Source organism: Gymnoscopelus braueri, assembly GCF_963280865.1.
Source record: "Gymnoscopelus braueri genome assembly, chromosome: 12".
NCBI lineage: Eukaryota > Metazoa > Chordata > Actinopteri > Myctophiformes > Myctophidae > Gymnoscopelus > Gymnoscopelus braueri.
Window position 1 is genome coordinate 12,503,473 of NC_137614.1, and position 55,683 is coordinate 12,559,155.

Below are 55,683 nucleotides of genomic sequence, written 5' to 3' on the forward strand. Positions count from 1 at the left end.
CAAATACTATAGTAATTCAATTTTACAGAGTGGCTCTGCAGGAGGCTAGCCGTCTATGAGGGTGTGTGTGTGCGTGTGTGTGTATGTGTGTTCAGAGCTAACCCCCAAACTGCTAGACCGATCAGCACCAAACTTTTTGTTTGTACATTGCCAGTATGTGTTTTTCTTTTACTTTTTGAAATATATATATTTTTTGTTCAAGGTTTATTTATTTTATATTTTCCCATACAGGTCAATTACATAAAGCATACAAAAACAGTGTATGTTACCCCTCCCACCCCCCCCCCCAAAGTTCCCGCTCCGAAAGAGCCACAACCCTGGGATCTTAGTGTACCATTAACACAAAAAGACAATACTTTTTTAAATAGTTTAACATTAATATGGGCTTGGAGTGGGCTGAAATCTTGCCCAAATGTGGAGTCATACGTCATACTGTAGGCATCGACGACTGACATCACAGGCTGGCCACATGAAGTCCGAGATCCACATTGGAGCCACCCTGTTCCCATGTGGATCCCGAGATCCCCAGGATTCAATTTTGTGATGATGGATAGTTGACCTTTTCCGAGACCGGAAGCTGTCCGTTCACAAAAATATATCTTAAAATATCTTTACATTAAAAAATGTTATTCCCATTTCTGCTAAGCAGCAAGCTATATATGCTTAGATGATTTTGATTTATATTTGGATAAATGCGCGCTTTTTCAGAGCTTCCATGCTCCAGACCGTATGACGGAAGTATTTGAAAATTGTGGGAGGCAACAGTCTGGCTCACGAGACTATTCAGACAGGTCAGTGCAGAGAGACAGGAAACCGAGGGCAGATACCTGCAAGACAATGGGGATGGGACCCGAAACTGGATCCTTGCACCCAGAAAGGAACACATGGTCCACCAACCACCTGAGCCACCAGTTCTTTTTTTTTGTGTCTTTTTTAAACAACATAGTAAGGTATTGTAGTGGGTAGATGGACATAATTCACACATGCTAGCGTCATACTACATTAGTGACCCCAATGCTCTTGAACGATTACAGTTACTCTCAGACATGGTCGACTAATGCAGTCTTGCTGAAATTGAGTTTGGGGAGCAACAAGCTGCAGCATTGTTCACCCAAGTTTAGGCTCAGTTCACACTGAGGGCAATCAGAGAGTTATCCACTTTGGCTGGGGTAGTGAGTTTGATTACAGGTCCCCCAGAACGTGACAAACGCACTACATTAAAGACTGTTTGGTCTAAGCATACCTGACAATTACTCTCGCTGCCCGGTCTTGGTGAGGCTAAACCCTCCGAATTAAACAACCACATGCCAGCACATTTAGGTGACTATCTAAACCTGTTTCTTCTTGAGGGAACTGTTCGTACAGCAATTTACCCCTGCGCCACGAGTACAATGGTGGCCAGTTTGGTGATGCCCTCTTGTGTGATGTCTCTAGTCTAGATAGTAATTTTTTGATTCAAATCATGGCCTCTCACACACCGTTAAGGAACACTCCCTGATGTTCTTAATCACCCTTGGTAACCACCTCATACAGACGCTTGTTGGTGAGTTACTTGTTTTGTAGATTTTTAGTACTGGAAGTAACATTCTGGCAGTGGTGGAAAGTAACTAAGTACATGTACTCAAGTAAAGTACTTTTTTGAGGTACTTTTACTTTACTGGAGTATTTCCAATTTGCAGTACTTTTACTTCTACTCCACTACATCTCAGAGGCAAATATTGTACTTTTACTCCACTACAATTATTTGAAAACTTTAGTTACTAGTTACTTTGTAGATTTTGCTGTGGCAATTTGAAAATAGCAGATCTACAAGCTCACAACGCGGCACAACATTTTCAAAGGATTTTTACATTTCATACATTTGAAAAGTTGTGAAATGGGACCTTCTGCATAACGAGTACTTTTACTTTTGGTACTTTAAGTACATTTTTATACCAATACTTATGTACTTTTTACTCAAGTGCATTTTGAATTCCGGACTTGTATTTGGAACAGAGTATTTCTACATTGCAGTATCGGTACTTTTACTAAGTAAAACATTTTAGTACTTTTTCCACCACTGCATTCTGGTGAAGCAACCATCAGGGACTTCTGCAGGCCAGTACGGTCCAGCATCCACGGGGGGAGGTTGGAGTTCCACACACTGGCCATGCCAGTCAGAGCCCTCCACTTTAAGGTCTTGCTCTGGTGTGATGACCCATGGTGAGTTTCAGCACAGTGCCTCCTGTTGTTGTTAGAGGTGGATGTCTGTGAGGATGTTGTAGGCGACGACCTCCGGTTTCTTGGCATTTAGCCCATGACTAACCTTCACTGTGGTCAAGAGCTCCTGTGCCTGCTCCATACGGTTTGGTGTTGAAATCGCTGTAGGCAACATTTTGGCAACGCATTGCCAAAAGAGATGCTTTTTTCTGCAAAGACATTTGGTGTAGAGGGAAAAATTAGCAGATCATAGCCTAGTATAGAGCCCTGTGGGACCCCGGTCCTGTATAGGGTTTAAGTATTTAACACCTTTTCATCAGTTAGATGTCTATCTAATTGTCTGTCTACTGCCTGCGAATATGTACTTGTTTTCCAAGAGGTTTTCAACCTTTGGTTTGTTTGATTTTGGCATTTTTGCAAACACACCCTTAGATCAACCTACTTCTCCACTACCAGAGTCTGACAAGAAAGACCGATCCCATTTTCACCTCTGTGCGTTCCGTATAAATATAGCCTTGGTGCTCATGCTAATTTGCTTCAGCACCAAGACTGGAAGGGGGTGGGAACCACTAACCTGCTCTGTGAGGAGGAAATATACCTTCCAGCAACTCCAAAGCTGGTCTGTTTACACACATCATCATGTGTATGTATTGTGTGTATACCTAAAATACTACAAACAAGGTCACAGTGGTTTGTTATTGTGGTTGTGGTTATTGTAAAAATAGTAAAACCACTACAACCACTGTGACCTTTTTTTTATTTTAGTTCCACACACAATATAAGATGTAGTTTAAACAGACCAGCTTTGGAGTTGCCTCAATTCCTCACTTTATAGTGCAGGCTATAGTGGCTTCCACCTGCTTTCTGCTAAAACTAATTAGCATGAGGACCGAAGCTATCTTTGTACTGAACGCACAGAGGGGACAGTGATATTGATCTTATCTAGTCAGACTCCATGTTGATTAAAAGTTGCATTTGCCAAAATGTTGGCGTGTTCCTTTAAAGTTGGGGGACTTTAAATGACTCAGCCAAGTTCTGAACACCCTGAGTAACTGAGACAATTTGCACTTGTTCTACAAGAGCCTTTCAATCTTTCCTTATAGGAAATTGGCTAAAAAATCTCACATTACAGTTGAAGGAATTGAACTCACATCTTTCAGCAAGGTATACTGAACACATTCATTTGTACATCGTTTTGTCTACCTCGAGCACACACTCAGACAAATTCCTATCACCATTTCATTGAAATGGTCATATATTATTGAATCTTGAATCTTAAGCCACTGGGGCCAAGATAATTAAGCTTTTCAAGCTTTCCTGTGGAAATTACATTTCAAAAATATACTGTACATCTAAGTTGTAACTTGAGCATCTTTATCTTGGTGCTTAACACATTGAGTGACACAAGTCCTTCTGCATCTCTGATTGTTGTCACCTTCTGTATGTGGCTATATCAAAATATACTGTCCTGAATAACAGGGCATGATCACACACACCCTGCACATAAAGCCTGAGCCACAGACCTCTTCTGCATTTCAGCTTGTCCCCTGAATGTTGGCTTCCAAAACTAACTTGGACTTGTATGGGAAAAGTGTATGGGGATTGAACACATAACCTCTGTGACCACTCATGCCTACCTGCCAGCCAGTTGCCCTGCTCATTCTCCTAGCTGTGATCTAGCGCTAACATTCAGCCATTCCCACTTCAGGTTTGATGTTTGTATTGGTCCTGCATGAGCACTTGATCCCACGCACCTGCGGTCATTGAATTGAAGCTGTGTGAGGGAAAGGGCTCTCATTTGCTCTTATTATAGGCATTTCGATCCATCCTGCATGAACATCTAACCTTTGCACAGTGGTTTTCTTTCTTTCCCATACATCCCTATCTCTCCCTTGTGCGATTTGGATTGGCTTTTGTCCAGAATGGTGCCCCATGGTTGTCAATTGTCCTCAATCACAGCTCATTACAGTTTGGCTTTCATTTATTGACAGTGAGGAGGGTTATATCATAAGTGTATGAGAAAGTTTGGGGGCTTTGTCATGGTCGTGAAAGCTACTGTCTATCTTTGGCGTATATGATTGTTGAGACCCTAGAGAAACTGTGACCCATTTCTGTCAAATAAATGCTAAATGTCCCATGTGTGTAATTTACCACTATGAAACTAGGAATGTTGAAAATAAAACACAGGAATATAACATTATCTACAATATACCGGTAGATAGATAGGGCTTACAGTTAAAAGTCAACATGTCAGATTGACACTGTGGCTGTTGTTTAGGTCTCCTTGCTGTGCTTTTAAATGAATACATTGTGAACCTTATTGGTCTGTTGTGGCCTATGTATTGCAGGAAGGGCTCCTAAGCCATTGCAACTAACATGCCCCCTGAGAGGGAGGCCAGCCCCAACTTGCCACACTACAATTTGCCTTTTGAAAAGGCGAGAGTTGGGAAAGAGGAGGCTAGAGATCTTGTCATGGCGCCCACTGGGTTCAGAGCTTGTGGTTAGAGTGCTGTAAAGACTGCCTTGTCTTAATGATTAATGGTAGGGAACTTGGAGGCAGGAGCGAGGGAGAGGCTTGTGTGGCAAGATTGTGCAACATGAATGCACAATATCGTAGAGTTTTCAATGAATCTAAAGCATGCCTTAATTTGATTACAGAATCATTCTCGTTTTTCTTTTTTCTTTTGGGATGTAATCCAGGACTCCTTAATCATAAACTACTACTGCTGCTAGAAAAAAATATCTAATTCTAATAAGCAATGAATGGGGTAAACATTACACAAGGGCCACAGTTTTCCCAAATGCATTTATTAAGCATGTATATGACATCTCAATTAATCAAGAACAGTATCAAAGACGTATTGTATCCTTTAATGGCTGTAACAAAAATATAACATCATTCAATATGAACATACTTTTGTGCATTTCACAGTTTAGCCATCTTACACAAATGATCTATTTACAGTACATAATCACAACATGAAATTTTGGCATGTTTTGATATATACAAACCAGCCGTTGCACAACCACTTATCTATTATCTGCCAATAGAAGAAAATACAAAATTGACTTACAGTATAGTATGATTTAAACATGCACCAACCATGCACAACAATACAAATGCAACAGTCATGAAACTACAGCAAAAAAGAACCACTTCTTATTTTATTGCTCAAATATTTTTGTGAAATGTCTTGTGCATGCTATTATGTGTAATCTAGGCAGCAAGTACAGCTACTGGAAGACGCACGGTCTTCAGTGGCCATGATTGAGTAAAAACAATTACATCTCTATGGTTGTTCTGTAATTAAAACAAGTTCATATAATCTAATTAAAAAGTTCAATGAATAGCAGAAGGGAAACCTGAGGGGATCTCAGTGCTGGATGTTAACCAGACTTCTGTTAGTCTTTTACAAATAAGAAAGGGTGGCTGTGTCAATGATATCCTGATGACTGTAAGAGGAGGGATGGGCATCACTGAACCCCAGGACCGGTTTTGAAATACCAGCTTGGTGATATTGACAACTATCTGTGCCAGTAGAGGATGACAGTGCACCATCTGCAACAGATGGGGGTAAACAGTTGAGATGGGACAAGTCCACATGGTTAACACAAATATATTGGCTGCTGTTGGTCTCACTTTGAGGACCAAGAGGCGAAGACATCTGATCACAGTCCACAAATTGCAGATTTGAGGAGTTGGAGGAGGAAGTTCTGACGAGGCATGCACCTGGGAACCTCAAGTGTCCAGCAGCACGTGAGCCCGGGCTGAGGGGGACGGCGTGTGGGACCCACTGGCATGGCCTACCAAGCCTTCTGTCCGTGTGCTCCCGCTTGTGTCTCATCCTGCGGTTCTGGAACCAGATCTTGACCTGCCGGTCGGTGAGCCGCAGCCCGGCGGCCATCTCTATCCTCCGAGGCCGGCACAGGTACGGGCTGAAGTGGAACTCCTTCTCCAGCTCCAGCAGTTGGCTGTTGGTGAAGGCTGTCCGCTCCCTCCTGCCGCCATCTCTCCCGACTCTGCCTGGGAGGAGACCCGCCTCCGGACCACCACCGACTGGTGCCAAAGGAAAAGTGCATTAGTGAAACGAGGACATAAAAAAGGGCAGTGTCAAATTAACTGATGAGTCTGTCATAAAAGATGTAAAACTCTTTGTAAGATTTTTCCAAGCAAGATCAAGTACCAGTAAGCCCAGTGTTAATCCCCTACCAATCACTCCTGCGATCAAGTGGACCCCTAAGCCTTTCCTGTGTATACAGTCATGCCTGAGACAGTGTACAAGACTCGCTGTCTATCCTGTCATGTGTTCGGGGGAAAGTTAGCTCCCGAAGAAACAGTCTGGGGGAAACATCTGACGCCACTACCGCTGGATGACAGCCCACATTAATCACAGCCACACACGGAAGCAGACCTGTCAAATCCCCATCTCAGTCACTTAAAAGGTACCTTGGGACCTCCACTGAAAATAACCACCATTAGAGATTCCATTTGACATGTATATGAGCAATACCAGCTCTCAGTTGATAACAATACAGCATACAGTTGTTAATGGAGATTAAATAAGGCCCAATTTCACATAAAGAGGCAACTGTTCTGCCGTTAGGGCTTGACTGTATAGCTATTTATGCAATTTGTTGGGTTTGTCTTATATATCATCATATAGGTGAGATGTTGATGAGGAAAAATATGAATTGCCATTGTAACTGACTCTGACATACACTATAATTGTAAAGGTGTGTTTGAAAGTAAAGCTTTGTGTTGCCTACATGCTATATTATCTGTCTTCAGTGCTGAATTACTGGGTGTAATAGGAAAATAAATAATTTTGCATCACAAAGTTAATATTTTGGTTTCCCAGATATAATATTCATATTCATATATGTATCCACCTCAGAGGGGAGTGAGAGTCTACACATTATGGTATGGAGAAAAATAATTTAACGATGGTTGTAGCATTAAATTAAGGTGACAGATTTAGGTTATTTTGATTTTTTACAGATTTTATGCCAGTACGGTAGCGTTTTGCTTGTTGTCTTAATGAAATTTGGCATCAAGTGTGAAAGATTTGGGAGAAGGGAGCTTTTGGATGAACCATTCTTGTTTTATCTCATTGTACTAATATTTTCTGATTAATAGCAACTTTTCACTTTGATAAATCACTTACACAGTAATAAAATAAAAATAAAAACCTATACATAAAAATGTCCCCTCCACGTTAATCCAACATTAATGTTAGAGAGTTACTTTGTAACTTGTGTATGGGATACTTGGTCCGCTCCTTTTTCCCCTCTACACCAAATCTCTTCACAGAAAAGAGCCGACCAACAAGCTCACAACCTAGCCTTTGTGACGGGACACGTTGTGAGCTTGTAGATCTGATATTTTCGCCAAATGTTCGCCCCCAGAACAGGGATGCTGCATGCTATAGTGTTCAAGTGGTTAACCTTGAACAGACACACCAAAAAAATCTGAATTACCTGATTGATTTGAGTCAGTTGTCCTTGGATTCATCCAGGGAAAGATTAATCCTGGACGGCAGATGGTGAATGGACTGCAGCTTGTGTTCCTGGTGTCCACCTTGTCCTTGCCATGCCCATGGTCCTGATCCAGAGATTCCAGTGGGCACCTAAACTGTTCATCCGGGTGGTTCAACCTGGAACTGACATGAACAGAAGAGGAGGTCATGTTTTGCTGGTTAAGTTGCATGACTGGGCCTCTTCCTCCACTGTAGTAGGCCATGTTCACTTTTGGCACCTGTCCAGAGCACAGAGTAAAATTGTTGCTGTGCAGCTGCAACTGGAAAGACTGCTGGGGGTCCATACACCAAGCTCATCAACACACCCAAAAAAATCAACAATTAATCCCTCAACAGTGGTGAAAAGCTATATAGGTTGTCTGTCTAATGTCCCCTCACAATTAAACTGAAAGCATACGTGCGTAAAGGGGAGGATGACTTGGAATAAACATGTGGAACATTTGAATAATATTTACCAGAAGGGTGCCATGGTCACGTGGTGCCATCCTCCAATGACTGCACTCTGGAGTTGCAAAATATTCTGCTGGCAACTTGAGGCGCCGGACGAGCTTTCTGTGATATTTTTTCAGACAAGCTTTTCTATATGCAGCGAGCACTGCTTCACCCTACGGATAAATAAAAAAAACACAAAAAAAACAATAGAATATGAATACTGGGGAACAACAGTTCTAATCAATATGCAATTTCTGAGAGGGTGAGAGAACGGCAGAAATGTGTTTAGGCTATGGGGAGAGAAATTGACAGAGGGTTGTGTGTGTGTGTGTGTGTGTGTGTGTGTGTGTGTGTGTGCGCGCGCGCCGCACCCGCGCGCTGCGTGCGTGTGTGAAAGAGAGAGAGGAGAGGAGAGGAGAGGAGAGGAGAGAGGAGAGAGAGCTCATAACCGACCGAGTGATTAGAAACTAACTTAGAGCTCATTTCACTCTGTAATTCTTTTTGACAGGACACTTTTTTAGAAGGAGCCGAGGCTTGAAACTTCCCCTTCCGAACTTGTGTGGTAGGTTACATCAAATAGCTAGTCTATAGTCCTATACATTGTGTCTGGTTGTCTTGTGTCTGAGCCTACATGCAATCTGTCTCAACAATTAATAGCCTAATTTGTTTGAATATTTTTTTTGAATGTCAGAAGGAAAAGCGTTGTGGGATGTTATATCACATTATTAAACATGCTGATAAATAATTATGTTCATTGTGCATTTTTTATTCATCCTAATTTCCCTGCTGTTCCTGTCGTCTGGTATTCTGGTCTCATACACGCTACCATTTATTTATTTATTTTTTGTTTTATTAAGACTAATCGATTATTTTTTAATTGCTAAGTGTGTGCAGCGCATTTATACCTGCTCATTTAAATCGAAGACCTTGCCTTCTGTTTACAGTATGCTAAAAGCTACCGCACTCAAAGTGTATAGCCTTCGACTTAATAGGATTCACTGGGAGTGGTCAGACAAAGGGTTGACAGTCATTGCCACACAAAGACAAAGGGGACAATCATTAAAGAATAGCAAAAAGGAATATACTGTATTTTTGCATTTATCATTACATCATGTGTATTGTGTTACATCATGCCTGTAGTGGGCTCTGTCGGGCAGTGATCAACAGTAGCCTTACCCCACAATTGTAAAAGCAAACCAAAGCAAAGTATTTTACATGGTTGGATGGACAAAGAGACAAAGAGAGCATTATGTAAAACCTCCTATGCGCCGGTTGTGTGTACAATGAGGTTCTCAAAAGGACAACTAATGTATCCGTGCGTAATACAATTAAAATGTGCATTTTACAACACAAACCATGGAAAATAAATAATAAATAATATTTGGTAACTATTTTTGTGCAGTCTGTACTCTTTATATACAGCGGCCGAGGCCTGTGTAGCACAATCACATTTTTCAAACAAATGTCCACTCACTTGGATTCCACAAGGCAGAACTCTACATCTAAACTGAAGGACTAGATCTAAACGAAGAAGCCGTCCAAAAAACAAGAGGATTCTGAAGAATGATGTTGGGTTCGTGGTACCATTATCAATCTATGCTGAAATCGGCTTTAGATGATATAGGTTTTTCGTCTGATGTTTCACACCACAGCAAGGCTGTCGAGAGAACCCTCTCTAAACGTCTCTCGGGGAGTGATGGATTATGCATTCAGGGTTGACTATTCCGTTTACACCACACTGTCACCAGAGGTTTCTACCTGAACCCTCCACGCTTGAAATGTTTCCATTAAACATGGAATGATTTGGTTTGGAGGTTTGTCCAATCAAAGGACATCGGTGGACACGCCCACTCTGCCGTGCGCCAAGGCTTTGTGGCTGCGTAATGATCCACATGGAATTGATTTTTGTTGTTATTTTTGGAGTGAATTTTGAATTAGAAAAAAACACATCCTGTAAAGGTTTAGTTTTTAGTTTTGAAGATCAAAATACATGAATGGTTATAGGCTTTAAAACGGAATAATAAACAACGCTGATGATATAATGTGGTGTTATTGGCCAAAGCGGGTATAGGCCTATCTATTTCTTAAGGGAAATAATGTTAGATAACATGGGCCTAAAAGTCACAAAGCTGTGCAAACGTTTACAAAATTGGAGATAGATCTAGATGTAATAGCATCTAATTGCATCCATTTATATTTCAAACTCCCAACCACGTTATATTATTATCATCATCATCATCTTCATCACCACCATCCTCCTCATATTTGCTTGTATACTGGGCTGCATTAGGCACCAGCCTTTAAGTTGAATGAAATGGAAGAAAGTAATTAAATTGGGTTTGTTTTCCTTGCCTCTAACCCTTGAACACACTCTCTGAATTGGAGATAGAATCTATGATATACTAGCTCAGCAAGACCATAATTTAGCTCCTCCGCGCCTCCACCACAATTCTCCGTGAACTCTGTATGAACCGCCTCGATGGCAATAAATCATTTTTCTCTCTCACACAAAAGCGCGCCGGTCGCTCTGGGTGTCAACCCTTTTACAATTCCTCCTTACCTTCTGCGCTCTCTAGGTTGCTGACACAAACAGCCAAAGAAACCATCGATAAACTCTTATTCCCCATACCAATAATCGATAGCGTAAACGCAAGAACTCAAGGCAATCTGTGCCACTAAAACAGACTTGGAGGACAATGTCGGAAAAGTTATAAAACGTCCTTGCAACAAGTTTGAAGCCTCTCTGCATCACTGCGCGCGCCAGCTTTCTGGCAACAAATTAGATATCTGTTAACCTTTTTAAACAAAAACCTGCATTAGTTTTCGGGGCTTCAACGAATGCATGGATCAGTTAATGTATTTCCATGGGACAGAGCTGGGCAGATAAGAGGAGACTGAGAGAGCCGGAGAGAGGACGTTAATGGGCAGAGGATGCTGTCGGTTAAAACGGTGCATACAAATGGCCCTGTCTTGGCAGAGCAAGGGGAAGATTTATGGGCTCAGTGCCCTATATTGCTGTAAACAATGCAGAGTGAAATGAAAGGACTGGAGTTTGCAGACTGCACTTCATACTTGAGGAAAAGACACGCATTGTCAACTTCCCAAACATGCCTGACTTTTGCATATAAGCATATGTAAGCATGTGAGCTATCCTTACATGTTGATGGGGCTGGATTATATTGATGTTGTGAGACTAGATATTGTCTGGGATTTTGGACATCGCAACATCGTGATATGACAACATTTATGTATTTTTCTGGATTTCATGATTTAATGCCCTATTTTATACTTTATACTAAAAAATAGTGATAATACTGTAGCAGATCTACAAGTTCACTCAGTGCTTATAGCATCAAGGTGCATTGTGTGCTTGAATCTGCTAAGCATCTGCTAAAAATAGACGATCTAAGCTTATACATCATATTGTGAGCTTGTAGATCTACTATTTTTTGCTATTTTTGAAAATGTTTGGGAAATATATATTTTTTAATTTTTGTCACAATGTCGGTATAAAGTTGGTCAAAAATATTGCAGATTTTATCCATATTGCCCAGCCCTATGTTGACCTGTTATTAATTTGAGCCTGCATGCTGGAGCTATATAGCCTATACTGTAGCTGTAGCATAAGCTTGAGGACACATAAAAACATAAATCCTAGTCTTTGAACCAATAAAGTGTCACACAGTAAAGGATGTGGCAGTATAACGTTCACTTCTCTGGTTCTACAAGAAAACTAAGCTCCAGTTTCCAGATATTTAGTGAGCTAGCAAGTTCAAAGGAAGATGGATTTCCATCTTTACAACTTCCTAGAATGGCACTAAGAGCAGCAAATACCAACACAAATGCTGTGGTTTTTAAGTAGTTTATGGTATTATAATTCAGCCTCTAGGAATCTTGACAAATTGGAAGTTAATAGTAGTTAGGAATGTCTTTGCGCACGCACGCACGCACTTTGCACACACACACACACACACACACACACACACACACACACACACACACACACACACACACACACACACACACACACACACACACACACACACACACACACACACACACACACACACACACACACACACACACAGATGTAACTGAGAATGACGGTTTAAATGCTGATATAAACTTTCACTCATGCCTGCAGACAGGGGAAGCCTCTATTAACCACAAGCACAGCATCAAGGGACTTATCAAATAGGGCTGGCAAGGCTGGTGTCACTCCACGGCTGCGGCTAGCCCCGCCCCCGGTCGGTGGGGTCAACATCTCCCTTCACTCTGAGGTTCCCTAATAGTAGCCTGCTAGTTGGTGCTCTTTCAGCAGTGTTTCGCCAAAATGGGAATGAATTGTTGTATGAAAACTGTTCCACGGCTTCTCACCATCGACGAGTTGAGAATAAAGGGGCTAAAATGGACAACGGACTAACTTTTCACCGCATTCCCAAATGGAAGCCAGCCAGGTCTCCCGACGTAACAAAGAGACGATGCATGGCTTGGTTGTCATTGATTGATTGAATATTTTATTAGGCAAAAAATGTAAAACAGCACAGTTACATTTAAAATACTTTGTCTAACAGGTCCGTTCATAAAAGTCCTTGCGGACTTTTATGTTTCCAATGAGGGCCTAAGTCACACCTCAGGATCCATGTAGAGAGAGTTATAGGCACTATACGCAACAAGTACCATATATTAAATGGTAGGGTACCCATCACTCTGATGCATACACCTAGCCTGGTTCCAAACAGGCTGATAATCAGGCTAGCATAAACCAGGAGTGGGCAGGACATGACAATCCTTGACAAAGTTGTCTGAGCGTCTGAAACTATTTTTAATAGTACCCTTCTGCATAGTAAAAGCAGACATGAGGTTATGCTCTGTAGATACATTATCTGTTCCCTTTTTATGTACATAGTAACCTGTACATGTTTTCAAATAAAATACATAGTCTTTCTACATAAAATGATTATATGCAAATAGAACGGCATTCTTTCACATGGCTAAAATGCATAGGCCATTATATTATTATGCAGTGCTTTCATTCAATGCAAATATAACCGAATCCTGATGATGATGATGGCTCAAGTCACCAGTTGCCTGACCTGTTAATGATCACATTATAATATGGATGGGCAGAGACCATTTTACTCCTCTTTGAGCCTGATGAGGTTCCTTTTTTATACACATAGTATATCCTGTAAATGTACCTTGTTTTCAAATAAAAGACACCTTCATGTGACGTTGACTTACAGTGGTTACTTTGTAGATTTAGATTATTATTACAAAACATACAGTAACCACTTCAGCCCATACATTTCGGCCATTTGAAAATAGCCGATCTACAAGCATTGTGAGCTTGTAGATCTGCTATTTTCAAATTATTATACATTTTATACATTTGAAAGTGTGTTTTTGCAGTTGGCTTTTAACATTGTTGATGTCATTCTTTGTATGTGCCGCTGTGTGTACAAGCTATATAGTAGTGTACCCTGTTGGATGGGTCTGTAGACTGGTAGTGACCCAACCAACATGGTGAATCTTGGCCACGCCCCCCAAATCACTCCCCCACCCAAGCGAACTTTGCCAGCCCTATTGGCATGCAACTGGTGTGCACATGCAGTAAAACAAATCCGGAGTGTTAATTTGACTGAGAAAGTGTAAAAAAGGTTCATTTGGGTCCACTTTTTCCTCTAAAAGGGTGATTTATACTGTGCCAGTGTCGCGCCAAAAATAGCTGATGTACAAGTTCACAAGGCATTGCAGTGCAATGGGTTGGGAGATTGTAGATCGGCTATTTTCGGTGCGTGACATCATGGCACCATTGGCACGCAACCAAGGCTCAAACTTAAGAGTTAAATTAACACTTTGTGTGTGTGTGTGTGTGTGTGTGTGTGTGTGTGTGTGTGTGTGTGTGTGTGTGTGTGTGTGTGTGTGTGTGTGTGTGTGTGTGTGTGTGTGTGTGTGTGTGTGTGTGTGAGAGAGAGAGAGAGAGCAAAATAAGAACCAGGATCACTTTGGTGAACTAATCAAGTAAATTACTTAACCACATTAAACTATAAATGATGAATTGACAACGGTAATGTGGTCATAATATAATCATAAAAGTTATTAAATGCATTCAACGACTCTCTCTCTTTGCCATCAACGAGGCTTCCAATGAATGAAGAAGAGTGTAATTTCAAGGTCCTGAGCGATGCAGCAAACAGGCCCATGAAATATTTCTCATATATGCGTTACGGTGACAGCGTATTAAAGGCATGTTTGTCAAAGTAATCATTTCCTAATTTTATTTTATTTAAGAGTCTACTGTATTAGGTTTTCAAATTGCCCAACGTCACTGATGCGACGTAAAAATAATAATAATAATAATTGTATTTCTCATATTAACAAGTGAATCATATTAACATGCATGGTATTGTTAGAGTTGGCATTGTTTTAAAGTTAATTTTGCAACATTACAGTTTGCAAACAGGCTCTCGTCTCGAGATCTCTCCCTCTTTGAGTTTTCTTTCTTTCTTTCTAGAATTGTTTCTTTCTGTATGGCGGAGAGAGAGGACAGAGAGAGAGAGGGAGAGAGAGAGAGGGGCGAGAGAGAGGGAGAGGGAGAGAGAGAGAGAGAGAGAGAGAGAGAGAGAGAGAGAGAGAGAGAGAGAGAGAGAGAGAGAGAGAGAGAGAGAGAGAGAGAGAGAGAGAGTACATCTGCTCCCTTGGGTGAGCCGATGGGAGCAGAGATTTACGGATTTATGACACACCCACCTCTGGTCAATGCGAGAGGAGAGAGCCTCTCTGTCCCTGGAAAATAGCAGCGTGACCCCTGTTTCAACTCTGCGCCTTTATGCAACTGCCATGACTGCCGTTTAAACACTACACACCATAACAATACTCTAGTCTCCGACGTTACACACACGACTACACCAAAGAGACACTCACCTGAAAAACAAATGGAAAATATTTTACTTTACCAACAATATGCCAGGTAATAAACTATAGCACCATCACAATAGTCGATAATTTTTTGGTTAGCATTTGGTCTTGTGCAAACAATTTGATGTGTTTGTGTAAAGTTTTTTTTTTTTTATGTCTTCCAAGTGAGATTCCTTGCCAGAGGCGACTATAAATCAACGTGAGCCTGCAGGAGTGGAATGTGAGCTGCAGAGAATCGTATGAGATTAAAAACCATCTCAAATCAAAGACGAGACGAGCGGAGGAACATGCAATCTGATTTACTGTGTTCCCTAATGTTAAACAACGAACTTCAAACAAAACGCAATACATTTTTCTGGACGGTGCTAATAATACGACTACTAAAAGCTATTTCTGACAACTCTAAGTCAAAGTAATGGTCTATGTTAGCTTATAGATAGTAGACCAAAATAAATTGCAATCAATTTGTTTTATTTTTTTCTTAAAAGGAGGGGAAGGTAAAGTCACGAATTAACGAAAGATAATGAATTTGTATAAAGATGGTATATGAGATGTTTTCATGTAGGAACCTATTGCCAATTATCCTCAAATGTGGCTGTACTTTTGTGGAGAATGTTTTGTTAATAGATCAGTTTATAGCTTAGTGAAGCATGCGGAAACATCCCTAACTAGCATGTTTATGGAGTGACGCCTTAAAGTAAACTGACGAAGGTGATACTGAGAGCGCTGGTCTGTTCAATGTGTTTACATATTAGAAAAGTTTCCACTGCGTGGACCAGGCTAGAAGCCGTGCGTAATAGCCCAGTGTTTAGGCCTAATAAGAAAACACAAAAGAGTTATTTTAGGGCCGAGCAATATTATAGGCATAAATGAATGTTTGTTTTCCCAAGTTTTAGAACTTACATATTCAATGTCGGCTTATGCTTAAAATTGGCTTTTGGAGAAAAAAGATTTTAAAGGTATGCAAAATGTTCGGAATTTATATATATATATATATATATATATATATATATATATATATATATATATATATATATATATATATATATATGTTAATATATATATGTTAATATATATATATATATATATATATATATATATATATATATATATATATATATATATATATATATATATATATATATATATATATATATATATGTTAATATATATATATATATATATATATATATATATATATATATATATATATATATATATATATATATATATATATATATGTTAAGTTGTTAGTATATATAATCTAACTCTGATTAAACACTCAGGAAGTGGCTGTTTATATATAATATTATAGTTATAGCTGTGACTGCATGGTAGAATCTGAAGTGTTAATTTAAAAAAAATGCACTCAGTTAAATTATCACTGTGAAATAGACCCTTATGGGTCCATTTTACACTCTCGGAGTTAAATGTACACTGCAGATTTTGTTGTGTGATCTGATTCGTCAGTTTTACAATGCAGGCTATATGCCACCACCCTATCAGTGCTCTAAAGAAAACATTCTGTCCAGTCTTGCTGTCCATATAAAAGCAAAGCAGTGCCACGTGGAGCCGGCCATGTCTGGTCATGCCTATTCAAACCCAAGAAGTCATGAAATGGATATGGGTGATGCTGGGCTACAAAGTGTTGTCCAGCTCAGCGTGTGAGGTTAAACACTTAAGCCCTGTTTTATACTTCGCCGTAGACGATGTCGCGTGAAAATAGTTAAAATGACAACCAATAACACCCTGTTCTGAACTTTTTCAGTTCAGAACAGCATTTTAAGAATTTTTGAACATTTTGAAGCATAAAAAAACGTAGAATGCCCAAAATAGGGGTAGCAGGAAGAGTGGGCACTAAAGAAAAGTGGGCACCTCAATATAAAATTGGCTATTTTTCCCAAAATGTTAAAAAATAAAATATTTAGAAAATGGCCTTTAAGTAATGTAAAGTATACATGATTAGAACATGCTTGAACATTCGGCCTATAGGCCTAATATTTCTTCAATTGGAACAAATTGCTACAAAACCTGTATATCCAGACATTTTGGGGCATAAACAAGAAGTTGAAGAATAAAATTAAGTTTGATAATGATGTACCATGCATGTTCACATCATGTAGCTTACACTTTACATTACTTAGGACCATTTTTCAAATATATATATATTTGTTAAACATTTTGGGCAAGATCAAGGTGCCCACTCTTCTTCCAACGCTATGTTGAAAGTGGTTAAGAGCAATACTTGTTCGTCGTGTAAATCAAGACCAACTTGTATTAATTCAAGCAATAGTTCTTCCATAGCTATCGTTTTAAGGAAATACCATATTCAACCAAATAAGAATATGCCAACAATCCTCTTAGATTTCGGTTTGATCTAATGTTTTTCTAATAATGATTGTATTACTTTTCTATACATAATGTATAGCTTTGGCTGGTCATAATGACTAAATGATGTTGACCAACAGTGACAAACACACACACACACACACACACACACACACACACACACACACACACACACACACACACACACACACACACACACACACACACACACACACACACACACACACACACACACACACACACACAGTATTGTTACGGAGGCGTCGAGTTAAGTGCAGAACGTGTGTGTGTTTATATAGGGGAGATTCCAGGGGGAGATAACATGGTCAGACAGACTCAGACTAAAACCTACATAACTTAGCCTATAGCAAAGTTCAAACTTGCCGGCCTTTCTAGACACGTGCAGTAACGGGTGTGCTGGTCTGAGACCATTCTCTTCTGGAGTCAAGAGTCAAGACAAGCCCTGAGTCCCTGAACTCAGTTTTAGGGATTTTACGCAAATTGTCCCTGGAGTTTGCTTATAGGCTTTTTCAAATGTGAGTGGAATTATTATTAAAAGCAGATTTTACACAAGTTATTTTTTTCCCTTCAAGCTGAATTTGATATATAGCCTATTTAGCAGGAAATTGAAAAATTCACAAGCTACTTTTTAGATTGCAATGCCTATAACACCCATCCACTGAGCAGTGACTGAAAAGTTCCAACTTCCGTGAACTTCAAACTAAAGCTGGATTCAGAATATTTCAGAACACTGCTTGCTTAGGCCACATGTTTTGAATGCACTATCTGAAAAAAATAAGTAAATTGTGCTACAGTAAAATCCTAAGAGTTACGAGTAGGCCTATACAAATGTAACCAAATGGACCCTTGAGCATTTGGTTACATTTGTATACTCTTGAAGTTAAAGTAACTCTCTCAGGATTTTTACTGTCTCGTCTACTGTCTCCCATTACACGAGATAGCATTAGCTCTCGCGTTACCACACAACCACCCTATTTTGGAAGTCCTGCAGATTTGTATAGGATGTCCTACAACAACAAGGATAAAGGGCGCGCTTGAGAAGAAGGGGACACACAGTCCGAGAGGTTCGCCGGCTCTCTCTCTCTCGGGTCACAATACGAAGAGTAACAATAGGGAGCAACACATTCAGAGATGCCCTTCCACAGGCCTCTCTCTACGGGCGCACAGCGGCAAAACCCACAAAGAAAGCGGAGGCCAAGGGGGAGCAACGAGGGTTACACACAGAAGGTACACGCACACGAGAGCCCGTCAGGTCACAGGGTTGGAAAGGTCGGCCATCCAGACTGAAATAAGCCTAATGGGACAGAATAACGTGTCCTCGAGGTGAACTCGGCCTTCTTGCAGCTCGCCCCAAACTTCAATAAAGTACCTTTTCAGCCTCGCGACATGGAGGCGACAGGGCCTAGAAAGAGATTGGAGGGATGCTGCGACCGAGGCGGCCACATTAATTTCTCTAATCTGTCCGGCAGCATAAAGGCTTCTGAATTCATTTTTCAGCGCCCCGTCTGAGAGCCCCATTCTAACGCCACTCCAGAGGCACGTCCATATAAACAAAAAGGAAAATGCTGCTTAAAGTTTTAGCAAGAGGCTAAATTCCAAGTCCATTTAAACTCAAATAGATTTCGAAACTGCGGCATGGCTTTTGTCTGGTACATAATATTTGTGCGCATCAAAAATTGTTTGTTGTCATTAGAATTATATTGCAGCATAGATCACAATACTCTGTGGCGCAAGATTAATGACCCGGAATACCTCTCTCCTTTGTGCTCCTCTGCCCCCCACCAAGCAAGGCATTTTATAATGTCCATTCAAGTCACAATTTCAATAATCTATCACATTCATTGCGCGTCTTCGTGCCTCAAGTAACGTTCCCAACCCAAGCATTCAGTTCTAAAACGATTGTTGCCAAATTGTAAAAAAAAAATCAAAGAAGAAAAAAATCAATGTATCGGCGTGAGAAAAAGAATGCAAAGGCAAACCAATCCTTTAAGGAAATACAGTTTGGTATGCTTCTGTCAGGGTTACAGCATAATAATAATACTACTAGTCCCATGTCTACAGTCGTAAAGACTTTAACAGTGTGTCGGCCCACTTTCCAGATGACGTTAGAGTGAGAGAGGCTTAGCGCCGTTTTTTGAAATTGTAGGTATTCAGTTTGTCGTCAGCTGCACATGACAAACTATATTTGGCAATAGTACAATGCAACACACAGTGTATAACACAGTAAAAAAATCCATAATGTAAATTTAACTCTTGAGTCTAACTCTGGGAGTGTGCAAATGGAACCATTTTGTGCACTCCCAGTGAAATTAACAAGCAAAAGGCACAACATTTGGTGAACACACATGAAGTAAACATGACGGCCATCTTTCCCATTCACAAGGCCTGTTTCATAACATTGGGCTGCTACATCACTATCTATCACTGGTGTGTGTAACCATGCAAGACCACATGACGCATTCTATTCAATACTATCTCGTATACACGACTTTATTTTTTCTTTCACATTTGAAAACTCAGTCGCATAATGGTGTAATGGTCTATAAAAGCAGGGCAACTACTTAGGTTACAAAATGAATAAGAATATTTTTTTGACAACAATTTATCATTTAAGTTTCTAACACATATTTTGTAAAAGGGTTCAAAAGTATTCGGCATGCAGCTTTATTTTCCAAGTCAGTAAATGAGAATGGATTGGAGCCGGCTGGGATTCGTGGCACTGTCACAGATGCAGTGCAGTCTATATGGGCCTCAATTGGCTTGTCTTTTATGGTTAATTGAATGCCCTTCAGACTGATGAGGTTGCACGTATAATATGCACAGCACAAACTATTCCATTTGCAATTTTCCGTTTTCAGAAATGATCGGAGTCCATTTTGATTGCAGGGCTAAACACACACATACAGGACTATCTGTGTTTACCGGGGCAAATGTCTCTACACTGGTAAATAAAGATGCAAGGTTGAGCAGCAGTATTCCATAAACACAGGCTGTAAGACACAGTGACTTGTGTTTCCTGGATGAAAATGGTCAAATATAAATACTCACACAATGGAAACTGTACACTTCTAAGGCGATCACTCCATAGCCAAAAACAATATTATACCTCAGCTGGCCATGAATGAAGTTCAACCCAAACGTTATGTAAAACTAGTAGACACTCACTGTTTTATTGACCAATATGATTATCACAATACACTAAACTCCGTTTATTGCATTTCACAATAATCTGCTTTTAACGGTCTAGAACACAACATCAACACCACAAAACTAAATTGTAAATCAAAATCCTGTTTTTGAAGTACACGAGGTAATTCACACATTGTTTTTATCCTAAACATACAAGTTCAAGATCAATGGTGTGGTTTTTCAGCTTTTTACCAAAAATAACTATAATAATAATGATTTCCTTCCAGTGTTGTTTGAAATAAATAGATTGTGCATTTCACCTTGGGCAGCAGGGCAAAAGAATGGCCCACAATAACATTTTGATAAAATGTACATTTTTTTTCTACAATTTTTTTCTCCTTCATTCAAAACATTTTTCATAAAAAACATCATTTTAATTCTGCTTCAAATAAATTAAACCCTGTGTCACGTAAAAATAATTCATCGGTATTCGCAGTAATCCATGCTATATAACATGCATTTTATATAACTTTGGACTTAAAGGAAACCGCAACAAGATACCTACGAAAACAAAATATATAATTGTTCTATAAATAACCAGTCCTTTTTTTCTCTATACCCAATCTTGACGTTGGTTTTATAACCTGGTAATATCCTCGCCATGCTGTGCTCCGGAAAGTTCGTCGGGTGTCGTCGCCCCGGCACTAGTGGCCGAGGCAGCGGCCACAGCGCCGGCTGCCGAGCTTGTGTTGGACCCGGAGGAGGACGAGGACGATCTCACTTTGGTGTTCGGCAGCCTGTGATCTTTTTTCCATTTCATCCTGCGGTTTTGAAACCAGATTTTAATCTGTCGCTCGGAGAGCACCAGGGTATGGGCAATCTCGATGCGCCTCCGTCGAGTTAAATATCGGTTATAGTGGAATTCCTTCTCCAATTCTAAGACCTGCTGTCGAGTGTATGCTGTCCTAGACCGCTTGGGTTCCGTCCCATTGTAACCAGACACTGGAAAAAGGGGAGAAGTGGAAAAAAAGAAAGGGAGACAGAAAGGGAGGAAAGGAGGTGTAAACAAGAATGGCCTCAGACTGAGATATGGGCTGAAAGATTTATTGGATATGAATGTTTAGCTGTTTGAGAAATTTAAATGGGGAGTTAAGAACTTCTCAGGGTAATGAGAGGACACTCACATCCAACTATGGGCTAAATTATTAATGCAAGATTACAAAGCTCAATCTTTTTTTTGTCTTCTTATTCATCTCCCCCTCTCTCTCTCTCTCCATCGCGCAATACATAACAGCAGAAGCCACATGGTGATACGGCTGCCCTGAGTATACCTCGGCTATAAAATTTATGGTGGGTGTAATTACCAATGCCGAGTCGTAAATCCGCCTCAATTGTGCCATTTCAAAGGCTTCCCCGCTATCGGAGCAGGGGCTGGCAACGAGATGGGAGTCAGAGGGACTGATAAAGGGAGGGAAAAAGGGAGAGAGGAGCGAGAAGAGCAGGAGTGCAGGGAACATAAACACACAAGTTGCCTACCATTGCTGACGTGAATTTTCTTCATCCATGGGTACACCACGGGCTGCTGCTTGGAGGAGGCTGAGCTGTTTGGGTGCTCCGGCGTAGCCTGGTTGCAGGCGGAGGTCGCGGCTGGCGGAGTAGCGGGGGACATGGATAACTGTGGGGTCTCACATGAGGCAGGTTGCCCTTTCCCTGCGAGCAGGTGCGCAGCAGAATGGGGTAGTCCATGTCCCCTTGGCGTGTCAGGTTCAGGGATGCTTGCACAGTTATACTGGCGGTCTTGGTAGCTCGCCCGCGGAGGATATAACTCCTGGTGATGCTGGTAGCCAGACTCCCTTGCGCGGCTGTAATATTCTGGACTATGCTCTGGGATGTAGCTATTTTGCGAATATTCCTCGCATGGAGGAAATTTCGGATCAATGTAGTTAGACTCCATCAAATACGAGCTCATGATCATTAATTTCTGGAGTGGAAAATAATTTTTCTAGCTTTGTCGTTTTTCTGCTCCATAAAGCCCTCCTACTTGCGAGCAGCCCTGTAAAGTTACTTTTACCACGTGACCCCATGGCCCAATAGCAGAGTAAGAGGTAGTTCCCGGATAAGGAACCAGAGGTATTAAGCATACCTACAGTCGCCATTGTGGGCACAATCTCTCTCTCTCACTCTCCTCTCTATGTCTCTTTATCACACACACACACACACACACACACACACACACACACACACACACACACACACACACACACACACACACACACACACACACACACACACACACACACACACACACACACACACACACACACACACACACACACACACACACACACACTCTCCCCCTTTCTCTGGTTGTGTTACCAAGGTAATTGATCTAGGGGACAAAACTAGTAGCTAGTTGCTGACTAAGGAAATAATAAAGCAGGCAAAATCCACTGATCTCAATTATTCAAGGGGGACAATAGGTGTTTCACCAAGGATAAGATACAACAGGATACTAATCATTATGACTATAGCAAACAAAAAGGTAACCTACTAATCAGGAATAGCACACTCTTCCATAACAGTGCAGTAGGCTATGACACAACTCAAGACCCATTAATATTGCTTTACTGTATTTTTAATGAATGGTGTTTCAAAGTTGAATTACCCAAATGGTTTGCATGAATAACATTTTATTTTGAGTGGTATATAATTTGATGAAAAGGAGATAGCTCCTGCATCTTGTCATAACTTCTCTTGATTAGGCTACTATGAATGGGGTGGGGGGTAAAAGTAGGCAAAAAGCAGCTTCTTAAGCAGTATTTGTCAATAGAAAAGCCTTTCCCTATTCCTGGATATGCCAGGCTTAATGATAACTTTATTTATATGCTTTTTTCATTACAAAGTGTTAGACAAACAATAAAATGAAATAAAAAGGGTTGCATACTATATAATAAGATCAAATGAAATAGAATGCATATCAATAAAAAGCTAGTTTTAAAAAAGTTTGTTTTTAGCTGAAGTTTAAAAGAAGGTACAGATGTACCTGTACAAAGCATGAATGGTACACAGTAAAATCCTCAATGTTAATTTACTCTGTAGGTCATTCCACAACTTTGGTACCCTAGTGGCAAATCCCTGGTCACCTTTAGTTGCTAATCTAGACTTTGGAACTGAGAGCAGAGCTCTGGTGACCTGACAGTACACCCCTAATACAAAAGTACAGTAAAGTCCTCAGTGATGAACATGGGACATTTTAACCTTACAGATCCATGAGTCATTTTTGACACCATTTGTGTGTACTTTTGCGAGGTTAAGGGAGGAATATAGGTTGTCGGCTTGGGGCTAGTCAATTTAATGCCTTATGATCATTAAAATCTTAGAATGTATTCTAAAATGAATTGGAAGCCAATGAAGGGATGAATAAAAAAATGATGTGGTCTCTCTTCTCCCTTTAGTTCCAGGTAAAACCACCTGGTTTGTTGTACCTGGTTGTATGTTGATAGGTGAAGGCTATCGTATCAATATAAAAGTAGCATGTTACTGAATAAGTAAGTGACCACTTTCTCTGCAGTTTATTAAACCACATAGTTTTGCACAACAAAAAACTGTGTTGCTGTTAGATCAACAGAGTAAAGTAGACTAGAGAGCAAACAAAGTTATAAAACTTGTAGTGGTCTTCAGGAATATAAGTAATAATTAAAATTCCAATGATGGAGCTTTATGAATGCCACTAATTTACCACTAAGGATGTGTTCTGAAGGGACATTCAGCTGAAAGACTGCTGTGATTGAGACAGAATCAGCAAAGAAAGTATTGCGATGTCACATTCCAGACAATAAGTATTATGATATCACAAGATTTAGAACAAATATGTCAAATGTCACATGCTGGACTGTACTTACAAGTGTACTATGATGTCATAAGCTGACTGTATTTAAAAACGTACTGTGATGTCATAAGCTGGACTATTTATAAATGTATACTGTGATGTCACAAGCAGACATTAGTCAATACTGTGATGTCATCAGCTGGACTATTTAAAAATGTATGTGATGTCACTTAAGCGGATATTAGTAAAAGTATTGTGACGTCTGAAACCAGACATGTGAAGCATGTGTGTTTATCAAGACACTGTGAAGCAGTGCATAATCATGTCACATGCCTCACAATAACAGTGATGTAATATTATGTTTTGACACTTGCTTTGGCAATGTAAATGCATGTTTTCTCATGCCAATAAAGCTCCTTTGAAAGAAAAAATATATATAATATTGCCATTATCATATCAAGGACCACAGAGTTGTCAAAAAAAATAGAAGTTTCTTATCACAGAAGGAGTTGGTAGTTAAACAACAGAACATTGTCCAGCAATGATATGCTTTATAAACCTAATTAAAGAGACCGGACTTTACTGCTTCACTATGCTTCACTGGAGGGCTTGCATATAACCAACCATTGTTAAATTGAAACCACTGTAGCTCTCCCTTAACAGCGTCAGTCTTTCACTTCCATTGACAAAAATGAGTGCTGCTGGCCATGCCTGCTCTCTCTCTCTCTCTCTCTCTCTCTCTCTCTCTCTCTCTCTCTCTCTCTCTCTCTCTCTTTCTCTCTCTCTCTCTCTCTCTCCCCCCCCCCCTCCATCTCTCTGCCCCCTCCCTCCCTCTCTCCTCTCTCTGTGTCTGGACCATGCTGCACCCTTTGCTATAGCCCAGATAATTTTCAAGTACCAAAAGTTACATTCAGGTATAGGTGTTAGGATTATCTATGAACATTTTTCCAAATAAAAAAGCACATCACTGATATTGCTACATAGTAAAATCCTCTGTTAATTGAACTCATACACTCTGGGTTTAAGTCACACTTATATATTATACTATGTTAACATGCAGGCTAGGTTTCCATAGGCTCATAGCCATGTTTATATCAGATGTCTTCATCAACGACACTTCATCAACTCAATAGCCTTCAGCTATACATATAGCTATATGCTCTATAACTATCCCCAGGTGGAGAAAAAACAAACTGCTTAAGCTACACAGTAAAATTCCTAGGGCTCATTTGTAACCCAGACAGTGTAACTCAGTTAAATGGTCAAAGTGTACAGGTTGAATGAGAAGAACAGCCTTCAATGGTTAAGTGTAACTCATGCTGAACCAGCGACCACTTCCCATTAGAAGAATTATTTGTTTTCCTGGGTGTTTTCTGGAGAGTGCAAGAGGTTGATTGGATTATTTAGTAAGAGGATATCACACAGAGCCACATCAAGTGGCCTCACACTGTAACCTGACCTGTCTTGTTTCAAAGTTCAACATAAGAGCAGAAACGCTCATCAGCATCTGGATGGCCTTTAAACCAGTTTGCTGCATTGTGAGATTCATCTTGAGCAAAGACAATCAAAACAAGCAGCAGCAGCAGCAGCAACAACAACACAGTAAAATCCTCAGTGTTAACTGTGCAGCAGTGTGGCAAAAAATTACCTCTCACTCATAGTGTTGATAAATTAACACAGAAGATTTTACTGTGCAGGCTAATAATTACAGTATAATAATAATAGCATAATAATAATAACAATAACAATAATAACGTAGCCTAGTGGGCAAGGTATTATAGGTATGAAATGATCACTACTGTCTTTCCAATAGATAAGGAGCCACTGTGACAATCTTATCGGTCATCATGATACGAAATTCAAAGCACTGAGGTCTCCATTTCCACAGCCCATAATTACATAATATGGTGAAAACGACGGGAAACTGTATACTTCTATGTCTTTTCCTGTGTGTACAGAACGCGCATGACATTTCTATTACCCCTGGCAAGGATGTTAGAGGCGTTTTATAGAGCAATAAAAACCGTAAATCAGTCACTTTTAAACGACCTCTACGATCCTACGTGTTTTACAGGGCCTGACACACATAGTAGCCACACACACACACACACACACACACACACACACACACACACACACACACACACACACACACACACACACACACACACACACACACACACACACCACACACAGCATCACAGACAGACTGGCCTAACTATAGAAAGCATGAATACTCATGCGCTTTGTGACAATGTTATTGCACACCCCAAGTGCTTAGACAAATAGCAGATATACAAGCTCATATTGTAGATCTGCTATTAAGCTATACGCGTGGCACCGATGCAGGCTATGCAGTATGCAGTATCAGGAGAAGCTTTTTTAGAGAGCCGATGTGGGCCGAGGAGAGGAGAGGAGAGGGGTCCGTTGGCAGGCGAGGTATTTCAGTCGCCCATGTATTCCTGTAGAGACGTATTTGCGATTATTTGTACTTCACACAAATTCGGTTCTACAGGGTACATATAGACAACTAATGTGTTTAGCGTTCGGACTCTGCAAGGAAGATGATCTCTCTCGGACGTGCTTTACTGCAGGGACGCCATATAAAGCAGTGTTTGTGTGTAGAAACATCATAAAATAAACAGCAAAAAGAACAACACAGCACCTTAGCAGACGTCTCATCATGTCATGGCTTCCAAGGAAACAAATACATGCTATTGCTAGTTTACAGATTAATAATACGAAATGCTACTTTTTTGGGATACTCACGTGACTATCTGGAGGCTTTTTCAACAATCAAAAGGGGGGGGGGCATGGGTAGGCTATGCACGCACATGCACGCACGCGCACACGCACACGCACGCAGCACACACACACACACACACACACACACACACACACACACACACACACGCGCGCGAGACACTGCGTTGAGTAAAGGATAAGGGGGTCTTTCTCCAGATTCAACCCCTGCCTTTGAGGTGGCTCTTATATGAATATTCAGTCACAAACACCACGGATACAAAAGGACGGCGTGACAGCGTAGATGAAAAATAAGTTTCCATTGTTCCCAACGATTTCTGGTGCCTGCTATTACCATACTGACCGCTCGGTAACCTTTCTGCCTGCCATCCTGGGAGCTAATGAGAAAAGCCCGGATGAAAAATGTAATATCAGACATGTGACCTGATTCAATGTTATTAAAAACAGCAAACATGCGCAAATGGTGAATCAATGGAATTGATTATGGTGCAAATGCACGTGGGAATTTCAAATGCCTTACAAAGAGAAAAAAAAGAAACATTATTTTTTCATATTTAGCCGTTCTGCATATGACTTTAACCGATTTTTTCTTGATTGAAAGTTAGATCCATTTTTAACCAACAGTAGGGGGCTAACGAAGAATGAAGATGAAAAAAAAATGTCTAGGCTATATTGAATCTACAAAATCCTCAGTGTTAATTTACCAATCTATAACTAGCCTATATACACACAGTAAAATCCTCAGTGTTAATTTACCCATGATCTATAACTAGCCTAAACACATAGGCTACACAGTAAAATCCTCAGTGTTAATTTATCCATTTGTAACTCTGAGAGAATATAAATGGAGCCAAATGGACCCTTACGGGTCCATTTGGTTCCATTTATACTCTCTCAGAGTTAAATTAACACTCAGGAGTTTCTGTGTAGGCTACATGATTGTGAACACTCGGGATGTCAGTGTACGTTCATTTCACTATGTTACATTCTCTAGATATATGCTCGATGTTTTCCCCCCTTCTTCTCTTTTAATTCAACCCAACAAGAGCTGCATGCACGGCACGCACGCCCCTCGAACTCCCCTCGCGCCCCATGCTCTGGCGCGGACGCATTTTAATATTAGTTAGACAGCCTGACCCGCGGTTCACCCCTCGCGTTTGACTGGCTCCAATAGTTCACTGCCAAGCATTATTGATGGGGAAACAGCGATGAATTCTTTCCCCCCACAAATGGCTTTCAGATCTCTGCACCTCCTAGTTCAATAACTAGTTATAATGTAGAAGTAGAAAAAATGAGGCCCTCGGGCCGGACTAATTTGATGTTTCATTTGTTCATTTGAGGAATAGTTAAGCTTTTCCCTTTCCTTGCAAACTAACAGCCATACAACCGTGTTCACATATGTACAAATGCAAACAAAATTAATCAGGGGGAAAAACCCACATAGGCTGTTGTTGGTCTGACCAGGCATGGCTGTTTTAATGTGCTGCATGCATGGTCCATGCAGTTCCTAATTTGGGAGCAAACAGTTAGGCTTATAATAGAGTAATATTGTATAAGGCAGAATAGAATATCCTGATGAAAATGTTTAGAATAAGCTTTTAATCAAACCCCTGACCCAATAGCCTTGACGCCTTCACACTGGAGAAGGGTATAATTTATAAACTGCTGTATGATTGAAAGTAAAAGGTTTGAATGCGATGCGGAGACTGGTCGAAGTTCGAATCCTCAAAAGGCACCAGTCTTCTTCATACAGAACCAGGTGATCGATAGTACTTAACGCAGGTTATTGGGTTGAGTTGGCAAGTCAATTTAACCCTGAGAGTGTACAAATGTAACCAAATGGGTCCATTTGGTTACATTTGTGCACTCAGGGTTACAAATGGATAAATTAACACAGAGTATTTTACTGCCTACCTGCAGGTCACTATAAACAAAGGATGGTGCATTAAAGCCTATACAGCAGCATCTGAATGCAAATGCTATGAAGTTCACCTGCAACTTCCGATTTGAATGTAGCCTATCAGCCTACATGCTCTTCCACTAAGGACTGGCTTACTGTGGACATTTGGTCAGCTTTTAAGTTTTACTATACCTTTTATATCAAAACCTTTGGATTAGTAACATGTATTCAATTAAAATATAAATGCATTTTTGATATACAAAATGACCTTGAGACGTAGCTCAACTGTAATATAATTATCTCTGTATGTAAATAAACTGGAACGACTAACGAAATATGTTGCAAAGATGAGGCATCAATATCCATGTTGTCACCTAAGCCAGATGTTTGTGTGCCTATAGGCCCTTATCAAAACACTTAATTATTCCCCCTAAATGCAAGTGTTGTGGTGCACGTGAGTTAATATGTTGGCGTCGGACAGCACTTACTGATGAATCCAAGATCGCACTCATTTTGCCCCGATGATTTTTTCTGAAACATAGAGGGGAAAGACGAAATTAGATCAAGAGTGTCCGCAAATATAAGTTCTAAATCGGTCCTCTCTCAGCCAGCCCTTCTAAATCTAAATGCATGCGAAATGCTGAGGTGAGGATTTTAAAGATATTTCCAAAATAATGGAATCTACAAAATCATTCGATTTTGATTTCTAGATTAGAGAGAATCCACATATAAGACATACATTAATATACACAGTGATGTGTAGTCTCGGAAACAATGCAGTAAGCTAGCCTATATGTGAAATATAAATGGTTAATTAATGTAGTTCAACAACTGTCTTAATTTTTGTTGAGTAGCCTATATAAGCTCCCTATAATGTCTGAAAAGAAAATTAAGATCAAATGGCGGTTCAAAATCAATAAGTGATTTCATTATAAATCATTTCATTTTAAACTTCATAGTCTATATTTTCAAATATAGAAAATAACTATTTTGTAGTATTGCATCAGTATTTCACCTTAATGATCCCCTATCCTCTCCCCCTGCCTTTGATCTCCCCTCTGTTATCTAGCCTAATTGAAGGGAGGTGGCCTAGAAAAAGGTTTGACAAGTGTGGGCTCCTGCAGAACTGGGACTGAGGAGAGAAATTTAGGACGGGTCATTTTCAGACAGTTAAAAACTAAATTTACAAGCATTTGGTATTTCCTTGGGCAAACGTTCTATGAATAGAAATCCCTGGACTTCAGCACTTTGGAATGATAAGGGGTGAAATTGCGACTTTGTCCTATAACATTGGGAATTAATCCAAGTTGTAGTCTAAAAAAAATGACCTATTATGCAATAGGATTTTATGCTTCATATTCGGGCACGCTGTCAAACAAAGGGAAGTCTATGCTCACCCGGAAATGACCTCTGTTGATTGAATAATGACGATGTCACTTCCACAGGTCAAACAAAATAATTAAACAGCAGAGAACTGCAACATTAAACAGAGCGCTAGAAAGTTGGATAACTTCATTGAAACAACAAGGCTGATTCACTGAAATGTCCAAAAAGCCGATTTAATAGGCTATTCAAAATAAAGAAACAATAAACAATATTCAACTTCCATCACAAAATGTGATTGCCCTAACGAACCACACATGCATGCTCATTGATGAACATCAGAGCCAAATATCTCTGTATAAAATCAATGCTAGCCTAGATCATATTAACTTGATTTCACATCAGACGTTTATTTATAGCCTAGCCCTAGACAACCACTGAGGATTGGAAATGAGAAATATTACTTTCTAGAAAATATGATCATGTTTCTTTAACTTTGTCATCTTCTTAGGGAGACTTTTATCCTGCATCCATCCTATGAGCATCCCAAAAGAACAAAAATGAGTCATGATCCAAGGAACACAAACCCAGGCAGAAAACACATGCCCCCCCATGGGGGTATTCCCCTCACAGGAGCGTGTTACACAGTGCCCCCTATTGGAAGTGTATAGTTTATCACACCTGAAAAGCATCCAATTCAAAGTGAACTTTTGGCCTGCTGGCTGCATGCTGCACCAGAGAATGCATCACACAGTATGCACTGAACGTGTTGTGTGTGCGCGCAACGCAGTGACAGATGATATCCAAGCATTTTAAGGTACCTATTTCATACTAATAGTAATGTACACTACTGCCTGTTAAGTCTCATGGGAACAGAACTTGCAACCCTGCTATACCACTTGTCCTATCAATTAAGCCACATTGAACCAAAGATGTAATATGCGACCATGCCATTTGCAGCTTCGTGCATGCATTGATTAAGAAAAGATGGCATTTGTAAGCTCAATTGCTTTCTGAGACATATGGGCTATTAAATGAGCAGCCCTATAGAGCAACAGAAAACTATTGAGCTTATAAGATCACATAGCCTCATCAGTCTTTGAATTGATCAATTCGGTAATATCTCCCGTTGTGAGGTCGACAATCAGCAAGCAAGCAAGGACAGTGAGGTGGTTGGGAATTCAATACCTTTGTATTGGAACAATGCATTACATGGAATAACATATATGGGGAAATATGCATAAACGGTCATGTCTGTCAACAAGAAAATGAAACATTATTTAAGCATCTGAAATAGTTTTCTCCACTGGGTTGGGGTTGAATGTGTCATGCTCCCATGTGTAATATGCCATAGAATGAAAATATTCACCTGGCCATAAAATACATGGAATTCATATATGGCCTCTTTTCACACCCAATACACTTTATTAAAGTTTTAAAATAAAATTAAGCAATGTCAATAAAGACCCTTTTGTGAATATTTGTAAGAACTCATGTATGGAAAGTGTAAATATTTTCCAAGCCTTCTGCAACCTTTACAGTATTGCACAGCACAGCAGTCACATATTGTGGCAACACACTATTTCAAAGTCAATTCCATACTATTCTCAGAAGAAACTAACTCACCCCCTTCCTATACTGTACTCAAAAAGAAATGGGCCAGGAGGAGTTCTCATTCAACAGTTTACACAGGTGTGTGTGTGTGTGTGTGTGTGTGTGTGTGTGTGTGTGTGTGTGTGTGTGTGTGTGTGTGTGTGTGTGTGTGTGTGTGTGTGTGTGTGGGGAGAGAGAGAGAGAGAGGTAAATGTCAAATGATTTTTTGCTAAAGCTCGCGTTGAATTTAGATTTTCCACACAATCCTTTATAGCAAAGGCTTGCTTACAGACTGGACCATATAGCCATGCAAAACAAACTGTTGCAACACTTGGACTCCGGTCTCTCAGGCGTTGTCTAAATGTTTAATGAATTGTGTCGTCTAATGAACGAAAGAAATTCACCATTAGTTTGTCCCATTTTATCAAGCTGCAATGCAGCATAAACATCTGCGGATATATATATATATTTTGCACGATTGTTAGAATTATTATTATTTTAATTGTGGAACCCCAAATATTATTATGAATGTTTCTTATATTTATTTTGTTATTTCAGATTTTAAAATGAATAATACTTCATGTTAATAATAGCTGCAACAAAAATAGGTATAGGCCTACAATTGCATAAACCTTACGCAATCATATTAGGTGGCATTTTAAGTAAATAATTGAATAGCCTCGCATGCTGATAAATAACACAGTGATCAAATTCGTGTTACTGTGAGACAAAACGGAAACAACTCTTTAACATGACACATATTATAGCATAAAATAACGGAACCGTTTGAAGTCTGTGGCCTAAGCTATTGGGTAAAGTTAAAATAGCACTTACTGCTTACAGCTCCGATGCCCCTATATGTTCCGGCCCGCACCATTCGACTAACCCACAGAGTCCGGAGAAAGGTACTGCACCCTCACTGCCACAAAGCCCTTTCTTCCTCAGATAAGGGGATGCCGGCAGCTGCGATTCCGGACAGTTAAGATTATATATGATGTGTATATATCGAAGGTTTGTCAGCTCTTCCAGGCCATAAAACCCACTTAAATGACACCACGTGCTTCCTATGCACCATTCACAGGCCCTGCTTGGGGCAATTGACATAAGTAACCTTGTAAACTTTAAAATACGCTAAAAGAAAGACATACAAAAAACGGGTTTCAATACATTGTCCACATAAGGTTAGGAACTTAGGCCTAACAGTGCGCAGAGAAAAGTGCACTCTGCGGTATAGCCAGTTCTCTAACTGTCATGGAGGGTCTGTAGGAAGCTATTAGTTTGAGAGGTGAGTTGATTTTTATTCTCTTCAAGTGCTGCTAACAAGGCTATACAGGGCTTATTTCACAACCTAGGGCAAGAATGCGTCACCTAATGAATGGGCTGCTCTGTTGCAAACATAGGCTACACAAATAGCACCGTAGTTTGTATAGGCCTAATGAGTGATATTGTTAGTTTAATTACAATATAGCTCGCAGCCTCAAAGATCAGAGTAAATGTCATGAAGTTGCCATATGGCCGTTGGCCTGGCTGTGATGGCGCGTCAGTCCACGGCCACAGGAAACCAACGTTTTGCATCAGTGTTGTGTTGTGGGAGAGTGTTATCACAGGCTTATGGTCTTTCCTACCCTGACAAAACAGGAAACGGAGTGTGTCTGTGGTGGCGTGGTGGTGGAGACGGGGCAATAAAGTTTTATTAGGGCCTTAAACTTTAATGTGCGTTTGTCAGTCAAGAAAAATGCCGTAAATTTTCAACAAGCCGCATGAATGGAGTTGGCCTTGCCTGCACCAGATTTAACTTAGCCTTGATGACACGACACGATCATGATAACAGAGATTACTCATTCATTGATGGTACAGTCAGCAATATAAACACCAAAAACCCGACGACAATAAACAATAAACTTTAGCCCGTTAGCAAGCACGCATCGTGTTTTAGGTAATAAAACCGTAGTAACTAATTATAACATTAACCTGCGCTGTGATGTCATGAATTTGCTCCCGAATAATTAGCAAATGTAGTGTCTAGTGTAAAACAAAATAAAATATAAATGGGTACACATAAACACTGGAAAATAATTTCCTTTAATTTGTCAAATTTTAATTGATTACAATCAACAAAAATGTGCTGTCTATCAATGTATCTAGGCCTCGTGTAACTCAGGCACAGACAGTAAGCCCCATCAAGGCGAAGTATAGTGGCTCCATTGCACATTACAACAATAAATTCACATACAATTGTCGGACAATACATAGTGATTTAGATTCACAAGGGCATTGGAGATGATTTCATATGACCAATGGAAAGAAACCCTCTCACAAATACACTGCACCACGTCCATAACTTTGTATGCACTGCAACACATTAGATTAAAAAACAAAAACAAAAAAAACATTGTTTTACAAGTGGAAAACGAACTGTTGCCTATGTGACAACTCACCACCACAGAAACATGAATGTTTTGATTTGATTTGTTTTACTAACAGCTCCCATCGTAGTAATGACAAGGGGGTATCAGTCAGCCTTTCCTGCTCTTGCCCTATATTAGGAGGCATGTACTGTATATTAGCCCTTCCATGCACTGCAATAAGCTAACAAAGAGTTGCAGCATATAGGACCCAACTCCTCTCAACCCATGGCCCCTACATGCAGTAAAGTAAGGTTATCATCACATGGGCAGCAAATTAATTTAGAAATGTAAACCGATTGATCAAACTGAGTGATATTCAATACATTAGGTCCCAAACTGCAGCAACTGACACATAATTGGTGATGAAGCACATAGCGCCGTGTCATGATGTCATTGCTCCTAGCAGTTCATCCGGAGGTCAGGCAAAACACTCCGCAGTGTGGGATATATGTACACCACGTTCGGCGTGCACTTTATTCCTTCACTTTGATCTTTGAGTCCTTCTTCCACTTCATACGTCTGTTCTGGAACCAGATTTTGATCTGCCTCTCGTTTAGGCAGAGGGTATGGGCGATCTCTATGCGCCTGCGGCGACTGAGGTACCGGTTGAAGTGGAATTCTTTCTCCAACTCCAGAGTCTGGTAGCGGGTGTAACTGGTTCTTGACCGTTTACCGTCCGATTCTGAAGTGGTATTAAAATCGGTTAGCTTTGCAGTCTCACCAAAAAAATATGAAACAATGTATTATCAATTAATGTGTGATATGTTGATATAATAATGCATAATGAAAATGCAAGGAGATAAAAACAGGGCAGAGAAATGATAATGAGTTGGCCTTTAGGCTATACTAAAACTCTGGGCCTGAGACTGGCGCATTCCGCGTGCATGGAGAAAATCATGTATAAAAAAATATATACATTTATGGTATACATAAAACGGTGAGAGTGAACAAAAATGAAGACGCTGTTTTTTGCTTGTGATTATAACAGGATTCCTTCCTTGGTTTGTTCGAGTACTGACATGCTATGGAGGGAACAGGCCCAACTTTGCTGAACTTAATATTCACAGAGACCTCATATATACATGTTGGCTCACGAGGAGGCAAAACTTAAGTATTTTCTTGAAAACGGGGACACCGTCTGTCTGTAAGTTATAGCCTGTGTTAACTGTAAAATCCTGAGTGTTCATGTTTACTCTTGAGAGTGTAGAATGGAACCAAATGGACCCCTGCGGGTCCATTTGGTTCCATGTGTATAGCCTACGCTCTATGAGTTTAACACTGCAGAATGTTTGACTGTGTATAGGCAACCAGTGGTTCCAGTTCAATAACAGCATGCCTATTCAAAAAGCTTTTCGAGGTGAAAAGTTCATGATTGGGTCAGGGCAATGGTTTTTCCCAGAGTTCAATTTAAGGCTAAACCTTTCTCTCAAAGACAGCCTGCAGGAATGTAATATATAGGGCTAGTTTGACTAAAAAGTAGAGTAGAGCCTATAGCTCGACAGAAACTAATAATAGAACATGAATCTATAGGAATATCATTTCATAATTTTATCACATTTTAGTTCTCTTATCCAATTATGCAACCATAAATCTCCGCGCAGATCACCTCTTCACCATAACAGAACAGGTTTACGAGCAATGGATGCCTTTGTCATAAAATTTATGACCGCGAGTTTTTATTATTTCCTGCGTTTGGCCTATAAAACTCAAGACGAAAAAATGGGAATGGGCAAAAGAACAGTTGCAGCGAGAAAGAGAGAATGGGGCAAGGCGGCAAGCATCTTATACTTAGTCGCACTTTTTTTTAGGGAAAACACAAAATAAGCTAAACTTTACCGTGGCTCATGTGTAGTTTTGTCATCCAGGGGTAAATCTGTGGCCGCTGTTCACTGTCCTGGTGCTGGTTCAAATTTGTATGTCGTTTTACCGCCTGCATGTTCTCGACTTTCCTTTCGTTTTCTTCGGCGTTGTTGCCGTTGGATTTTTCGCTCCGCTCCATGTCTCTGTCAATCCCTTTCCCCAGCAGCACGTTACTGCTGCCGTAGTTGAGCCCACTTGCGTCCACGGAGCTGCTGGAGACCATTGTTAGCGGTGGTCCTGACGGTAGAGGAATATCCGTATTGCCACGCAGGCTAGTATTCATCTCCTCCCGTTCAAGAGAGGTCGCGGGGACTGGAGAAGTGAATATTCCGCTGACATTAACACCCTCATAGTGGCTGGACTGACGCCCAGATAAAGAACCACAGTTATCAAAACTAAACATTGTGTTACAAGAAGTTGCCTCGCTTGTTTGCCTGAGAATGGAATTGTTGACATAAGAGCTCATTGTCAAGTATTGCCTATAGTTTCTTTTTCACAGAGAGGGCTGGAGCTTATTTATCGGTTGTTTCGTTGTTTTGTTGATCATAGCTTTTCTTGGTAGCCCTTTGGAAATTCCGAGCTGTCTGTCCTAAAAAATAATCCACGATTTATAGGTGGGGTAGGCTATGGTATCTTTTTTTCCCCTTGATTCGACGTGCGGCTGCCCAAATATGGGGTATTTGTATGGGATCACGTGCGAATGTTGGCCAGTCATAAATTGGCTTGATACTCAATGGGGATATTGATGAATAGGAGAAACGTGTCCGGTAAACTTTGAGCTGTTGGTTGCTGAAGACCATGCAGAGATCTTGGCGAAAAAAGGGCAAGACAGTAAGACAAGAGCGTCATCTGGTGTCTGGTATGGGGCAGGGCGGTCATGTGTATGTCTATATGGCTCCCAGCCCTGGCCGCGTGCGTGCCCCACACATGCGGTATTAATGCATACTCATCAAATGTCCCCAAAAATCTAATAATCGTAATAACAACAACAACATCAACCATAATAACAATTACAATTATTGTTATTATTATTGTTATTATCTATTATTATGATGATTATCAACATCGCCATAATAAATAGATCACAAGCTGATGCACTGAGAATTAATGGCGATACATAATGCTGCCTAAATTGGCACCTAAATAGTTTAGAAAACCATACTGGAGTTTAATAATGCGCTACCAATAGAATATAACTCTGACCCTGTGTCATGATTTAAATAAAACAGATTACAGTTGATCATTTAATCCAGCAGGCTATGGGGCTTTAACAGGGCCAACATTGGCTAATAAATACACGTGCCCTTCGCTTATATGGTATTTGTACACAGAATAATTATTTATTGTATATACCACGGCTAGGATAACTTTGCTGGGCAATAAAAACACTTCACATTGAGCGAAAGGATAAGTGGTGTAAGCCACCCCACTTTATACGGTCATCTGTGTCATATTAGGAACTAGTGCCAGACACCAAAAAGAACAAGACGAGGGCGAAAGTTTTACAAATATTTTATTCCATGATACACAATTATGACAAAACATGAATTCGTAAACCCAAACAAAAGTGAAATATTACTAGTGTACAAATCCATCTCACAAGGAAAGCCTATTGTGTTCAAAATGGTCAAAAAAGGACTAAGCGCAGCGTTATGACGCGTCTATCAAAGCGGCTAAATACACATACAGTAAGTCCTCACAGGATTTACATAATAGAGTATTATTCTGAATAATATATACAGGCATTTCAGTTGTGTGATGTGTATTTCATCCCGTGCAACTTCCAGGATTATGCAAGACACTTTCTGCGGACGTTTTCAAGTACTATACATTTATACTGTGATAAAATAAGTGTGCGTCCGATCCTTTTTCCTTCATATGTGGAATGTTAATGGAAATGTTTGAGTTAAGCCTGCATGGCAAACACTGTAGTTTCTGAGGTGATTAAAGTGATAAAGTTTACAGTGATGGATGGGGTGTGGGGGTAAATATAGGGACTTTGCTTTCATTTTGGGGATATGTTGAAATTAACACTTCTTTTTTTCCACAAACACAAATGTGACATTGTCAAATGAAAAGTTCATTCTGCGTTTCCCCTGTCCGGATATTTCATGGTCCATTCTTTGTGTACAAAGAATCTGGGTTTCTAGTCAAAGTCTCAACACTTCGTGATCAATAGGAGATTAGTGGCAGAGCGGCAAGGTAACCATCATGCAGTGAAGTCTCTGGTCCATAGATTGTAATAGGTAGTTATGTTGGGCTTAATATCTCGTATTTGTTCTTTTTTATCTCATTCTTTTTTCTTTTCCTCCTCGTCTTTGCCCTCCTCCGCGCCGCTGCGCGGTTCCTCCTCTTGAGAGACTGCTGTCTGTTCACTCCCAGCTACCGACGTGGTGGTCAGATTACTTTCTTTCTTCCACTTCATGCGGCGGTTCTGAAACCAGATTTTGATCTGACGTTCTGTTAAACAAAGCGCGTTCGCAATTTCGATGCGTCTGCGCCTGGTCAGGTAGCGGTTGAAATGAAACTCCTTCTCCAGCTCCAGTGTTTGGTAGCGAGAGTAGATCTGACGTCCCCTGCGCCTGTCTGACCCGTAGCCGACTCCTGCAGGGAAGCAAATGAGACACAATCAGGCCAGTCATTTATTAAAACAATGTATAAATAGTGCCATCACCTTTGATATGAAAAAAATGAGGCTTTAGGGCTCTCATGGTGTAAAACATAGTCATGTGAGGCCAGTTAATACAACTTTTCTTTTTGCCTCAAGGGGATCAAAGTCGATGTCTGTCATAAATCCATAGTAGTAGTAAAAAAAAAAGAAAGAAGACATTTTTAAGACAATTCTATTCTCTCAGCACCTCTCTGTTTTAGTATCTCAAATAATAACGTCTCTATTAACAATGTATCTGTCAAAATGATGTTGAATTTGACGGTTCTCTTGAACCTTTCTTAAAACGAAAGTTGTTTGTTTGCACATGAAAGGGCCTATCTACGAAGTGAGGGAATACAGTAATGGTTTATGGGGCCATAAAAAGTAACTTCCTCTCTTGGTAAGACATATCGTAAAACTGGCCCATTTCCTTAATTTATTTGTCGTAGTAAAACTCACCGCTGTGTGAGTTCATTCGCTGCATCCACGGGTAGATCGGGACGTTGCTTTTCTGGTCTGCTCCCCTGGCTTGTTCCAAACTGTACTCTTGAGCAATGTGGCTTTGTGTACTGAGTCCCATGGTTGTTTGCCTGCAACTGGGGAGCACGTCCTTGTCTTGAAGAAATACATTTGATCCATATTCATACTGTGCCCTGCCAGACCCAAAAACGACATTGTCTTGAGGAGAGTAGAAAGGTGCATATATCCGATTCTGGGTCACAGCAGCACCGTACGACGAAAAATGTCTGACTGTGTCATAGGTGGTGGAGTTTAGGGGCACATTGGGCAAAACGTCTTGACCACCCGATAAATGGCAGGAGAGCGACGGGTTTGCGAAATACGAATTCATACCTTGTCCTGTAACCCTTCTCTTTAACTCTCCCCACTTCTTTATCGCTCTCTTTTCAATCTCCTCCTCAGTAAATCTTCTCTCCTTGTCTGCCAACCAACCACACCTTATTTCGGAGATCTTCTTTTCCACTTTTCTGCTTCTCTTCAATGGCCGTGGTCTACTTTGAGGATTCAATATTATTAATTTCCAATCTCCGGTAAGACGCACAAACCCGAGTGTTATAGCTGAGGCTTGGCTCCGTGAGAGACAATATGACAACGTCAGCTGACCGTTCTCCACCAATTGAGAGCCAGGAGTCGAGGAGAAACTGTAGCTTTTAGCTCAGAGCTACATTAGTGCTAAAATGCAGATAAACACAACGTTGCTTCCTACTTTGACTAACAGACCACAGCCCCCGTAACCCAATGAGAAAGTAGAGGCTAAAGGTCGTTAGGTAGGACAGTGATATATTTATAAAATGGGAAAAGTGCCAAATGGAGCTCATGTCATTCAACTGGAATATTCTACAGGGGATTCCACAGTAGAAATATGAACAGAACACATGGAAACATTAAGTTAAATCCAATGTTATCTCAAATGGGTCTACATCAGGGAACGTTTATGTCTATTTTTTAACATCCTATACCTGCCTGACGCAGTGTGCATGAGTGCGTGCGTGTCTGCTCGTGTGTGTGTGTGTGTGTGTGTGTGTGTGTGTGTGTGTGTGTGTGTGTGTGTGTGTGTGTGTGTGTGTGTGTGTGTGTGTGTGTGTGCGCGCGTGCGTGCGTGTGCGCGCACAACTCCCTTAATTTTAACACCACCGTTAAAATACAATAAATAAACAGCACCACCGGGGACCAATAACTAGGCTATATAGGGTGGATTGTTTGCACCACAGCGCACTACCCCTACCCCTAAATTTGAGAGATCATTCAAATGAACAAGCATTTTGAGTGTATTCCACCAATCTAAACGATTTTCTAACATTCTTTTAATGTTTACTTTTTTTGTATTTTTAAGTGTATAGTAATTGTATTATATGGCATGTGAGCAATTATCATGCCTTTGCACTGAACTGGGGGGAGGGGGGAGGTGGTAAGAATGCGTTTATGGTCTCTCTCTTCTGTGAGAGCAATAAAACAAGTGAGGTTCCCCAGCTCACCAACAAACTAACTGCAGCAAAACCCTGCAACAGTGATAGCAATCTCAAGGGCTCCGAAATGAAAGCCTTGCACTGCAAGTAGGGGAATAAACAAAGAGGGGAGAGAATCGCATGCGGGGTCAGTCGACACATAAAGAGACGCGTTTGAGAAGATATGGCTGCCACCTTCTTGAAATAATCTAATCAGTTATGAGACTGTCCAACCCACGTCAGACAAAAAGCCTGAACGGGCCAACCAACTCGACACGCTTCTCTGGTCCACTAGAGGCCGATTGTACTCACACAGGTACCGTCTTTTATTTTATAGTAACACAATGTTCAGGTGCGGAATCTCAACGTGAGAGCTGCGCGTTCTCCAAATATGTGACACGTTAAAATACTTATGCGATGATCCTCGTTCTGTTCTGCGCAAATTATTCCTTGGCATTCCTTTGACAGAGCGGAGGGAAATGGAACTAATAATTATCTCAGAGATGCAGAGCAGTGAACGATGGGTTTGAACATGACTAGAGAGGTCTTTCCTGTAACCATGGGACAAAAGCAAAGAGCTTATTCGATGAACTGTACAATATGAAAGACCACAGTCCATATAGAACACAGCGAACAGCACGTGTTTTTCCCCACGCAATTGTTTTAAATAGACGTAAATAGCATTTTTTTTATGACCTTTTAAGTCAGCACACAGCCATATTAAATTTGAAATAAAACTCGCAACACTTGCCTGACAATAAACGCAGCTTAGTATAATTCATATTGCCATGTTTAACATGCATGAGATCTTAATCAATACTGTTATAGAAAACGTCTGGCTTTTCTGCTCAAATACTGTCGATGTGTACTGCCTACTGGTCCATTGAATTGATTTCTTCAATAGGGTGAATCCTTGCTGCCTAAACGTGCAACACTGCTTGGTCTGTTGTTTCGGATCCTGAATAGCCCATAAAAAGACAAGAACAAAGAAGAGGAAGTCATTTGGTGCAATAAAAGTTATTCGTGGTGGCCATATGTGACTTCCGCGTGGCACAAATTCGGCCCAATAAAGCCCAAAAGTTAGAGACTGTATTATAATGTATATAACTGTACTCGGGAATTTCACATGTGGATTATTGATATTGCTGGGCTAGTTATAACGAATATGTTACAACACACACACACACACACACACACACACACACACACACACACACACACACACACACACACACACACACACACACACACACACACACACACACACACACACACACACACACACACACACACACACACACACACACCGAGGCCAGTAAAATAGTTTTCTATAAAGTGAGTTACATTTCTTAATACATTTTTTCCCTCCTTGTACAAAAGAGAAAACGAAGATTGTGCATGCATAACTCCACAAAGCTTTTCACAGCTGTTTTGTACAAAAATAAGTTTGAATAAAAAAAACTAAAATTAAAGTTACAAAACAAATTGTTTCGACTATCACTATTAATTCCTTATTTTGGCTTACTACTGAAGTGACAGTCACAGCACAGAACCATAATTTGAGGCAGCATTGTTTCGCTTCAATAAGTCTTTTAACACACGACCTTGTAAAACTCGTTGATTGAGGCATGCAGCTCCCTGTGTATTTAGTATCTTGACAGAAAAAAAATGTGATATTTAAAATAGGACTTTAATTACAAAAGAGCAGGAAATATAACTTAAATTTATATTTTTGGGGTAATTAATAGCAAGGGTAGAATCCGTATTTATGGTGCGATTCGTGGAATTTGGTCTATAAATAACGTTGGCTGAACAGTTAGGTCGAGGGCTGTATCTGTTTGAGGAGTAGGAATGCAAAAGAAGTTGCACTAGTGTGCAGGGGTAGAAAGCTCTTTCTCTCCCATGTGCTTTTTAGTGTTTTATTGCAGCCCGCGAGACAAATCACATGCCGGCTTTTGAGGCAGGGAGGAAAGCCGTTTGGTCCACGTTTCCAGACAGCTTGAGAGTACAAATATTGTGTCTAGTAATGCCCCGTTATATTTATGAACAATGGGAACAACCTAACATTAATATCCCTGACGTTAACAGCCAAAAATTGTATAAGACCAAAGTGAATTATTAACGATATATCAATGACAGTGGAAATTCCTTTAATGCAGTTAATTTGTATGTGCGCCAAATACATAGAGAATATTTAAGCGTAAATCTGTGTGTTAAAATATTTACATGTAGGCTACTACATTCTTATATAATAATAACAATAATAATAATAATATGTATTATTATTATTACTATGTTACAACTACTAGCCAATTACAGCGAATTCAAGTTAGATCTGTTTTGTACCTTTTGCCTCTATGCTCTGAAATTGAGGCCTAATTTCAAACAGACGCCATTACTTCACTTTCCTTTTTAACACGGTGCCTACACGTGTGTGCATGCTTTAGGGATTAAGTATGTTTGTTGAGATACATCCGACAAACTAATCATAAAAATCCTACAGTGTGTTACAGATATTTAAACGCTTTGCATTAGGCCATCAATCATGATTATATCATATAGCCAGACTTAAAGAGCGTGCTCAATTATATGTTCTGTTTTATTCCTTCTTCAAACCCTATTCCGCCACTGCTAATAAGGAGTACTTTAAAATACCAACAATACCAGGCCCTATAGAAGCGCTTTACCTTTTGCCGACTGGCCCAATTAATGTCCGGAAGTGCATGGCTTTATGCTCGTTAAGCACTCAGGAAGCTGTTGCCCAATGAGCGCATGTTGTCCCACACATCATAAATTATGACCATTAGTGGGCAAAATTAAGCCTTGTCGAGAATTCGTAAGTTCACTTCTAAATATGGTGACACAGACAGACGCAGTGCTTCACGTGGGGCTTATGCGAGCTTATCTCCACTTCAAAGGCATGAGGTGCACCGCCGGACTTCATCAAACCCACTGATAAAAACCCATGTTATTGGTACACAGTATAAAATCCAGAGGTGTTACATTTACTCTGAGAATGTACAAATGTAACCAAATGTAATGTATACCAAATGTGGTTACTTACACATTCTTGGAATTAGAATATATATTCTACATTGACACTGAGGATGTTAGGCTACTCGAAATGTTTAATATATTTAAAGGCTGCAGAAAGATATGTATTCTCTTTGTTGAATAGAACCTCTCTCTCTGTCTCCCTCTCTTCTCTATAGGCATAAAACGGAGCAGCAATGGACACTTTACAGCTTCAACAGCAATGCGTCATAAAAGGGAAACAAACAACGTGGTCGACAGTGGGCTGTTCCATCCTCAACGACATCACTGCAGGATGTAAATGTCAATAATTCGGCACGGTAAAATCCTCAGTGTTGATTTAAATCGGTGAGAGTGTACAAATATACCCACAATCCAGGTCGATTTTTACACTCTCAGAGTTAAAACAACACTGACATTTTTTTGCTGTGTGTTTTTAAAGGTTGAAACACAACAATACTGTGAAAACCACGTCTGTCTATTCATCTCTAACAACTATTCAGTATACCAATTATTCAGTATTATATTTTGACATAAAACATAACTAAATTATAGCACCATTTTACATTCAATTATCTTCAACTTCAGCTGGCAGAGCAAGACACACACACACACACACACACACACACACACACACACACACACACACACACACACACACACACACACACACACACACACACACACACACACACACACACACACACACACACACACACACACACACACACACACACGTGTTGGACAGACAGACAGACAAACAAACGCGCAAGATGCCGGAAAGCAGCAATAAAACCATTTAGGCACAGTCTGTTTAGCTGTGAGGTGCAATAAAATGTTTCTCACCAACCCCACACACACACACACACACACACACACACACACACACACACACACACACACACACACACACACACACACACACACACACACACACACACACACACACACACACACACACACACACACACACACACACACACACACACACCTGCCACTCTGCAGTTGTGTGGGTCAATGAAACCTTAGACCACTGACCACATTGTAAAGTTCAGAAGAACTGTGATATAGGAGATTCATGATCACAGATTTTCCACACAAATTATACAACTGCCTCTGATGTACATAAAATGTAATGAAGTGTGCTTTCTACTAGGCTAGCACAGCAATGGTGTAAAATGTTACCGTTTAAATGTATGATCAATGACGTTGATCGTGGTGCATGGTGGTGATGATGATGATGATGATGATGATGTTGTTTTGTGTATGGTGCAAATAAAAAACAGTTTGCTGGTCACAATAAGACATCATGTGATTTGTGCATCTCGTTGTCATTAAAAGGTAAATTCACTCCTCTACTGCTCTGCACTGAAACAAACAATGGCCGAAATGCTCGCTAGTGGCAACAGACGGTTTCAATAGGACGGTGTATGAGCCAGACTAGCCTACATCCGCAGTGTGCAGCCACTGAACAAAACAGCCATAAACAAGACATACTCCCTGAAACTCCCGCCCACTTCCACTTTGAATAGCTCTGGTCACTAGGGGGCACTGCAGTAGTAAACCACTTCTCTGCTCTGTGTGTGTGTGTGTGTGTGTGTGTGTGTGTGTGTGTGTGTGTGTGTGTGTGTGTGTGTGTGTGTGTGTGTGTGTGTGTGTGTGTGTGTGTGTGTGTGTGTGTGTGTGTGTGTGAGAGAGAGAGAGAGAGAGAGAGAGAGAGAGAGAGAGAGAGAGAGAGAGAGAGAGAGAGAGAGAGAGAGAGAGAGAGAGAGAGAGAGAGAGAGAGAGAGAGAGAGAGAGAGAGAGAGCAGAGATGCAATTCAGCTAATATCCTTGAAAAATGTTTGGGAGCGGAAAAGATCAACATAAGCGGACGGTATAGAGACGAAAATGAATGAATTAGCCTTCTTATTTGTCACAATTAGGTAGCTACTCATTCATAAGCCAATTGTCTAATTAACCTAATATAGTTAGGGCCTCTATAGTCTGAACTGATGAGAAAGTTTGTTTCCCATATGCTATAACAACCGCAAAACAACGGCAGTGAGTAACCTCAAACGACGTCAGTTAAAATAGGCTGAGCCCGGGTGAGCCCACCAGTAAACAGTCTGAATTAGGCTACTGTACAGTGATGTAGCTTTGGCTCAGTCGCCATGGGGCAGTCAATCATTTGCCTCCCAGGCTACAGGTCAGGTCAAACCCGTGTTGGAACACACATTTGCACCTTCCGTTCACTTTTTATTTACTTATTAATAACTGAATATTAAACGGTTTATTGACACACAGAGCGAGGAGGAAGAATATAACGACTATCTCTTACCCCAGCAGGCTATCCGTAGTTTGTGGCTCTGCTGTTGTGATCCAGGAAAACGGCGGAGGGGGTCATGATGGCTTGAGGATCGCGAAGCGGCTTTGGTCTATATCTCCGAAACTCCGCAAAGGAAAAGAAGCGGAATGATCGAAAGGGTCTTTCTTTACAGCGGGCTGCTTCCCTCTCTGTCTGTCCCCAGCCCCGGTTCCTATAGTGCCTCTGGGGAATAACAGAAGCAGACGGAACTGGCGGAGGCGACGACTGTCGCGAAGACTCCCCTGTCAGCGAGGAAGAGGAAGTCGGAGATCTAATGCATCATGCGAGTAATTACCGTAACAAACTCCCAGAGCTGTTGCAATATTGGCCCAGTATTTGGGAAATGGGGATTTCTACGCCACAGCTTAGCCCTCTGCCGATACAACGGAAGGACCAGAGAATAGACAACAGCATAAAGTTCATGTTCATAGAGCCTGTGCCACGTGGCTCGCCTCAACCAATCGCAGAATGGATTCAGTCGTAAACTTTTATTACTCAGCTGTAAATTTCTCCCTTTAACAACCAGGAATGTTTGCACCCATCTCTTCCCTTCTCTTTTTCGATCTTGCTAAACTAAAATGGTCATGGAATACGGGGTGCGAACGCTTAAATTGCTCGGGGACGCTAACTTTCGACGTGCGTCAAAATGTGACAGCTCGCCCCCGCTCACATGTTGTGATGCGCTGATGACCAGGATGCTGCGTCTCCACGCACAATGGAGATGCGTGGCACTATGAAATACAAACACATTATGATCACACCAATTAAAAAAACCAACCACAAAGTGCAAAACACACACACACACACACACACACACACACACACACACACACACACACACACACACACACACACACACACACACACACACACACACACACACCATGTAACGTAGACAAAACACTTCAAATCATTTATTTGATTTGGCTTTGGAGATGATCATCCAATAGAGATAGAAGCTATACACTGCAAACTCAAGGATAACCCGTACAGCGTCAAGTGTATAGCAGTTTCATAAAGGCTGACAAAAGGAAACCAAACTACATTTGAAAGTCAAAAACTGATGGCTAATTTAACTAATTAGTAAGGTTATATTGTTGTTTCATTTTTTCAAATCGAAAAGTGGGTCAGCTGAAGTTATCCTGCAAGAAAATATGCTAGATCAGATGTCAACCACACGAGAAACAATCAGAAAAAGCGTCGTAACTTGTGCAGCCAAGAGGACACTATATGAAATAGCCTAATAATGAAAAATGGAAAGCCACGACATAAACATAAACATTCATTTGAAACAAAGTTCAAAATGAAATGTCTGTCACCTCCAGCCTCCGGCCGCTTGGACGAGAATATAACGGCATGGATGTACTGAATATTCGGACTGATCATAATATGATGCAATGTTGGATCATCCAACATCCAAGCAACATGGGTTTGCACAAATCCCCACTGTCTTCCTATTTGGTTTGATAAGAAACAAGTAACCTCTACAACGAATGACAAAAGTCATCCTTACACGTAATAACATTCAAACTTCATACATACATGGAAGTATAGTGTGCGTCTTGTCCAGCGAGGCCGTGAGATCCGTCCACAATACATAGTGAGATCCATCACATAGAGCTAGAGAGGATGTGACTCATTCTAGATGATCCAAGCCGTGCATTTACACCACCAATAAAGTTTACAGCATGCACATCATTGGTAATGCCAGCCATATACGCACGGCACTGCATTGGGACAATGGTCACAGTGTAGTGTAGTTGTCACTTCCCCGAACACTTCCTGCGATTTCAGTAGCCTGCAGCCAAGTTGGTAGGCCTAATACTATACGCTTTGAAGCAAATAACAAACAACCCAAAATTCAATAAAGTTTCAGCACGATTTAGTTAAGCGTCAAAAGAGATGCTTTGATATCAAAAGGAAAACGTATGCATGTTTAATCTGTTCCTAGTGTTTAAGTGCAGGCCGAGACCCGTCGATACGAAAAATATATATTTTAAACAACGTAGCCTAATATTTGTATATGCTTAAAAGAATAATGCAATCAAACACCTTTTAATTAGTATAATGTCTAAGGATAGATCTCTGAATTGCTCTCAATTGCCCTCACTCCTGTGTTTTATTACTTAATTCGTTGAAGTCTATTATGTAACTATTTTAACAATTCTTTGCTTTCTACCTCCAGCTCACAAAAATGAATTGTTATGTTATTTTCACAAACCAAATTACTACTCGAGGTTCATCGTAGGGCAATGACAAATCCAGCATTTCATGAATTAATTTCAAAATGAAAAGAAAAGCAGCAAAATGTGCTGCAATATTTATATTTAAAAAAAATTGTCTGTAAATGTGTCTTTTGCCTAAACTTGAACGAAGTTGTCAACCCCGACTGCAAGTTTCAGCCTCAATAAAATGGATTCGTTAATTGACTTGTTCATTAGCTATTAATAAGCGAATTAACGAATGCTTCCAACCACTCGCCACGTAGCTTCCATGGGTGTTTGCTTATACATGCTCTATCAACATCGACTTGGGCTATTTATGGATTTATTTAAATATATTTAAATATAATTATAACAAATAAATAATACTAACTTTCTTAATTATGCAAATGATAGACTTATGTTATATACAAACTGTTCTGTAACTATATACTAACCAAAATATAGAGCTCGGCATCACTTGTTCGATAGGCCGTTATATGTGTGTGCAGAAATGGATCAGGACCCGCAAGGGTCCATGTGGTTGTTTGTATAGGCCTACTCTGCTGTCTGAGCTAAATTAACACTGCAGCAGAAGATATAACGTATATATAGACTGTTTTAATCTACTCCGGGTGCCCCGAAAAGGTGCATGGTCAAAAGAGAGGAGAACTCTGCTCATGTTTAAAACAGGTGCAGATTCAATCAGAATATTGGCATTCGTCCACCACAGGGCACTGGGCAGAATAACCTTTTCTTTATCCTGCATAAAATTTAAGTGACCGTCAATGTTGAGGTGTGTTGGATGGGGTAGGCCAAGTGATACGTAACGGACATGTCTGATTTGGGGATCCTCTTGATATCCCTCTAAACAAACAGTCCGGCCTGCCTTTGACTGTCTGAGTGCATTACAGATAGGATTTGACGTGACAAGGACAAGGTGCGGGAGCTAACCACACTTGGCCTGTTGCTTTGATTTCAAGGGCTTGATGCATGCAGAAAAACCGTTTGACTCTGTCTGAACACATGCGCAAACACCTTGCCTGTGTAACATGGATGGAGTCCCATTTTGTTGCACAATTACACAGTGCCCTGTTGTTATGAAAACACGCCACGAGTTTACTCTTATGACCCAAAACAGACGCTCTTCGCCCTGTGAGTCATTAAAGAATGGTTCATATCCTCCCTGAAGCGAGGAACTATCTTATTAAGCGCATGAATCAAAGAATCGTACAGCCTTTGGAGAATACGCATGCCGAGTGTTGGATTCAAAGCTTTCCCTTAAAGGGTGACATCTTCCACAGACGCTAAACATGTCTTACTTTTTAATAAAAATTGGATTTGAAGTCAAAATTTGTTTTATTCAAAATGATATTCAGCTTAATTACTTCTCGTACGTCTTATACGTGAATGTGTGCTGTCGCTATGTCAAAAACTAAATTGTTGTCTTCTCTTCTCTGTAAGTCACTTTCAGCTAAAACATAATCTTCACTATTATGTTTTTAGCTGAAAGTGAGTTACAGAGAATAAGAATTACAATATAGGTAAAACAAGAAACCTCATGGTAACATCATTTCTGTTGATACTGCCATACTGTGAAAAGTGGCGCCCATCTAAGCAAATATGATTAAATATTTATTATTAATACATGCCTATATGGCGTAACAGATCGTATGTGTGCTCCAGTGGTCTTTTGTTTGTGTTAAAATGGGATCCTTTCAGTCACTATATCTCCTCTAAAGAAACAGAACTGATTGTGAGCCATCTTGTTTATTGGTGATTTTACATCAACAACGCATGGCGGGGACACACAATTCTGTCTTTCACAGGAGAAAACACCAGAAAACGAGCATACTGTTAACATCAATATATAACAAGACGTACATAAAGGTTATATTCAGTGCAAAACAACTACGCTATATCACCAGCACATTAAAATAAAATTCCTTACTTTAAAATCGTTGTAATTGTAGCAGGTATTATCATACACAGTCATGTGCGTTTCTATAGGCAGTTTTAGTTGTTGGGGAAATAGCTTTCAATCAAAACAGAGCAATGCCATAAGTATGGAATAAAAATTCAGAAAAGGCAAATGCTCTGTAATTAGGTAGTGCCGCGGTACAATCTCACACAATTGTTTGCTTGGCTTTGAGCTAATTGTCTTCCCAAGACTCACAAATTGTCTTCAACAAGTGTATACTGTATATTGGGTAAATACTACATATATAACTTAATATAAGGTTGATAACACTTTCAAACAAAACCATACGAGATCTCTATATTCAGAAATCTCTATTGCAATTTCCCCAGGTTTAGGTAGCATCAAAGGTTTTCAAACGATTGCATTTCCCTGGTAATCCTAGAAAAAAAAATATGTCTGAGGAGCTAAAGGCTATCTTTATCTTGGCCGTTCACATGGAAATGAAGAATAGGAACAACAATAATAGTAATAATCAAAAATTAAAAAATAAACAAAACATTTGTTGTTTATACATGGACCTGCTAGCCAATGCTATTCTTGTCAGAATTGAAACAGCTGTAATGGTGTTCATTTACTACAAGGTTAGGCCTACATTTCGCTTATAATAGCGGAAAGGCAGCTATTTTGAAAATACGTCCATGTTCTTTTTACATGTAGGCTAGTATCTATTTACATGACGGGTCAGCATCGGTCAGATCTGCATCTTGTTTAGATATGTTATTAAAACTAAATCTTTACAACTCAAATGAGCCATTTCCCGTTTTACATGCATTTTAAATGATCATTTTGGCAAAGGTGTTATCCTATCAAACAGAATATTGCTATAAGTGTGTGTGTGTGTGTGATTATTATGAAAATCCAAATAATGCTAACCATATTCCTATCAGGATAATTGTGAGAAGGGATAAATTTGCCTATTATGGTAGCAATATGGGATTCCTGTCCCCCTCTTGACTAAATGAAAGCGTGGTCATAAAGTTGACGCTTCTTGCCTCCTTCTAAACCCGTCGTCTGTTTATGGGACCTCTTTTTCTCTTTTTTTCAGCCATATAACCATAAAAAGACCATAAAATCACTCCTTGGGCTCCTCTTTCTCTTCCGCTTCTTTCTCCTCTGTCTCTTCCACTTCACCGTCCTCGTTGCCCTCTTCCTCGGCCTCGGCTTCAGCTTCAGCCTCCCCTCTTTGACCCGGAAACTTGTCTTTGTTGTTCTCCTTTTTCCACTTCATTCTCCTGTTCTGAAACCAAATCTTCACCTGCCGCTCAGTGAGACTCAGGGCGTGGGACACCTCGATCCGCCTTTTGCGCGTCAGGTAGGGGTTGAAGAGAAACTCCTTCTCCAGTTCAAGAGTTTGGTAGCGGCTGTAGGTTTGCCTCCCGTTCCGTCTTCCTGGGGCTTGAATGAAATAGAGCTTGAGGTTAGCTTATAGAGTGATCAGGTCCCCCACAAGCATTAACATGACTGCCATTCATTTCTCACATTTCTCTTTTTTTCCACCATAAAATAGTCAATTTTGAATGCAAAATTGAACTTGCTGTCACTCTCGGTTTTGGGTGGCTTGAGTAAGTTTGTTTGTGAAAACAGCTGCAGTAATATATTTATTAACAGCAGGAAAAACAAAGGTAAAATGATAAACCTATACCAACTGAAGCTCAAATGCTTGCATAACATATGCCTATTTGCTACTTATTTTGATATTTACCAGGTATCATGATAACTGGAGCAGTTCCAGTCAACATCAACAGTATAGGCCCTAATCTCACAATTGGGTATTGGATTGGTATATGGCCACAATATGGGCTGCCAATAGGCCTATATATAGCCTATACACGTAAAACTATGTCCATAAAACTACATGACTATCAAGTAATTAATGTAGGCCAACACATGCATTTGCCAATGTGTGTAAATTCACTGAAGGCCTAACTGTCAAACTGATAACATACAAATATGTATTGTGTCTTATGTTTGCTTATTATAACCCTGGGTGTTTATATAAAAAAGGAGATCTGGCATAATTTTCCATATTTGCAATAAGGCCAAGCCCAGACTAAATAAACTCTCTCCCTTTCTCTCTGACAGACAGGCACGCACACAAACATACACGCACGCATGGCATACACGTGTGTCTCTCTCTCACACTCTCTCTCACACACACACACACACACACACACACACACACACACACACACACACACACACACACACACACACACACACACACACACACACACACACACACACACACACACACACACACACACACACGAGAAAGAGTGAACTGAAACAGCGAGATAGGGGAAAGCAAACAAACATTGGCTCTGACGAACACTTAAATATTTCTATATACAAGGGAATTACAAACACTCCACTAATGAAGTCAGCACAGGACTGACTATAACGCCTATATACTGTACGAGACCTAGGTGTTTTCACACAGGCTACAGTACAGTAACCTGCATAGAACGATCCCAGTAAAAGAAGAAGTAATATCTTGCAAAGACGTTATGATCACAGCAATATGTCTGAGCCTCGTCCTTAGGCCCTGTGGCTTACATTCCCCCAAAGCCTTTAACCCCGGTTCCTAAATGAGCAGGGAATGTTGTGTTGCATTGGGATAACCTATCTGTCATTACAGTGTGATTGCTACTGATGGTATATGTGTAGGAACTATACCGCGTTTCAAACCGCGCTCATGTTCACCCCATACTGCTATAGCATTAAGAATTTGTGAAATATCTTATGAGAACGATAATTGACTGAGCTGGTGCCATGAGTTATGTTCCACAAGCTACTTTGAAAAGCAACAATTCAGTCCCTCTAAGGACAATGTAGCTCCAGAGTCGTGGGCTATAACAGTGCAATAAAGGTTTTATACCCCCCTATCCCCGTTCCCACACTTATCTCTCTTTTCTCGGTGACGAACACAACACGAGTGCACAGGCATATATACAACACACATACACACACCAGCCACAAACACACCAGCCACAAACACACACAAACACGCACACACTCACATGCGCGCGTGGAGAGAAACAGCAACACAGAAAGAAGAATACGAAATAATTCTATAATTCTGACCGTGGGGTCTCATCCAAGGAAACATAAGAGTGGGAGAGGAAGTTTGATTTAAGTGGCCTTGTCCGTCTCCGGGGTTAGAGCTGCTCGACGATTTACAGTCTGGGTATTGCGCGAGGCTTGCGTCTTGCTGGGTACCATAAAGCGTTTGCCTCGGAAGGGCTTCATATCCATAAAATTTCGTCGCGTCGCCGTGGCAAGCCAACGCGCAGGGGTTCTGCTGGTATCCGGGGTTGGAGATCCCCGTGGTCCCGTGGTGGAAAAAGTCCTGCACATGATGGGACGGGTGCTGGAAGCCCGGCGCAGTGGCTCCGGGTCCGTACACCAGCGTGTGGCTGCGGGCAACGCTCTGTGGAAACCTGCAGTCGTAGTAAGTTGGTTCCAACGATTCGCCGCCTTTGTACTTGGAAAAAAGAGGGTTAACAAAATAGGAGCTCATGTTCGGTTTGCATCAAGCAGACGGCTCTCTCGCGGTAGAATAGCCTGTCTCCTTTAGGGGTGATGGCAGCCTTTTGTTTAGGTCCCAACTCGCACACAGCAGAGGCAGACAAACCGGAACTAGGAGAAACGCTGCCCCCTTGGACAATATACGGCAGCTCAGTCTCTCTCAGACGCGCTTCTCATCGAATTTCTCTCACAGTCGTCAGTGTTTTTCGGCGATTGCAAAGCTCAAAACCCGGCTCGTGGCATGTGCTTTGGATGTGTGTTAGCTTAGATTAAAGCTGGCTTGCTCCACCGGCACAGTCACGGGAGCTTCTCTTTTCTTTCTTTTTTTTTTTTTTTTTTTTTTTTTAGCTTCCTACCCAACCACCCCCACTACAACACCCCCTCCCAGTACCCCCTCCCTTCATCTCTCCACGAACGGTCACGCGTAGGGCCTGTATACACCTTGAGAGAGGACCTGTGATCATAAGCAGAACATTACAGAGACTATAACATCTTATAAAATGCTGCGTTTGTTGCAACACACACACAACGGTCTGGGAGATAGCTCTGCCACAAACCACGGAGTTGTGAAACAGCTTGAACTCATTGGCTGTGTCTAAAATATGGTGTGTGTGTTTTTTTCTTCTATAGTACAAATCCAGTATATCCAGTATATATTTGTATAAAAAAAAGGTTTAGTCATTAGAATTGGCATAGAGCTTAATGGGATGTCGTCAGCCTTCTCACAGGACTAATAAAGCTTATATTTTAAATCATTATCTAGCTTTGACCCATTGTGCACCTGAAGAGCTGTATATAGCATTTGGGGTCATCGAGGCAAGACCACAATGTCACACAAAAAAGACAATAAAGAACAGGGGCCTGGCAAACGCATGCAAACCCACAAAGTATGATGTACTGTGGAATCAGAGGCAAAACACTCTTGACGTCGTAATCGAGCAATGACCAACGCGAGACACTTGCGCACATGCAAATATAAACACGACCTATGAATACTAGCTGCCACTTACTGACCCCGTAAAAACCTACGAGGGAAACGTAGTAAATCTCCCACGTGGTGGAGTTCATAAAATTTTACTTGGGTGTTTAGTTGTACCGACGGCGGACATATTCTTAGCTCAGTCAGTCGCCTATATAGGCCTCTTCCAAGTGTGGTTTTTGTGGCGTTTGCTGACGATTTTTATACATCATCGTAAAATATGAAAGGCCAGTAAGCAAATTTATAGACTTTTCACACTCTATAAATATGCAGATTGCACTGCCATTGTTACACGTCTTTGCAAGTTTGTAGGCTATTTCTGTCCCTGACATTCACATTAACAGCAGTCACAGACAGCATAGGCCTCTAACTGCCATTTTTATCGCAACAATCCTCATGTTTTCATCGCCCTGTACTGTGGTCATGATAGCCACCCTAAAAATCCCATCATATTATGTAAATCATATTTAGTAGAATATTTGTTACTGCTACTGTTGTAACTTATCTGTGTTCTTTATTATTCTTATTCTTAGTGTTACCGTTAGCCTACTTACGGTTATTATTATTATGATTAATATAATAATAATAATAATGATAATAATAATAATACATGTATTTATGTATGTAAAATGTATGTAATAACTAAATGTGCTACCACAACTACTATAATAAATAAACAAATAGTAATAAAGCATATAGTGGTGGTGTTGTTTTTCTAATTGTGTTAGTGCTGCTGCTA

The 55,683-nt window shown here is 40.5% G+C and overlaps 5 protein-coding genes across 6 annotated transcripts; all 5 read right to left on the minus strand.

Moving 5' to 3' along the window:
- Positions 1-5,081: 5,081 nt before the first annotated feature.
- On the minus strand, positions 5,082-46,516 carry LOC308097471 (homeobox protein Hox-A2b-like). Of its 2 annotated transcripts, XM_080445241.1 has the most exons (5): positions 46,229-46,516; positions 29,566-29,608; positions 8,192-8,341; positions 7,678-7,859; positions 5,082-6,256 (listed from the first exon to the last, which is right to left on the minus strand). In XM_080445241.1, exons 3-5 carry the CDS (start codon positions 8,203-8,205, stop codon positions 5,610-5,612), a joined length of 843 nt encoding a protein of 280 aa, XP_080301367.1. In that variant the 5' UTR covers positions 8,206-8,341; positions 29,566-29,608; positions 46,229-46,516; the 3' UTR covers positions 5,082-5,609. The 2 variants fall into 2 exon arrangements, with proteins under 2 accessions (XP_080301367.1, XP_080301368.1); XM_080445242.1 differs by lacking the exon at positions 29,566-29,608.
- hoxc4a (homeobox C4a) lies at positions 20,169-22,777 on the minus strand. Its single transcript, XM_080445264.1, has 2 exons — positions 22,122-22,777; positions 20,169-21,587 (listed from the first exon to the last, which is right to left on the minus strand). The coding sequence occupies exons 1-2, from the start codon at positions 22,558-22,560 to the stop codon at positions 21,223-21,225; spliced, it is 804 nt and encodes a 267-aa protein (XP_080301390.1). The 5' UTR covers positions 22,561-22,777; the 3' UTR covers positions 20,169-21,222.
- Positions 34,125-36,825, minus strand: hoxc5a (homeobox C5a). Its single transcript, XM_080445268.1, has 2 exons — positions 36,238-36,825; positions 34,125-35,083 (listed from the first exon to the last, which is right to left on the minus strand). Exons 1-2 carry the CDS (start codon positions 36,725-36,727, stop codon positions 34,875-34,877), a joined length of 699 nt encoding a protein of 232 aa, XP_080301394.1. The 5' UTR covers positions 36,728-36,825; the 3' UTR covers positions 34,125-34,874.
- On the minus strand, positions 38,294-39,917 carry hoxc6a (homeobox C6a). The gene is made up of 2 exons (XM_080445266.1): positions 39,371-39,917; positions 38,294-38,865 (listed from the first exon to the last, which is right to left on the minus strand). The coding sequence occupies exons 1-2, from the start codon at positions 39,759-39,761 to the stop codon at positions 38,552-38,554; spliced, it is 705 nt and encodes a 234-aa protein (XP_080301392.1). The 5' UTR covers positions 39,762-39,917; the 3' UTR covers positions 38,294-38,551.
- A 4,993-nt stretch (positions 46,517-51,509) lies between the features above and the next one.
- Positions 51,510-53,957, minus strand: hoxc8a (homeobox C8a; the record flags this gene model as incomplete). The annotated part of the gene is made up of 2 exons (XM_080445265.1): positions 51,510-51,832; positions 53,522-53,957. 2 exons carry the CDS (start codon positions 53,955-53,957, stop codon positions 51,510-51,512), a joined length of 759 nt encoding a protein of 252 aa, XP_080301391.1.
- Positions 53,958-55,683: the final 1,726 nt, after the last annotated feature.

What these genes read in the sequence shown, in the direction of transcription:
- hoxc4a (XM_080445264.1), bottom strand. Translation starts at nt 22,560, where the DNA reads ATGATCATGAGCTCGTATTTGATGGAGTCTAACTACATTGATCCGAAA. An exon ending in GAAAATTCACGTCAGCAATG is followed by an intron (nt 21,588 to 22,121) that starts GTAGGCAACTTG and finishes CCCTTTTTCCAG; the next exon opens with TGTCTGGTTACAATGGGACG.
- hoxc6a (XM_080445266.1), bottom strand. Translation starts at nt 39,761, where the DNA reads ATGAATTCGTATTTCGCAAACCCGTCGCTCTCCTGCCATTTATCGGGT. An exon ending in GCGAATGAACTCACACAGCG is followed by an intron (nt 38,866 to 39,370) that starts GTGAGTTTTACT and finishes GCTTCCCTGCAG; the next exon opens with GAGTCGGCTACGGGTCAGAC.
- LOC308097471 (XM_080445242.1), bottom strand. An exon ending in AACTGACTCAAATCAATCAG is followed by an intron (nt 6,257 to 7,677) that starts GTAATTCAGATT and finishes CTTTGGCACCAG; the next exon opens with TCGGTGGTGGTCCGGAGGCG.
- hoxc5a (XM_080445268.1), bottom strand. Translation starts at nt 36,727, where the DNA reads ATGAGCTCTTATGTCAACAATTCCATTCTCAGGCAAACAAGCGAGGCA. An exon ending in AAAACTACACATGAGCCACG is followed by an intron (nt 35,084 to 36,237) that starts GTAAAGTTTAGC and finishes ATACCACTTCAG; the next exon opens with AATCGGACGGTAAACGGTCA.